The sequence below is a fragment of the Clupea harengus genome, chromosome 19, assembly GCF_900700415.2.
Source record: "Clupea harengus chromosome 19, Ch_v2.0.2, whole genome shotgun sequence".
In the NCBI taxonomy this organism is placed as follows: Eukaryota; Metazoa; Chordata; class Actinopteri; order Clupeiformes; family Clupeidae; genus Clupea; species Clupea harengus.
In genome coordinates this window covers 7587786-7654921 of record NC_045170.1, presented here as the reverse complement: position 1 = coordinate 7654921, position 67136 = coordinate 7587786, and the positions used below count along the sequence as shown (strand labels likewise).

Here is a 67136-nt window from a genome sequence, read left to right as displayed (position 1 = left end):
TACAGCCAGGGCGAGAGTACCGCACGGCGAGGAGGATGGCGACAGCGGCAGCAGGACAACGCGCACGGAGTGTCCGAGGAGACGGATGACAACACCTTCGTGTTCAAGCTTGTGACCAGTGAGCCAGGCAGTGGTGTCACCAGAAAGGGCCTGATGGTGGACACCGGTGCGACTTCGCATATCATCACTGACCTGGCGAAGTTCAAGAGCTTCGATGACCGATTCCAGTCCGAGACGCACTGCGTGGAGCTGGCCGATGGCACAAGCTGCACAGGGGTCGCGGAGCGCAGAGGAGACGCCGAGGTGTGTCTGGTCGACAGCAGGGGGCGGCGCCGCAGTGCCACACTGAAGCAGGCGCTTTACATCCCCTCGTATCCCCAAGACATCTTCTCTGTGAGAGCTGCAACTTCCAGTGGGGCAACGGTGATCTTCAAGGAAGGAGAAGACGTCTTGCAGCACAGAGACGGTACGCTTCCTCATTCATGAGCATAACAGACTGTTCTATTTGCCTACTGTGCCAGTAAACAATGATCAATGTATGAGCTGTCATGATATTCAGACGTGGCACGAGATTTTAGGGCACTGTAATTTTGATGATGTCATGAAGTTAGAGAATGTTGTGGACGGCATGTCAATCAGGGGTAAAGTGTCCAAATCCATGATATGTGAAGTGTGTACTCAGGGCAAGTTCACTCGGAGCAGGAACAGGAATCCTGATGTGAGGGCCAAATCAGCCTTAGAGCTGGTTCACACTGACTTGGCAGGCCCCATTGACCCAGAATCCAAGGAAGGGTATAGGTATGCACTTTCCTTTACTGATGACTATTCAAGTGCAGTGTTTGTGTACTGTCTAAAGCACAAGAGTGACACTGTAGAAGCCACCGAGAGGTTTCTAGCCGACACAGCCCCATATGGGAAAGTGAAGTGTCAGGTCTGACAATGGTACCGAGTTCACAGGGCAGGGTTACCAAGCCCTACTGCGTAGAAATAGAATCAGACATGAAACATCAGCACCATACTCACCACACCAGAATGGCACTGCCGAGCGTAACTGGAGAACCCTTTTTGACATGGCTAGATGTATGCTCTTGGAGAGCCAGTTAGCCAAGGAGCTATGGCCGTATGCGGTCCAGACAGCAGCAGTGGTGAGGAATAGATGTTTCAACAACCGCACCAGAGAGACACCTTATTTTATGCTGACAGGAAGGAGACCTAATGTCTCCAGGATGCAGAAGTTTGGTACTGTGTGTTACGCCTACAGGCAGGACAGGAAGAAGCTAGAGTCAAGGTCTGACAAAGGCATCTTTGTTGGTTATGACAAGAACAGTCCAGCCTATATGGTCTACTACCCTGACAGCAGGAAGGTGATGAAGCACAGACTGGTGAGGTTCATGTCATGTGTTGAGGGACAGCAGACTGATGACATGTCCGACAATGACAGTGGTGTGCAGTCTAGCACAACCAGACCTGACCCTGACAAACCCGAGCAGAATGACATCCCAGAGGCTAGGCCAGGTCCAAGCCAGATAGGCCTACAGACAGGTGAGGCCAAGCCAGAATCCCAGTCTCCACGGAGATACCCTGCTAGAGAGAGGAGGAGGCCAGACTTCTATGGGATAGAGAGTGATCAGGCTCAGATCAACATTGATTATTGCTACAGGATAGTTTGTAATGTACCTCAGACGTTCAGAGATGCTGTGACTTCATCCAACTCAAGAGAGTGGGTAAATGCAATGGATGAGGAAATGAAGGCACTGAGGGATAACAACACATTTACTCTGACCACCTTACCTGAGGGCAAGAAGGCAGTGGGGGGTAGATGGGTGTATACTCTCAAAACCAATGTTGATGGATCTGACAAGTACAAGGCCCGCTATGTAGCCAAGGGATACAGTCAACAGATGGGTGTAGACTATGGAGAAACGTTTTCTCCTACTGCCGACCTGACTAGTGTGAGAGTGTTGATGCAGAAAGCTGCCCAGGAAGATCTGATCCTACATCAGATGGATGTAAAAACTGCCTACCTACATGCACCAATTGATTGTGAAATTTACATGGAACAGCCAGAGGGTTATGATGTAAAAGATCAGAAGAAGATGGTGTGTAGACTAGAGAAGTCACTTTATGGGCTTAAACAATCAGGTCGAAACTGGAACAAAATGTTGCATGACTATCTTTGTGAAAACATGTTTGTACAGAACCCAGCCGATCACTGTGTTTATCAGAGAGAAACGGAACATGACAAGGTGATCGTACTGATCTGGGTTGATGACCTGGTTATTGCAGCCTGTGATGAGAGAGTTTTAAAAGCAGTAAAAGAGATGCTTACTGTGAAGTTCCAGATGAAAGATTTGGGTAGACTGAAGAATTTTCTTGGTATCACTTTTGACCAGTGTAATGGATGTGTGACCATGTCACAGCAGAGCTATGTTGACAAGCTGCTTGACAGGTTTGATATGCAGGATTGTAAACCCAGGTCGACACCTTGTGAACCAAAGCTGCATTACACTGATGATGAGAAGCTAGGTGACCCCAGAAAATACAGAGAGGCAGTGGGTAGCCTAATCTACCTAACCTCATGCACCAGACCTGATCTGAGTTTTGTTGTAAGCAAACTGTCACAGCATTTCAGTGAGCCGACAGAAGAGCAGTGGACAACTGTTAAGCATGTACTGAAATATTTGAAGGGCACAAATGACAAAATGTTGTGTTACAGAAAATGTGATGGGCTGAGGTTGTTTGCTTACAGTGATGCAGATTGGGCAGGTGATGCAACTGACCGACGCAGTACAACTGGTTATTGTGTTAGTCTGAGTGAGAATGGTCCTCTGATTTCCTGGAAGACCAAGAAGCAGCCAACTGTAGCACTGTCAACTTGTGAGGCAGAGTATATGGCGTTGGCCGCCACCACACAAGAGTGTCTTTACTTATCTCAACTGCTTGAACATCTGGATGACTGTTTGTATGATGTACCTAAGATTTTTGAAGATAACCAAGGTACAATTGCATTAGCCAAGAATCCAGTCAGCAGACAGCGATGTAAGCACATTGATATAAAATACCATTTTGTGAGATCAACTGTTAATGACTGTAAAGTATGTTTGGAGTATTGCCCAACAGACCAGATGGTAGCTGACCTGATGACAAAACCAGCTACTAAAGCAAAGCTATTTACTTTTTCTATGTTCCTGTTTGGGGTATAGCCAGTTAAGTGCAGTTGGTTTCCATGTTTGTTTTATTTTTTATTTTTGTTGTTGTTGTTTTTTTTTTTTGTTGTATGATCTATGGTTGTCAATAATGTGTGATCAAGTGGGGGTGTTAATTGAATAATTGACAACTGATTGTGCTCCCAATTATTGCTCATGCATTTCAGGTGTGTGTGTCATGTGACTGTCTATAAAAGCTGATGCACCTGCACAAAATAAAGTGATTGAGTGTTCTCTGAACTTGCATCCAGTCTCGGTATGTTATTTGTCCTCCCAAAGTTTATATAGATTGAGTTTGTATATCTAGCAGTCAAGCTCTGTTTAACATCCTCATTGTCATGAAAGTTGGTGATATTGGTGGCCAATGGCTTTAGTCATGATGTGACATTGTTTATCATGCATTGCAATGTAAAACAGAAATGTAAACATGTGAATTATAAACAAGCTGTGAAATGTGTCTTTTTATATGTATTTCTTTAGTAGATGCTTTCATCCAAAGGAACTTACATGTTGGCATTTCATCGTATATGTACTTTCCGTGGTTTAGTTAAGAGCTTGCTTCATCAGTTCAGCAGCAGGCACACAACTTCAGTTTAACATAAAATGCACGTGTGCGTCATGTTGCCGAATTCCACCACCACCTGGCAGCAGCTGGAAGTGGGAATAGCGATTGGATGCTCCATCTCTCCCATCCTCTTCATCACAGCTTTTTAAGTGATCGCGATTGGAGCAAGACAGGTGGTGGGAGGAACCTGCCTGCCTTCAGGACGGAAGCTCCCCCCACACTAAGGAGTTACATGGATGACATCACATGCTTGCTCCAAACTGCTCCATGCATGTCCAGGCTCATGAAGATACTGGATGAGTTGATCACTTGGGCCAGGATGAAGTTCAAAGCAAAAAAGTCAAGGAGCCTTTCCCTGCGGAAGGGTCACCTTTATCATCGGCGGATAAAACATCCCACGCATTGCAGACCAGCCCATCCGAAGTCTGGGGAGGCAATATACATCCAGCCTCTCAGACAAGGAGATAGGAAAGACAACCCTGCAACAGCTCTCAGGCCTGGCCAAATCGACTCAAGCCAGTTACCTGGAAAGTACAAGGTGTGGTGTTTCAATTTCAACTGTACCCAAGGGTAATGTGGCCGCCGAAGCGGGTCGAAGTCACCTGGTCAGCCGTGAGCAAGATGGAAGCAAAGGCCAGCTCGTTCATGCGCAAATGGTCAGGGCTCCCAAGGGGCCACTCATCGGCCAGCCTGTATGGAAAGAACACACTTCAGCTTCCCCTGAAATCCATCACCATAGGGTACAGGCAGGAGAAGGCAAGACTGGTGATGGAGCTGAGGGACTCTATAGATGACACAGTGAGGGACATGGAAGCCTGAGTGTTGACTGGGAGGAAGTGGAGGGTTAGGGAGGAGGTGCAGTGGGCAGGCTGCAGCACCAGGACGGGGCGCGCTGGCCTTGGGTGGGGAGACCCGCCCATTCTGTGGTCCAGAGCTAGCAGGAAGGAGAGGAAGAACCTTGTATCTCTGAGGTGACAAAGATGGCAGAGGAAGAGTACAGGGTCAAGGCAGTGGCACAGGGGCAGCAGGGACGCTGGACGACGTGGGAGGGGGTTGCGGGTCGGGTGGTGAGCTGGGCAGACTTCTGGAAACTGCCACAGGCTCGACACAGTTTCCTCATCAAGGCAACCTACGACACTCTGCCCTCCCCCCAAAACCTCCAACAGTGCTGGGCACGGAGCAGGCCTGTGACCTCTGTGAGACGATCAATGCTTCCCTACAACACACTCTGTCAAGGATGCAAGACGCGCTATGCCAGGGCAGGTACGAATGGCGGCACGATCAGGTGCTGAGAAACTGGCAGAGGTGGTGGAGAGGAAAAGGCAAGAGGAAAGCAATGGGAGCCAGCAGTGGACCCAGTTCCTTAGGGAAGGAAGCTGGGGACACTGTCAGCAGGAGACCTGCAGCACCCACCCTTCTGTGGCCAGGAGTGGAATGGAGAATGGAGGTGGACTTGGGCAGGCAGCTCCACTTCCCAGGGGAGATCTGCAGCACCATACTGCGGCCAGATGTGGTGCTGTGGGCCAAGTCTGAGAGATCTGAGAGACCTTGTGGAGCTTACTGTGCCATGGGAGGAGGGGATGGAGGGAGCCCACAAAAGGAAGAGGGCAAAGTACTCTGACCTGGTTGCGGAGTGCAGGGAGAGCGGTTGGAGTACGCGACTCTTCCCAGTGGAGGTTGGCACGAGGGGGTTTGTGGGAAGCTCAATGACTCGCCTACTGAAAGAGCTAGGGCTGAGGGGCAAGGAGCTACACAAAGCCACCAGAGAGCTGTCTGAGGAAGCAGAGAAGGCAAGTTTTTGGCTTTGGTTGAGGAGGCGGGACAAGTCATGGGGAGCCAGCAACTCCTGAGGAAGGCTAGCTGCGGGGGGTGACAGGGAGACGTCCTTGTTCACTGCCCCGCCACCAGGAGATGTTCCGGGAAAAGGGGCGAAACATCCGTGAACGGTGGTCCCTGGCTGATGACCTCGCAGCTAGCCTAATGGGCACCGGTGGAGGTGCGGCAGGCCTAGAGCCTAGCAGGTGTTACCACCTACCTGTTCACACCAATAGGGGACATCCAAGCATCTATTTGCAAAAGACCATTTGCATAAAAGGCCAGCAAAGACAGTTTTTCCTAAGACAGCTCAAAACATTCATAGCAAAAATGAAGCCTCCTTAAGTTCTTTACACCCATCACTGAGAGCATACAAACCCCATCTATGACAGTTTGGTACAGCAGCTTGGACAGTCACGCACACACAGAACTGCAGAGCATAGTCAATAAATCATCCAAGATTATTGGCACCCCCCTCCCATCAGCTGGATCGTTTTGAATAGAGCCATGTGTGTTAAATAAATGAGTTGGTCACTGTAGTGTATTTCTATTGCCTCTGAAAAAGAGGTATTCCAATGTCAAAGCAGGTGTGAAATATCGCCATCTCTGCAGCTAGAGGGCTTCATTTTTCATTAAGCATCACCTTTGACTGTGTCAAGTGTAGGGCACACAACAAATTTAGAGATGTTTGGTAGAGAAGTTGGTTTAAAACTAGACAGCTAACTATCAAAATAGCACAGTTATAACTGATAAAAGCATGCTAGCATGCTAACTGGTGTGTTTGAGTTGTGGAAGTCTTTCTTTAATTTCTGAGTGTTTTTTTGCTGGAGTGGGACTAACAGGTCTGTTTATATGTCAGTGCAACCAGAGGTGGCTACAAACACCAATGACGACACTGATCAGTGGGTAGTTCTGTCACCATGTTTTACCGATGCAACCTTTTGAGTACTGTGTAACATCATGTCAAACACCATGCTGTTTGCATTTAATGAAATTACAAGTCAACAGTTTATTTTGCTTAGATGTTTTTAAAGTTACCCAGAAATAGACACAGTACAATGTAAAAACAATGTTATTGTAGCTGAAGAATACCTCTGAGGTGATTTGCACGGTGTCTGAGCCAGCTATCTAATGTTAGCACGTTAGCAAGGTAACTACCGACAAGGTAAACAGCTCGCAAGCGGCGTGATTGGTTGTTGACCTGTCAATCTCACTATAAACGTCTACGTTATCAACACAACCCCATGTGCCAGATATGACCACCATCATCCGCATACGGTCTGAATCCACCGAAACGGGTAGCAATATAGCATTAAAAGAACAGCGACTAAGGCTGAGTTCCTGAAATGAGTGGAGTCAGATTAATTATGTTTACCAAGATAGGGTCCTTTAATATAAAATATTGCATTTCAACAAAGAGCAGAAAGACGAACACGCAGAAACCTTCGCCCACTCCCAGTTCCGTCGTTGGTCTGGAAAGTGGTTCCTTACAACCACAGTGTATCAACTGTGTAAATGTAATGAAAATATTTTTTTGAAGCCACACCCAAGACTCATAGCTAACACCCAACACCCCACACACCCAAGACTCATAGCTAACACCTAACACCCCACACACCCAACAGAATTTTTTTGAATGAAAATATTTTTTAAAGCCTCCATATATAGCAGCTGAATATTCAATCTAATCCAATCAGTGGCCTCTCACACACAAATGTAAACAGTTTATTGCAGGAGTTGTCAAACCACTCTCCAATTTTGGACACAACTCCACAGTCCTCCCCAGAAGAGTTTTCCCCCATCCAGTTATCTGGTTCATCTGGTTCATCCGGTTTATCAGACCTTTTCAGCCAGAATCTGTGAACAAACAGGGTGGATGGAGTAAACACAATGCACCATGATGTAGACATGCTCTATATGGAAGATGATGAACAGTTATACTACATATCTGTCTGTCTCTAAGTTCACTGAAGAAGGGGCAGCAGTACAAACACAATTCTGCATCTGCAATGGCAGTGAGGCTGTTCTGTGTCAAGCCTACAGCCAGCATAGTCTTTGTGCTGCGTCTGACTGACAAGCACAAGTTTGCTGTGCTTACATGTGTAACCATGAGAATAGCAGGACAGTAGCAGCCCCTCTACTCACTGCTGAACAGTACAACCAGATTGTATACATTTGAATGTATTATTACACGTTTACATCATTGTACATGGAACAGTATGTAGACTATTGACACATATAAGTAAGTGTTATGTGGTTGTGTTGAGAACGTATGAGGCATGTCTTACACTGCTCCAGTCTCATTGAGAGGTGTGCTGTCCACCCAAATCCACTGTCCTTCTGTCTCCAGGTCATTCAGTCCTATCCAGTAGAAATCCTCAATGGCACTTTGGGACAGAAAACTCTAATGGGAGACATCACAGATATTTATTTTCTAAATGGAATAACTACATGAAAATGCCCAAACCATCTCTTTTTTTACTAAACAAAAAAAGTATAATATGCACCAACCTCAAAGAACATATTCAGAAATGTATCAAATTTACTAAAATAATCCCTGTGAAAAATAAGGGACAATACTTTCACTAAAGGATGATTTGATATGGTGCTAACGCTTTGGGAAGTTTATTCCAAGTTGTCATAAAATCTACAACTTAAAACATTTGTTCTGATAAAAAAAATGCATGATGGTATATATACAGAATAGGTCAATAAAATGCATATAAAAAAGAAAAAAAAACACCCTTTTACTTCACCTGTTCTTCTTGATTGTTCACAATGACCAGATGCCCCCCTAATGTGATGCAGTGATCTCGACTCTGACTCCAGGTCTTATTAGTGGAGGAGAAGAGGTAGCACCTCCCACTGTTGTTAGCCCACCCTTCAGGACAGACCCTACAAACACAGGTGTCTACAAACACACATGACGACACTGATTACTGGGTAGTGCTGTCACTATGTTTCACCAATGCAGCCTTTTGAATACTGTGCTTTGAACACCATGCTGTTTGCATTTAATGTCAGCAATAGTCAAAAAGTACCCTTCTTAAACTTTCTGGGGGAGGTGAAAAGTTCTTTCTATGCTTGTTTCGTATTTGACTAAACGCATAATCTTTATTTCGAAAAATGTCTGTAATTTGTTGCTGAACGTATGTTCCATTTTAATCATGAAAATGATGATTCAACAAATCCTATGATATAAGTGTAAATAAAATACTTATAGTCCAAATATATAGCTAAATCTCACACGCTCATAATTTCCAGTTTAGTAACTCTACATATTTCATCTGCTTTGGTGTTCTCCCCAAACAGAACACCTCATTGGTGCTGCTCCATGTTTCCTCAATTCAGACACATTGTTACACCTTTTAAAGCATCGCCATGGTAACTTATTTGTCCATCGTGTTCTTGTAGTGGACACATGTTCTATGATTAACAGAGAGAGATAGATATTGATATATATTTATATATTTGTATCGCATTTCAGTAAATAAACATTTTCCTAACTTAACATTGAAACGGATGGTTTCAGGAAGTGGCTTCAGGAATTCCCCAACAGCCCCAGTAAAATTGGTTAATGAACAAAACATTAGTCAAAGTGCAGCAGGCCAGATCACATGTACGTATCTCAAAGGGAAATATTGAAAATGAATATGTACGGTAACTTGAACTTTGCATTTGATGATGCAAAGCAGCAACATTTAGAGAGTTCAAGCTAATACATAATAAACAGGTGGTGGCTATGCAGTTATTATTCACAATACAATTATTATTTACAATGTCCACAAGATTGATTAAACCTACCAAAGCCTTATCATGTACCATGTATGTAAACCCATATGGAAAATGTCTGTAAAAACCTATAGGAATCACACTTGCCATGTCAATACTTGCCTGGCAAATCTTTGGTAATGAGCTTGCATTTCATACTAAAATGGCATAATGCCCTTCAACATGTTAGGTAGGTCATACAATATATAAAACATACATTTATTTCTATGTTACTGTGTATGAAAAGGGCCACAATTATGTGTGTTAACACACTGATATCAGACATATTAGAGAAAAATGAACATTTACAGTATCCAGCCAATCTCACCAGTGGTATTCAAGGCTGCTGACAAATTCTTGTGAAGTGCTTCTATCAGGTCAAGCATGGTCTGTGCAATGGAATCTGCCAAAGAACACATACTTTACATTGTGGGTGTGAGAAAATCTGTGGACCTGTGGACCAGACATAGAATTGTACTATGGGTTGCATCGCATTTCAGTAAATACAATTTATTTCTAACTTAACATTGAAACGGATGGTGTCAGGAATTTCCCCGCAGCCCCAGTTACATTTGTTAATGAACAAAACATTAGTCATAGTGCAGCAGGCAAGATCACATGTACGTATCTCAAAGGGACACATTGAAAATGAATATGTAACTTGAACTTTGCATTTGATACTGATGGACTTATGCAAAGAAGCAACATTGTAAATGTAAATGATATCCAGCCAAACTCACCAGTGGTATTCAAGGTTGCTGTCAAATTCTTGAGCTGTGCTTTTATCAGGTCAAGCTTAGTCTCTGCATTGAAATTTGCCAAAGAACACATACTTTACATTATTTATTTAAGCATTGTAGAAAAATCTGTGGACCTGTACATCAGACATAGAGTTGTACTATGGGTTGTATCACATTTCAGTAAAAAAAAAAAAAATGTATTCTAACTTAACATTGAAACGGATCACATATAGGTTTCTCAAAGGGACATATTGCAAATTAATATGTAACTTGAACTTTGCATTTGATACTGATGGACTAGGAATCACACTTGTCATGTACAATACTTGCATTGAAAATCTTTGGTAATGAGCTTGCAGTTCATACTAAAATGGCATTATGCCCTTCAACAATTATGTTTGTTAACACACTATTATCAGTTATTCTAGAGAAAATGAACAAATATCAATCAAACCACATGAAATGTGTTCATTTACAGTATCCAGCCAAACTCACCAGTGGTATTCAAGGTTGCTGACACATTCTTGTGCAGTGCTTCTATCAGGTCAAGCTTAGTCTGTGCATTGGAATCTGCCAAAGAACACATACTTTACATTATTTATTTAAGCATTGTGGGAAATCCTGTGGACCTGTGGATCAGACATAGAGTTGTACAATGGAGATAAACTAAACAACAACAACAATAACAAAGTAAACCCAGAGACTTTACGTACATATGTAAGCATTGTGGGAAAGCCTGTGGACCCGAGGGGAATATGTAGAGAGACTCACCATGGTATACTATCACAACAAAGGTGACAAAAGTGGAGAGAAAATAGTTATGAGGGAACGCTAACAGGTGAACATGTAAAGAAACTCACAGAGGTAGGCCACGGCAACAAGACCAGCCAACAGGCCGACACTAAGAGCCAGAGAGAACAGAAGAAGTCCTCTGGATGTGGAGACGTTTCCTTTACTGCCACTGGGCTGCTGAGTCACATATGGAGAATCTGTGGTTGTGGAAGGAGAAAGATCAATCTGTTCTCAGCCAAAGAAGCAATGATTTGAGTGAATGATGAATGAACAGCAAAATCAAATCTAATCAAATAATGTCTGAAACATTTGACGAAAGTGTGTTCCATTTTGATCCTCACTTGGCATATATCCTACAGCCACCTATTAACAGAAAAAAAAAATTCTAAATACTAAAGCTAATCCATTCTATTTTCCCATACCTAATCATAAATGAGAGAGCAAATGAATGAGTGCTACCTGAAATTACTTACAGTGCGGTGACTTATGGCAGTCAGGAGAATCTGCCCCCTTTCCCATTTCAGGCAAAATAACATTCCCATAGACAGGGTCCATTAGCACATGGCTAGTCGTTTTGCTATTGAGAGTCAGCTCCTTATGGCAGCCAGGGGAATCTGCCCCCTTTCCCATTTCAGGCAAAATAACATTCCCATAGATATTGTCCATTATCACATAGCTAGTCGGTTTGCTATTGAGAGTAAGCTCAAGAGCTTGTTTACTGAGTGAGAATGAATTTCTGCAGATGCCTAGTGTTATAAGGAAGTACTGACATCACCACGCATGTCACATGACATTTTTGTCACAGGCAAAGAGTTTCATAGCACCCAAACCTTTAACACAGACCGCTTGACAGACGACATGATTCCACAGACCACAAAATCTTTCTCCTCTGTATGCAAAGATCCGCTGAACTGTGGAAATCAAGCAATATCTGCATTAATGAACTATCTGCAATCTGTACAGAATCATTTCGATCAGGTGCTTCAATTTATGTCAGCAGACTCAATGGTAGAGCCTGTTCTAATCAACGCATGATCACCGTGATCATGTGTGTGTATTTCAACAATTATGATAGATTTAACTATGATAGATGTGCTACGTCTCCATGCTGAAAAAGACAGTGAACATATTGAAGACATTTCTTCTCCTCATTGTCATGAAAGTTGGTGATATTGGTGGCCAGGGGCTTTAGTCATGATGTGACATTGTTTATCATGCATTGCAATGCAAAAACAGAAATTTAAACAAGAGAATTATAAACAAGCTGTGAAATAAGTAGTTTCATATGTATTTCTTTAGCAGATGCTTTCATCCAAAGGAACTTACATGTTGGCATTTCATCGTATATGTACTTTCTGTGGTTTAGTTAAGAGCTGGTTTCATCAGTTCAGCAGCAGGGACACAAGAAAGACTGTTTTTGTGCACTCTGCATCTCTCCTGTAGAGGTCACTGTAGGGCACTGTTACAATATATAAAACATACATTTATTTCTATGTTACTGTGTATGAAAAGGGCCACAATTATGTGTGTTAACACACTGATATCAGACATATTAGAGAAAAATGAACATTTACAGTATTTACAGGGCCACAATTATGTGTGTTTCTAGTGCCTCTGAAAAGGATGTATGTCGGTCAAGGATGGGTGGATGAAGGGATGACCTGCACTCTGAATCTCTCTTGTACAGGTCACTGTGGTGTATTTCTAGTGCCTCTGAAAAAGAGGTATTCTAATGTCAAAGCAGGTGCGGAATATCTCGCTAGAGCGCGCCATCTTTCATTAAGCATCAACTGTTTCTTTCAGGACTGTGTCAAGTGTAGGTCACACAACAAATTTAGCCGAGAAGTTTGGTTTAAAACCAGAGCGCTAACTATCGGAATAGCACAGTTATAATTGGTAAAAGCTTGCTAGCATGCTAACTGGTGTGTTGGGGTTGTGGAAGTTTTTCTTAAATTTGTGCGTGCTTTTTGCTGGACTTCCATCTAGTACATTGCCTGGGCAGAGAGTGGGACAAACAGGTCTGTTTATATGTCAGTGCAACCAGAGGTGGCTACAAACACCAATGATGACACTGATCAGTGGGTAGTGCTGTCACTATGTTTTACCGATAAAGCCTTTTGAGTACTGTGTAACATCATGTCAATCACCATGCTGTTTGCATTTAATGAAAGAACAGGGACTAAGGCTGAGTTCCAAAATTGAGTGGTCAGATTAATTATGTTTACCAAGATAGGGTCCTTTATTAAAATATTTCATTTCAACAAAGCACAGAAAGACGAACATGCAGAAACCTTCGCCCAGTTCCAGTTCCGTCGTTGGTTCTCGAAAGTGATTTCTTAGAGTGTAGCAATAACTGTGTAAATTTAATGAAAATGATTTTTTTAAAGACTTCATATATAGCAGCTGAATATTCAATCTAATCCAATCCAATCGGTGGCTATCGTCTCACACACAAATGTCCTCCTATCATTGCAGGAGGTGTCACGCCAGTCTCCCATTTTGGAGACCAGTGCACAGTTCTCCCCAGAAGGGTCTTGCACCTTCCAGTCATCTGGTTCATCCTGTCCATCAGACCTTTTCAGCCAGAATCTGTGAACAAACAGGGTGGATGGAGTAAACACAATGCACCATGATGTAGACATGCTCTGTATGGAAGATGATGAACAGTTATACTACATATCTGTCGGTCTCTAAGTTCACTGAAGAAGTGGCAGCAGTACAACAACAATTATGCATCAGCAATGACAGTGAGGCTGTTTTGTGTCAAACCTACAGCCAGCATAGTCTTTGTGCTGCGTCTGACTGAGAAGCACAAGTTTGCTGTGCTCACAACTGTAAACATGAGAATAGAGGTACAGCAGCACCACTATTCACTGCTGAACAGTAGAACCAGATTGTATACATTTCAATGTATCACTACATGTTTACATCATTGTATGTGGTTGTTATGTGGTTGTGTTGAGAACGTATGAGGCATGTCTTACACTGCTCCAGTCTCATTGAGAGGTGTGCTGTCCACCCAAATCCACTGTCCCTCTGTCTCCAGGTCATTCAGTCCCATCCAGTAGAATTCCTCAATGGCACTTTGGTTTAGAAAACTCTAATGGGAACATCATAGATATTTATTTCTAAATGGTATAATTACCATGTAAATGCCCAAACCATCGAATTATTTTTTGTTTTGTAAAAAAGCTGAAACATGCACCAACTTAAAAGAACATACTCAGGAATGCATGAAATGTACTAAAAAAAACCTTGTGAAAAATAAGAGCCTTTACTTTCACTAACATATGCTTTGATATGTTAATCAGGCCATGGAAAGTTTATTCCAAGTTTAGTCCAACATTTGTTCTGATAAAATGCATAAAGGTATATATTCAGAAAAAGTCAATGAAATGCATATAATAACGGAAAAAAACACCCTTTTACTTCACCTGTTCTTCTTGACTGTTCACAATGGCCAGATGCCCCCCTAATGTGATGCAGTGATCTCGACTCTGACTCCAGGTCTTATTAGTGGAGGAGAAGAGGTAGCACTTCCCACTGTTGTGAGCCCACCCATCAGGACAGACCCTACAACCAGAGGTGTCTACAAACACACATGACGACACTGATCAGTGGGTAGTGCTGTCACCATGTTTCACCAATGCAGCCTTTTGAGTACTGAGTGACATCATGTCAAACACCATGCTGTTGGCATTTAATAAAAGTACAAGTCAGCTTATGTCGCTAAAAGTACCATCATCCAAATAATAATACAAGTATTCAACAAATTCCTGGGCAGTTTTTCCATCAGATGAAGCTTTTCTTGTTCATTGGTATCTACCAAAGTATGCATACATTGCAATCTTTTAGGGGTCAGAATCGTGCATTTGTTACACTATACCATACAGGAAATCCATGCGTTATACATCACAAAGGCATTGGCATATTCGGCTGATTCAGAAATGTTTTATTGCATTACATATAAAGATGTATTTCACATCTCTTTCGGCATGTATCTAAAGGCTTCCTCTAATGTGAAAAAGAACTGAAGTGAGGAAGTATGCCAGACACGGGCGAGATAAGAACAACCAGAGCGAAAATAAACCTCTCTGAGGTAAACAGGCAGAGACTTCACAGATGGTTTGTTGAAATTCAAGTTCAATCTTTCCAATTGTTCACTGAAAAACTCCTTAACCAAACCCAATCCCTAACCTTAACCATAAACTGTAGTTAACAGAGTTTCGACAGATACTTTGTTTCTAATCCGAGCATCTGTAGACAGTCTATAGGAAACCATTCAAACAAAGTGTGCCCAAAATGTGCACAAGCACTAAGAGGAACGCAGATGTAAGTACTAGATAATTACCATAATGTACCATGTAATAAAGTGCGAACAGAAAATTATTATACTTATATTAAACTAATCATCTGTGCCTACCCTACCTCTGTATCTATGTTTATGTTTTGGTTTGATGTTCTTTGTATCTAGTGACTGCTATGGCAATGCAAGTACTCTATTTTTCATGTCAATAAGGCACTTTTGAATTTGAATTTAAACTCACAGAGGTGTACCACTGCAGCAAGAGCTGGAAGGGTGAAAAGCAGGCCGAGACCGATACCAAGAGCCAGAGGAAGCAGCACAACCCTTCTGGACTTGGAAACTTCTCCTCCTCCGCCACTGGCCTCAGAGAGCCTGGAGCCAGACACTGTGTGAAATAAAACACTTCAATTAATAAATTAGTAGCTACATCTTTATCTTAATATAATGAATCTTTTTTTGCTTCATACGACTGAAATACAATAACAAATATTACAAGATATACACGATAGCCGATGAACAGTATTTATACCATGTTTAATTGTTAATAGCCGGTTGCAAGGTTCACATCTAACGTTACTTACAGCCCATCGTATTAGGAGAATAAGCAGGCGCATTCGCATAGACATGGTCCATTCTGAGAGTGGTGTCAGCTCAGCGATCAGACACTGAGTAAGACGTCCCCTGCAGACTCTTAATATCATGAGGAAGTAAAGAAGGGACTGAAACTAAGCACCTTGCTTCATCAGTTCAGTTCATCAGTTAAACTTCACTTTAACTTGAAAAAGGGGAAATCCAAGTATGTGTTCATCAATATGTTGCAAAGACCATTTGATGGTCTGATAAATGTAGAACTACAGAGTGCAAAAAGTGCTGATAGGAAGTGCAATGCAAAAAACTTCACATATCAGCACACAGCTGTGTCTTTGCGTTGCGTACTTGTCAAAAACTCGGTGAGTCTTATTCAGGGGAAAGTGTCTCACACACAAATCTGCATGTTTTCCCGCAGGAGTTGTCGTGCCGTTTTCCTGTGCTGAGAGGCAAGCACAGTCTTCCCCCTCAGGTTCCTCCTTCCTCCGTCTGGCTCGTCCTGTCCTCCAGGCCTTTTAAAACAGAATCTGAAAACTGATCATTTAAAGCAACAGCAGGAGTTGGGGTCTAAAACTAGCAAGCTAACTTCCTAAAAGTCATGGAAAAACCACCTGTAGCAAAGGGAGACCCAGTTCACACTGTGAATTGCTTGCTAGCAAGCTAACAGTTGTCTTTTGGAGGTGTAGTTGGCGATGCCATGCTGTGAAAGCTTGGGGGGAGGGCTCTGTCCCGGACCACAGAACTAGAGTATAGCTTATTGGGAATAGCTAGTGTACTATAAGTATAGCTAGTGGGAACTAAAGGCGTGTTTATCTGTCCTTTACATGTTCTTGTAAAAATGATACCAGAACTACCTCAAAAACTGGCAAATGCCTCAATGTGAATGCACTATAAATATGAAGGTGCTGGGAGTTTTCTATTCTTTTAGGTGTTTGCTGTATGTACACATGCGAGTATGTGGCAGTCGGCCTATTGTAATGTGTTTGTGTTGAGAATGTATGCATGTCTTACACTGCTCCAGTCTCATTGAGAGGTGTGCTGTCCACCCAAATCCACTGTCCCTCTGTCTCCAGGTCACTAAGCCCCATCCAGTAGATCTGAGCAAGAGCTGGAAGGGTGAAAAGCAGGCCGAGACCGATACCAAGAGCCAGAGGAAGCAGCACAACCCTTCTGGACTTGGAAACTTCTCCTCCTCCGCCACTGGCCTCAGAGAGCCTGGAGCCAGACACTGTGTGAAATAAAACACTTCAATTAATAAATTAGTAGCTACATCTTTATCTTAATATAATGAATCTTTTTTTGCTTCATACGACTGAAATACAATAACAAATATTACAAGATATACACGATAGCCGATGAACAGTATTTATACCATGTTTAATTGTTAATAGCCGGTTGCAAGGTTCACATCTAACGTTACTTACAGCCCATCGTATTAGGAGAATAAGCAGGCGCATTCGCATAGACATGGTCCATTCTGACACCAGTATAATAATCTATAATGTACACTAATGAGAGTGGTGTCAGCTCAGCGATCAGACACTGAGTAAGACGTCCCCTGCAGACTCTTAATATCATGAGGAAGTAAAGAAGGGACTGAAACTAAGCACCTTGCTTCATCAGTTCAGTTCATCAGTTAAACTTCACTTTAACTTGAAAAAGGGGAAATCCAAGTATGTGTTCATCAATATGTTGCAAAGACCATTTGATGGTCTGATAAATGTAGAACTACAGAGTGCAAAAAGTGCTGATAGGAAGTGCAATGCAAAAAACTTCACATATCAGCACACAGCTGTGTCTTTGCGTTGCGTACTTGTCAAAAACTCGGTGAGTCTTATTCAGGGGCAAGTGTCTCACACACAAATCTGCATGTTTTCCCGCAGGAGTTGTCGTGCCGTTTTCCTGTGCTAAGAGGCAAGCACAGTCTTCCCCCTCAGGTTCCTCCTTCCTCCGTCTGGCTCGTCCTGTCCTCCAGGCCTTTTAAAACAGAATCTGAAAACTGATCATTTAAAGCAACAGCAGGAGTTGGGGTCTAAAACTAGCAAGCTAACTTCCTAAAAGTCATGGAAAAACCACCTGTAGCAAAGGGAGACCCAGTTCACACTGTGAATTGCTTGCTAGCAAGCTAACAGTTGTCTTTTGGAGGTGTAGTTGGCGATGCCATGCTGTGAAAGCTTGGGGGGAGGGCTCTGTCCCGGACCACAGAACTAGAGTATAGCTTATTGGGAATAGCTAGTGTACTATTAGTATAGCTAGTGGGAACTAAAGGCGTGTTTATCTGTCCTTTACATGTTCTTGTAAAAATGATACCAGAACTACCTCAAAAACTGGCAAATGCCTCAATGTGAATGCACTATAAATATGAAGGTGCTGGGAGTTTTCTATTCTTTTAGGTGTTTGCTGTATGTACACATGCGAGTATGTGGCAGTCGGCCTATTGTAATGTGTTTGTGTTGAGAATGTATGCATGTCTTACACTGCTCCAGTCTCATTGAGAGGTGTGCTGTCCACCCAAATCCACTGTCCCTCTGTCTCCAGGTCACTAAGCCCCATCCAGTAGATCTGTCCTTTGGTCTTCTTGATCAGGAATATCTGAGAGGGGACAGATTTCACAGATGCCAGAGGTCCGATCATTTTATCCCAACTAATTAGTTCCTACGTGTGCCCAAAAAGGAGAAAAGAAAAAGACCACAGTACATTCCACCAAAGGGTCTCTCTCCTCAGTGTGATGCAGCCTCTTCATCTTCCTCTCTCCTTAGTGTGATGCAGCCTCTTCATCTTCCTCTCTCCTTAGTGTGATGCAGCCTCTTCATCTTCCTCTCTCTTTAGTGTGATGCAGCCTCTTCATCTTCCTCTCTCTTTAGTGTGGTGCAGCCTCTTCATCTTCTTCTCTCTTTAGTGTGATGCAGCCTCTTCATCTTCCTCTCTCTTTAGTGTGATGCAGCCTCTTCATCTTCCTCTCTCCTTAGTGTGGTGCAGCCTCTTCATCTTCCTCTCTCTTTAGTGTGATGCAGCCTCTTCATCTTCCTCTCTCCTTAGTGTGATGCAGCCTCTTCATCTTCCTCTCTCTTTAGTGTGGTGCAGCCTCTTCATCTTCCTCTCTCCCTAGTGTGGTGCAGCTATTTCACACGTTCCACACCAGCACCATCTTCCTCTCTTCCTTTTAAATTTGGGGCGGGAACTGAGCGCAGGTGTTTACCTGAGCCCCAGATCTATAGGTGGTGCAGTGAAGGGGGGAAACAGGTGACAAGTGAAAGGTGAGTCTCTACTACTCCTCTACTATGAGTACCTGGCCAGGACTATTCAATGTTTTTTGTCTTCATTCAATGTAGATTATAGGTTGTTTTTTTTGGGGGGGGGGGGGGGGTTATCCGTCACCTAGAATGGAGTAAAATGGTGTTGGATGTTATCTCCTTAGCACTGAAAAATGAATAATTCTTTGGTTGTTTTTTTTTTTATTTACTAACTGTCTAGTTGTGTAAATCTAAGTAAAACTGTGTTGAGCCTGCTCTGAAAAATTAATATACTTGTCTATGGGATGAAACACTTGGGCTGGAACCACAACGACATTGCAGTTACCGATGGTGATTGGTGATTTTGGTTTCATTTTCTGCAAGATGCAGCATTTCAGGAAGTTGATACTTCATATATAGTAAGATGACTTTGAGAAGGCTCTCTGAATTAGGTAGAATTATAGTTTTACACCTTTTGTAAGAGACCAATGACTACATTGTAGTCCTATAATACTCTGTAGGTTCGCCCTATATTTTAACTTGGAACCCGTAGGCCTACTGTCAGTATTTGATGTATATGATGATGCGAGGTAAGACACGAAGTGTGGGGAGCAGGGGCGGTTTTTCCTACAGGCGGTATAGGCGGTCGCCTAGGGCGCCACTCAGAGGGAGGCGCAAAAAACTGCGCCCAGCAAAAAAAAAAAAAAAAAAAACAAGAATTGTGGGTTTTTTTGCTGGACAGAGTTTTTTTTGCGCCCCCTTCTATATCTCCAACCAATATTTTGACATAAAAAAAAAATCTAACATTAGGGTAAAATTAGGGAATTAGGGAAGGGGTACGTACGTCCTTGGTGTTGTCAGAACATGCTAGCACAGTGAGGCGTTTGGTTAGAGTGTGTGTGTTCAAGAAACTTTGAAGAACAAAATATTGAAGAGGCAAAAGCCATCCGGGGCGCAATTTAAGAAGAAAATAAAGGAAGAAGAAGAGAAACGTGCCAAGGAGAAAGGTACATCCTTAAATCCTGTTCTAGCCTAGAACGAATTCCAGATAAGAAAACGTTCACAAATGCGTGAATTGCCCCCGGCACTTTAGTGGAGTTAAGAAGAAAAGATGTACCTTATCATTGAAAGTTTTCCTACTCCCTGTCACATAGTTCCTTAAGGATTTTAGGCGGGTATATAAAAATGATATGTCCATTTATTCTACATTATACAAAAAAAGACATGATTAAAATAGGGGCGCACATATAAAGCCAATAGCCAGTGCAACAACACTACACATATCTTACTCGTTGCATAGCACACCCATTAAGGAAGCCAAACACGGCAACTTGTCAACAAGTGAGGAATACTGGTAAAAATCCAAGTGTTGTATTGTCAACTATTGTCAACTAGCGAATGGATTGAATATGTAATCTTGCTAGTTAGCGAACGCTAGCTAGCCAGTGACTTGTGACGTTCCTTGTTATTGCCATTCAGTCGAAACATCAGTTCAAGTTCAGCTGTACCGCAATTTGCGTCATTTTGCGTCATAAAAATTTGAGTAATCACATTTGGACAGCTTTAGTTTTGGTGGAGCGAGCTAGCCAGTTTAATTAGACATGATTCAACTAATCAAGAGCTATGCATCTTGGAATAAAAAAATGTCAGGCTGTCCAAATACACCAAAATGCTTAATAACTACATAATAGCTACATTTAACAAATTATGATAATACATACTTTTGTTATATCATTTTAGATTCACTTTTAGAAGACTAAGAAAACATTATTTCTAGGCGATTTGGAAGATGACGTGGTGGTGTGTGTGTGTCCATAAACAGTTGAACAGGGGGCGTGGCCGGAGCGTAGTCCAGCACAGGCTTGACATTTTCTCAGTGATTTGTTCTTGAATTAATGTTTGTTCATCGTCGCGATCGTTGTTGTGTTTATGTGAAAGAAATGCAGTCTTACAGAGCAAAATAGCGTTTGAAAGTTGCAATTCCGTTTTCGTGGGGGAATTTCGTGGGGCGCCAGGAGTGAAGCTCGCCTAGAGCGCCAAATGTGCTAGGGCCGCCCCTGGAGGGGAGTGAAGGGTTTAAGTAGAGAGGTGACAGGTGTGCGTGATTAGTACTCTGACAATGAATATACTTCAAATGCCCATATACATTTTTTACTTTAAACATCCTTGTGATCATGGTAATTATGCATTTTTGACGCTGAGCTCTCAAAGTCACTAACGTGATATCTCCAGTCCCCATTCCAATTTTTTGTGAACTGACTGAATAAAGATCCTATAGATCTGTATGTGCAAAAGCTGCAACATTTCCCAAGCATCATTACACTATTGAGCAATAATGTTCAGAAGACGTTTTATCAAAGGAATGGGAAAAAGGCTTTCACAACGTATCGATACATGGATTCTGTGACCCAAAATGTGTCAGTTTCTGGTTGTGAATATTTAGCCCTGATAAGGTGACATGGGTTACAGTGCCTGGTTTCAGTCCATTCTATACTTCCTCATGATACTAAGAGTCTGTTGAGGTGAGGTCTGCAGGGGAAGTCTTACTCAGTGTCTGATCGCTGAGCTGACACGACTCTCATTAGTGTACATTATAGATTATTATACTGGTGTCAAAATGGACCTTGTCTATGAGAATGCGGCTGCTTATCCTTCTAATACGATGTGCTGTAAGTAACGTTAGATGTGAACCTTGCAACCGGCTATTAACAATTAAACATGGTATAAATACTGTTCATAGGTTAACGTGTATATCTTGTAATATTTGTTATTGTATTTCAGCCGTATGAAGCAAAAATGATTCATTAGATTAGGTAAAGATGTAGTTACTAATGTATTAATTGATGAGTTTTATTTCACACAGTGTCTGGCTCCAGAATCCCTGAGGCCACAGATCCTCCTTGTGCCGGTGGCGGAGAAGGAGAAGTTTCCAAGTCCAGAAGGGTTGTGCTGCTTCCTCTGGCTCTTGGTATCGGTCTCGGCCTGCTTTTCACCCTTCCAGCTCTTGCTGCAGTGGTACACCTCTGTGAGTTTAAATTCAAACTCAAAAGTGCCTTACTAATATGACAAATAGGGCACTTGCATTATCATAGGAGTTGGCAGATGATATCACGTATCATGATGAGCATGCTAGCATACATGTGGTAAATGTACTCTGCATACATGTGGTAAATGTACACAGCATATGTAGTATACATGTAGTAAAAATACATACAAATATAACATGGTATATACATGATACATACAAAATTGGTAGAGGATAAGATGGGGAGAGAGCATTCAAGTATTGTAGAACAGTTTAGTGGGTATACAGTGTGCTCGTAAGGTTACTATTACAAGGGTAAGTAGAGTAATGGAACAGAAAACTATGTTGATGGTGGCAATTATTACATTGCAGGAAAATGCTAGCACAGAGTATGGGGTCAACTAAATGTATGACAGTGTGGTGAGGGTGGGTATGTGTAGGCAGAGGGTTTCGACAAGTAGATCGGGTGGAGAGACTACAGCAGCATCCCACAGCGAAGACAGTCTAGGAGGGGAAGTAGGATACAAAGTGAGTGGGTAGAGTTCAGCTACAAATACTCATATATGTACTTGATGTGGTAATATTGATATGGTGATGAGGAACAATGTTTCCACATCCATCAGCATTTGCGAGAAGAGGTCACGCTATAAGAGAGAGAACATTTGGTTAGTAGACATCATTTTAGGTAAACAATTGATACCAATTGATACCAAGTATCAATTGTTTACCTAAAATTTTATATGGGAATTTAGTTTGTTAGTTTAGTTTATGTTTAGTTATGGTTGGCTGACATGGTGCATGTGAATTTTAGTTAGGATAGCGAGGGTGGCAGGATACACAACAGTGCCCAACTGGCTGGCGACAGCCACAACATACATTGCATGCTGTACCCGGAATCTGTAGAGTGTTAATATGCCAGTACCTTTGTGATGTATAATGCATGGATTTCCTGTATGGTATAGTGTAACACATGCACAAATCTGACCCCTAAGTGATTGCATTGTATTCATACTCTGGTAGATGCCAATGAACAAGCAAAGCTTCATCTGATGGAAACCACCGGTGAGTTTGCTGGACACTACTGCTTTTCCTGTCTTTTATGTATTATTATTTGGATGACGGTGACCTTGTATAACGTGCCATAAAGATAGAAGGTGAACTGAACTGAACGTTTTCTGCAATGTTTTTGTTGACCCTCCAAATGTCTTGATGGTTAGTTTCAAATAAAGATTATGCATTTAGACAAACGTGAAACAAGCATAGAACGAACTTTCCACTTCCCCCAGAACGTTTAAGAAGGGAACTTTTAGATATAATCCCTGACCTGTTCTTTCATTAAATGCAAACAGCATGGAGTTTGACATGATGTTACACAGTACTCAAAAGGCTGCATTGGAAAAACATAGTGACAGCACTACCCACTGATCAAGTGTGGTCATGTGTGTTTGTAGCCACCTCTGGTTGTAGGGTCTGTCCTGATGGGTGGGCTCACAACAGTGGGAAGTGCTACCTCTTCTCCTCCACTGGAAAGACCTGGAATCAGAGTCGAGATCACTGCATCACATTAGGAGGGCATCTGGCTATTGTGAACAATCAAGAAGAACAGGTGAGGTAAAAGGGTGTTTTTTTCCGTTATTGCATGCATTTCATTTAGCGTTTCTGAATATATACCATCATGCATTTTGATCAGAACAAATGTTTTAAGTTTAATGGTTTTGGCGGTTTCATGTAATTAAACCATTGAGGAATACATATCTGTGATGTCTCCCATTAGAATTTTCTGTCCCAAAGTGCCATTGAGGATTTCTACTGGATGGGACTGAATGACCTGGAGACAGAGGGACAGTGGATTTGGGTGGACAGCACACCTCTCAATGAGACTGGAGCGGTGTAAGACACGCCTCATATGTTCTGAACACAACCACACAACACTTACTTATATGTGTCTATAGTCTACATACATACTGTTCCATGTACAATGATGTAAATGTGTATTAATACATTCAAATGTATACAATCTGGTTGTGCTGTTCAGCAGTGAATAGAGGCGCTACTACTGTCCTGCTATTCTCATGGTTACACTTGTAAGCACAGCAAATTTGTGCTTGTCAGTCAGACGCAGCACAAAGACTATGCTGGCTGTAGGTTTGACACAGAACAGCCTCAATGCCATTGCAGATGCAGAATTGTGGTTGTACTGCTGCCCCTTCTTCGGTGAACTTAGAGACCGACAGATATGTAGTATAACTGTTTATCATCTTCCATATAGAGCATGTCTACATCATGGTGCATCCACCCTGTTTGTTCACAGATTCTGGATGAAAAAGTCTGATGGACAGGATGAACCAGATAACTGGAAGGGGAATGACCCTTCTGGGGAGAACTGTGGACTTGTTTCCAAATTTGGATACTGGCGTGACAACTCCTGCAAGAATCTGCGGACATTTGTGTGTGAAACGATAGCCACCGATTGGATTGGACTGGATTGAATATTCAACTGCTATATATGAAGGCTTTAAGAAAATCTTTTCATTAAATGTACACAGTTTTGGCCTGTAAGGAACCACTTTCCAGATCAACAACGGAACTGGGAGTGGGTGAAGGTTTCTGCGTTTTCGTCTTTCTGCGCTTTGTTGAAATGCAATATTTTATTAGAGGACCCTATCTTGGTAAACATATAATTAAACTGACTCCACTCAATTTAGGAACTCAGCCTTAGTCCCTGTTCTTTCATTAAATGCAAACATCATGGTGTTTGACATGATGTCACTCAATACTCAAAAGGCTTTATCGGTAAAACATAGTGACAGCACTACCCACTGATCAGTGTCATCATTAATGTTTGTAGCCACCTCTGGTTGTACTGACATATAAACAGACCTGTTAGTCCCACTCTCTGCCCAGGCAATGTACTAGATGGAAGCTCAGCAAAAAGCACGCACAAATTTAAGAAAGACTTTCACAACCCAAACACACCAGTAAGCATGCTGGCAAACTTTGACCAGTTATAACTGCTATTTCGATAGTTAGCGCTCTGGTTTTAAACCAAACTTCTCTGTTAAATTTGTTGTGTGACCTACACTTGACACAGTCCTGAAAGAAACAGTTGATGCTTAATGAAAGATGGCACGCTCTAGCGGCAGAGATGGAGATATTCCGCACCTGCTTTGACATTAGAATACCTCTTTTTCAGAGGCACTAGAAATACACTACAGTGACCTCTACAGGAGAGATGCAGAGTGCAGGTCATCCCTTCATCATCCACCCATCCTTGAACGACATACCTCTTTTTCAGAGGCACTAGAAATACACTACAGTGACCTGTACAAGAGAGATGCAGAGTGCACAAACAAAAAAAAAGATATATAATGATCTCAGGTCATCCCTTCATCATCATCAATTAATTTATGTAGCACATATGGCTCACTTCATCAAAGCTCTCTGCCTCTGGCATGTCTGGCGTTGGTCAACATGAATGAATTCAATGTTTGTTGATGATGTTTATAATATAGATTTTCAGAATTTTTTTTAATGACTTTTGCAGAATTTGTGGAATTTGCTTTCAGTACAGCATGAAGAGCAATATCAGTTAAATAATGTCAGTGATCAGACTGGCATCACATTAGAACAATGACAATGTGACACAGCAGACAATATTGACACAGAGAAATTCACAGATACCACAGACAAAACACACAGATGATTCTTACATGAGTGACACAGGAGATTTAAGTGCAGGTGCCTCTGTCAGAGTTCTTTGCAATGTGGAAAAGGGGCAACAGCTGGAAGAGCTGGTGAGCAGGGTGAGAGAGGTCAGAGATTTTAGTTTATTTTAGTTTTTTGTTGTTGCTTTTTTCGCCATTTGTGATAAAGTGATTCAGCTGAGGGGGGTGCCAATAATCTTGGATGATTTATTGACTGCAGTTTTTTTGTGTGTGTGTGACTAACTGAGCTGCCGAGTCGAGTATGCTCACAGTGATGGCTGTGTAGAACTGAAGAAGGAGGCTTCATTTAACAGTCACGCGGTCTGTGTTAAAGGTTTGGGTGCTCTAAAAGCCTGTGATAAAAATGTCATGTGACATGTTTGGTGATGTCAGTACTTCCTTATAACACTAGGCATCTGCAGAAGTTAATTCTCACTCAGTAAATGAGCTCTTGAGCTGACTCTCAATAGCACACCGGCTAGCTATAATGATGATATAATCATTATTTGGTTCGTGGCATAGAGACAGCATCATTCCCAAATATAAGAGCATCATCCAGCAGTTTTTTTTCTTTTTGCTCTTGTGCTGCCAACTCTGGTTGCCTTTCCACCATGTCTTTCATAAACTGTTGCCTATAGCTTTTATATTGTCACCATAAGGGCTGTCCAGCGCAATCAAAACAAACCAGAGAGAGAGAAAGGAGGGGGCACCACATGTTATTATTTGGCAAATATATGTTTTACTGCTGTAGTAGTCTGACAGGTAGATAGTAGCTTACTATGACCAATTTAATTTATTTTTAAGTCTTTATGTCTTGGCACACTCGGTGCCTTACGCAGAGTGTGTGACCTGTGTGTGACCTGTATGTGACCTGTGTGTGACCTCTGTGTGACCTCTGTGTGACCTGTGTGTACGTAGCGGTGGCCCTGAGTGTAACATGTCTGTGATAGGCGGTCCAATTTTTAAAACATCACCAAAGAAGAGGGACAAAACTACTTCCTCAATATTGTATCTATATTTTCTAAAACGGCAGGTTATGAGGGTTTCATTTTACCCCCATTTCAAGGGTGTACAATTTGTTGGTTTTCCCAGCCACACATAAGAATTAAGTGGATGTTGCATCACACTACTCAGGTGCTTTGTAGAAGAGGTTGCCCCCCCAAACCAAGCATCCAAGGAAGATATTAACTGGTGAGGTAGGCCACCACAGTCCACACACACATCACCCCCAAACATCTACAAAGTCCTGTGGTTGAAATTGGGGTGCATGTGAAGGAGTCTACAACCTTAAGAGCTACCTATAAAACTGGACTGTACTGGAGGGTGGCAAAAAAAAACATTGTTTTAGAAGATCCACGTCTTTCACAATTTGCTGTTTTCCCAGCCACAAAGTTAATCCCTGGGTGATTATTGGGGGTCCAAGTCTATTTGCATTTTTATAGCCTGCCTTTCAACTCTTAATCTCAAGCAGATGGAATGACTTATTTAGATGTTCAAATACCTTTCTCTTGTAGGTACAATTTTGGATGTGTCATTTCCCAGAATTTGTATGGAGAAACAAATTACCTTTTTCAGCTGAACAAAATTATTGGGCTCTTTGTGTTTAAAAAAGGCATTTAAAGCTTTTTTTTCTAGCTAGGATTGTATTTGACCACCTCTACGTTTAGTATACATTCGGTAGAATGTTTAGAGGTTAAATGAGCATTTTTAACTTTTATTTTGAAACAAATTGACGAACGTCTGCCATAATGAAATCCTACACGACTATTTCCGTAGTCGAAGGTCATCTACACCGGTGTATGCCACACATGACAGAAGTTATGAAACAAGATGATTTAAATGCAGCCTAATATTGATTGGTGAGTGTGTTGAAATCATATATATTTGACAGTAGTATGATGAATTGCTGTTATAAGGACAATTGCTAGCGACCACAGTGGTCAACGTAGGTGTTTTGTGCTGAATTAAGCTATTGCTAGCTGGTCAATTGACAGTTCTGCAGGTAAATAAACCAGATGAATGGGCACTTTCCGAGAAAGACTGCCCGGAACTAGTTTACAGAGTTGGGTAATGGAGGTTAAACATCAACGCGAAAGAACTAGAAAGTTGCTCATTTACCAAAGATCAGGCTGTAGTGTTAACGTTAGCTACGTAACTTGAGGGTTCACGTTATTTTTCTACCGATAATTCATCCTCATTATGCCCACAGGATGCCCTCACTGCCCTTCGCAGACGGTTTGCATCGACAGATATACCGGTAACGTTAGTTATCTTAGGGAGACGAAATGAGTGCTCCTTCTTTACTGAACACGGCCGCCAGAAACTTCCGCACTTCTGGAATAGCGGGTTCCTTCGACCCGGCACGTTGTGTTCCTGCCCTTTCACAAGGTGAGCCCATCTGGAATGTACCTTTTGTTTTCGTTGTCTAACTTGTTGGTTAGTATACATATTGTACGCTACGAGCCGGGGGACCGTTTGTGTAGTGGCTACATAATTTGGTAAGCAACTTAGCCAAAGCTGTGACATTCATGGCTTTTTGTGTGTGGCCAACATTTTGTGTTAGTTAGTTTTTGATCTAGTAATATTTAGGCTGTGTCTGACAGTTTGCCGTTTCAATGACATTATGATTAACGTTGCTTATACTTTGGAATTACGTGAATCAAATCAATTTGTGGACTAAGAGCACCTCCCTTCCTAACTGGCACCTTGACTAGTGCATAACTGGCACTTCAGCAGTTACGTTCCTGCACTTCTTTTTCCTTTCTAGGTCGTTTTTCTATTTCTTATGTAAAGTAGTATTTATTGTTACACCAGGTTTTTTATTGCTCTTAGCTTGACTGTTCTCTCCCTTGTACGTCGCTTTGGACAAAAGCGTCTGCTAAATGACTACATGTAAACTAAGGGCTACAGGGGTTACAAGCTCACCTCTTTCCAAGACGTTGACGCAAGTCCTTAATTGATTTAACTGTCTTGTTTGTACTTTGTGTCCTATTCAACATTATTCTGTATTTTATGTTATGATTTTTTTTTGTTTGTTGTAGACAAATGACAATACCAGGACGAGCAGACCACCTGGAGAGAACGGCCAGTAACTTCAGACAAATGGTGGGTGTAGAAATGCGTCATTTACATTTACATTTAGTCATTTAGCAGACGCTTTTATCCAAAGCGACTTACATATGTGCGACTTACAATGTATACACATTTTACATTTTACATTTACACTGATGGCACACTGCACATCAGGAGCAATTAGGGGTTCAGTGTCTTGCTCAAGGACACTTCGACAGGGAATCGAACTAGCAACCTTCTGATTACTAAACGACTTCTCTACCACTGTACCACTGTCGCCCCCCGCGTCCTACCAAAATACAAGCAATGATTTTGACCTTTTGGGATCTGGTTGTTTTGGTCAGGCTTGGTAAGAAGCTGTTTAAGTCTCTACCCTGCACCAAACCACTAGCCTAGTGTTTCTCTAGCTGTGGGCTGTCCTATAACAGCTGTATAAACATCTCCCATCTCACAGCAGACTCTTGATTTGAAGTAATCTCTTTATTTTTTTTATTGCAAAGGATTTAAAAAAAAGAAATGTTGTGTTCTTGTTTTTATGACTCTATCTGACCCATATTTAGCCTAAACAGATATGTTCTTGTTTGCCTAAAAGCCAACTCGCAGATGTCTAGAAATCCCCCCTTATTATGTCAGAGATGGATGAACACCTTGGCACATATACTTATGGGTGACTGCAGACTGGGTTGAAGCTCTGTCTGCCTCTCGAACTAATAAGGGACATATTGTAGTTGATAAGATGCTGCATAGTATGTATTATAAATGTCATGGTAATCATTTTCAGGAACTAAAGTGCAGTTTGACTTGATCCCTACCTTCATATAATTGATGAATGTTAGTCACATTGTTGTTTCCATTGTGTGTTGTCAGTCGTTAGATACTCTCCATATAGCACAAAGATCAGTAGTCGGTGTGAAATTAAATATGAGAATAGCCTGAAAGCATATGCATTTATATAAGTGTTTCTTGGTGTAGAAGATTTTGTTTTCATGATCAGTCTTTCTGCATCTCTGACATACTAGTGTCTGTGTCCTGAAGGTTTGGCTGGGAAACACAAATTAGTGGAGGAGGAAAAGTGTGCAATGGACCTTTCAACCACTAGAGGGCAAAATAAGATAAATTGCTCATGAAAGAGTATTTATTTGAACTACTGGTATAGATAGGGTTGCCAGCAACAGAAGAAGTGGATAAGAGAAGTAAACCTTAAAAGAAGGGGTTTAGACTAAAACTAAAGACTGGTTGTGAGAGACACTCAACCAATTCTCTGCTCAGGAACTGTCACTAATTGATGACGTCATCACTGTGTCCACAGGACATCTTCCCTGCGCGCGTGTGTGGCATCATCGATGAGTCCGAGTCCGTCAGAAGACTGCGTCTGGAGGTGTCGCACCCCAACTTCAGCTTCAGAGCCGGACAGTGGTGAGGACATGACCTTTCCTCTTTCACCTTTGACATGTGACCACGAACTCTGCCTTCTTCCTGCCCTTACTGATGTGGGACCTGCTGTTTATTTTCTGTGACAGTGTTGGCCGCAGGGCCCACACCCTCCTAGTCTCCAAACTGAAAGGCTTTTGAGAGCAGTCTGTCTTTGTCAGGAAGGTTGTTTTTTTTTTTAAACACGATCGTAACAGGCTTATGCTTCACTATTTCTGTTGTCTCTTATTTCTCGCTCCCATTTTCTAGAAGCTGTAGAGAATGGGATGCTTTGTCAGAAGATCTAAATGACGCTTTTTTTGAAAAGGTCATAGTATTGTAAGATTAGTCACCTCAAGGGTCACCTCAAGGCCTTTTTGGACTGAACCTATGTTGAAGTCAGGACCTGAAAAGTCTTTTTGAAAAGAACTCCACAATAAAATGCTTTGGTTGGTGTACAGCTCATTCTCTGCTAGTGACGTGTAGTGACTCTGCGGTAGTTAAGGGGTTTTGAACAGATTCACCAAAGCTGTTGTGGGTTGCATGGTTTGTTTGTGTGTGTTTGTATGAGTGTGTGCGCGAGATGTGGATTGAGTATGACCATGTTTTTATTCATATCGGTGTAAATTAAGTTTAGATGTTTCCAGCCTGTGTGTTTGTCGTGTTGTGTTGTGTGTGTGTTTGTGTGTGTGTGTGTTTTGCCCTGGCCCTGTGTGCTATCAGAGTTGTGTACATTCTTATTCCTTATGCGTTAAGCATTTCTGATTAGTGTGTGTCATTATTTACCAGTAGGATTGTGTGCACTCGCAGGGCAGATTATGTGTATTTACTGGCTGGATTGTGTGTGTGTGCAGAATGGTCTTTTGTCAGATTTGTGTAGTTCCTCTCTCCTCTGTGTCCTCTGTGTTATCGGCAGCAGGTTCATGTAGTTCCTCTATCCTCTGTGTCATCTGAAGCAGGTTCATGTAGTTCCTCTGTGTCGTCTGCAGCAGGTTCATGTAGTTCCTGCCTCCTCTGTGTCCTTGGAAGCAGGTTCATGTAGTTCCTCTGTGTCGTCTGCAGCAGGTTCATGTAGTTCCTCTATCCTCTTTGTCCTTGGAAGGAGGTTCATGTAGTTCCTCTCACCTCTGTGTCGTCGGCAGCAGGTTCATGTAGTTCCTCTCTCCTCTGTGTTGTCTGCAGCAGGTTCATGTAGTTCCTCTCTGTGTCCTCGGCAGCAGGTTCATGTAGTTCCTCTATCCTCTTTGTCCTTGGAAGCAGGTTCATGTAGTTCTTCTCTCCTCTGTGGTTCCGCTACAGGGTAGATTTCTTCATTCCTGGGATGGAGAAAGTGGGCGGTTTCTCAATGTGCTCCGCCCCTGGGCTGCTCCAGAGGGAGGGGGTGATCGAGCTGGCCGTTAAAAACGCCCAACACCCCCCCGCACACTGGGTGCACACCACGGTTAGTGTGTGTGTGTGTGTGTGTGTGTGTGTGTGTGTGTGTATGAGACTGTATCCATTGATTAAGTGTGGGTGTGTATTAATTGTCCCCTCTGATAAAGTGTGTATGTGTGTGTGTTTGTATTTATTTTCTTCTGATAATGTGTGTGTGTGTGTGTGTGTGTTAATTCTCCTCTGATAAAGTGTGTGTGTGTGTGTTGTGTGTGTGTGTGTGTGTGTGTGTGTGTGTGTGTATTAATTCTCCTCTGATAAAGTGTGTGTGTGTGTGTGTGTGTGTGTGTGTATTAATTCTCCTCTGATAAAGTGTGTGTGTGTGTATTCATTCTCCTCTGATAAAGTGTGTGTGTGTGTGTATTAATTCTCCTCTGATAATGTGAGTGTGTGTGTGTGTGTGTGTGTGTGTTAATTCTCCTCTGATAAAGTGTGTGTGTGTTAACTTTCCGCTGTCTCTTCCCCAGTGTGCTCTGGACTCTCAGGTTGCTGTGAGAGTGGGCGGGGACTTCTACTTTGACCCCACCCCTGACAACAGCCCTGTTGACCTGCTCCTGGTTGCCGGGGGCGTGGGGATTAACCCCCTGTATTCCATCTTCCTCCATGCGGCCGACCTGCTGCGGCACGCACACACACACACCAGCAGCCAGACGTTCACACCAGGCCACACACACCTCCTGTACAGCGCCAAGAACACACAAGACCTGCTCTTTAAGGTGTGTGTGTGTGTGTGTGTGTGTGTGTGTGTGTGTGTATATCAGTGTTTGAGAGGTGTGCCTATATATGAGAGAGAAATGGGCTTTTTTAAGTTTAAGCTTTTAAGTCTGCATGAGAGGATTCACATGTAAATACGCAAGTGTGAATGTTTGCATGAGTGTGTGTTAGGTGTGTGTGTCAGCATGTGTGCATAAGTGTGTGAGAGGTGTGTGTGTTTGAGAGGTGTGTATGTGTGTGTGTGTGCATGTATGTATATGTATGAGAGGATGCATATGTAAATAGTCATGTAAGTGTGTGTGTGCGCGTAAATGACTGTTTGAGGTGTGTGTGTGTGTGTGTGAGAGAGGACGCACATGTAGATAGACATTTGAGAATAAGTGTGAATGATATGATGATATAAAATGTGTGTGTTTATGTCCAGAGCACCATCACAGCAGTGTGTAAGGAGTTTCCTGAGAAGTTCTCCTGCTACTTTAACGTCACGCAGCCGACAGGAGACATTGAGCAGGAGCTCCAGCCTTATACCAGACGTATGTACACACACAAGGAACACATATTCAGTTTATCCAGTAGTTGTGTGATACACCATGTGTGATTGTAATGGCATAGGATACATGCACTACAGAGAGCATTGATGGATTGTTTTAGTTACTCTGTGTGTGTGTGTGTGTGTGTGTGTGTGTGTGTGTGTGTGTGTGTGTGTGTGTGTGTGTGTGTGTGTGTGTGTTTTCAGACGGGCGGATATCGGAGGCTCAGCTGGAGCAGTGTGTGAGCGAGCGCACGCTGTGTTTCCTGTGCGGCCCCCCTCCCATGATCGAGGGCCTCTCCGCCCTGCTGCGCTCCCTGGGCCTCTCCGAGGACCGCATCCGCTACGAGAAGTGGTGGTAAACCCTCGCCCAGACCCGGCCCACGCCTGGCCCCGATCCGGCCCACGTCTGGCTCCGACCCGGCCCAGACTTCACTGCCAGTCTGTGACAGAACCCAGCCCACCAACCGCCGCGCTGGCTTTAGGCCACGCCCCAAAAACACGTTGTTGCCACGGAAACCCTCTGGGGAAGGACATGTCCCGAGATTTTCGGGGCGAAAAAAGTCCCCATCTTGACGCACAACTTGACAGACTTTTTTTTATTTGCAGTTGAACTTTACAGCTTGTAGAGAGTGTTTTAAACCGAGACTGTCAAGCCAGAAGAGACCTCGCCAAACGGCTTTTAATATCAGTTTTTTTTATTTCATGGTACATTTAGAAAGTATCCTTGCAGGTCTATTGCGCAGCTCAATGCTGCTTGTACATTTGTATTTATGAATAATGTACAATAGAGTTGAGAGTTAAGTATTTATGAAACATTGCTGTAATGTGAATGATGAACGATGAAGTGGAGTTTTTAAATACAAGAACATTGTGGGATATTTTCTCTGTCTTGAATAAGCAAGAACACACATTTTCTATGTACACATGCAATCTGTAGTTAGGATGGTATTATAAACAGTGTTTGTATTTTTAGTTGATTAGTCTTGCATAGCCAGACGTACATTAAGTTAGCCGGACTGCATTACCCAAAAGCATTGATGAGCAACGTAGGAAAATGAGCAAGCGAGTGAAAGAGCGAGTGAGAGAGAGAGAGAGAGAGTGAGAGAGAGAGAGTGAGAGAGCGAGTGTGAGAGAGAGAGCGAGTGCGAGCGAGCGACAGAGAGAGAGGGAGCGCAAACAACAGAAAGAGCGCGAGCAAGAGAGCGAGAGCGAGAGAGAGAGTTCAAAATGCTTATCTATCATCTAACGGTGGTAGTTACTCTACAGCAAAGCACCCCTGTCTGGATACAACCACGGTGAAACTTGGACAAAATATGGGAGGGAGCGCAAGCATTTGGCCTTTCTAACCCTTCCAAAAAGCCTCCTGGTGATGGGGCTCAAGGGAGTGCGGAGAGTCCTGGTGATGGGGTTCAGTGCTGAGAGTCCTGGTGATGGGGTTCAGTGCGGAGAGTCCTGGTGATGGGGTTCAGTGCTGAGAGACCTGGTGATGGGGTTCAGTGCTGAGAGTCCTGGTGATGGGGTTCAAAGGAGTGCGGAGAGTCCTGGTGATGGGGTTCAGTGCTGAGAGTCCTGGTGATGGGGTTCAAAGGAGTGCTGAGAGTCCTGGTGATGGGGTTCAGTGCGGGAGAGTCTGGTGATGGGGGTTCAGTGCTGAGAGTCCTGTGATGGGGTTCAAGGAGTGCGGAGAGTCCTGGTGATGGGTTCAGTGCTGGAGAGTCCTGGTGATGGGGTTTCAAAGGAGTGCTGAGAGTCCTGGTGATGGGGTTCAGTGCTGAGAGTCCTGGTGATGGGGTTCAAAGGAGTGCTGAGAGTCCTGGTGATGGGGTTCAGTGCTGAGAGTCCTGGTGATGGGGTTCAAAGGAGTGCGGAGAGTCCTGGTGATGGGGTCAAAAGGAGTGCTGAGAGTCCTGGTGATGGGGTTCAGTGCTGAGAGTCCTGGTGATGGGGTTCAAAGGAGTGCTGAGAGTCTTTGGCCAGAAGGGCAGAGAGAAGCAGAGGTTGAGGATGGTGCCTTGTTGGAGATGTGTTTTTGACACGCATGTACTAATGTACATACTCACACATGTGTGGTCTCCAGACTGACCCCTGACCCCTAGTGAGGTTGGTGCTGAGGATCCATTTGGCCCAGTGAGATAGCAGCAGGACTGATGGAGGGGTGTCACTCGTGAGATGGAGGGGTGTCACTTGTGAGATGGCAGCAGGCGTGACGTCACTTGCATCAACAGACCCCGGAGAACAGAGGATGCCTGGCACACTGTCTCACTTCCACTTCCTCTTCCTGTTCCTGTTTGAGCTCCTCCTCTCCACTCTGGTCATCCTGATTGGTGCCCTCATCCGACTCGCCCACTACTTCCTGATTTCCCCCTGTAGCCCCGCCCTCTGCTCTTTCCTCCAGAGGTTCTGATTGGCCACCGCCTCTCTCTGCACTCTGTTTGCTCTCCTCCTCTTTCATCACTACCTTTCTGTCATCAATATTGTCCTCCACCTCTGCTTCTCTGTTATCTCTCTCCTTCTCCTCCATCTCTCCTTCCCTGTCTGCCTCCTCCTCCTCCTCCTGCTGCTCTTCTTCCTCCTCCTCTCTCTCGGGACGTAATGCCCATCCCGTTTCAGCATCTTCTGTTCCGCAGTTATGTGAGTTTCTCTTTGTCTTGTTCAACCCTCTGAAGAGCAGCCTCTGCAACACACACACACACACACACACACACACACACACACACAGTTTACAGTCAACCTCAGATCCTCATTGTTCTGTGAAGCTAATATTAGCCCTCAGAGTAGGAACGAGGAAAGAGTAAATTTAGATTTAGGTGTGTGCAGATTCCCCTCGAGAGCTCAGATTCTGCACACACACACACACACACACACACACTTCACAAACTTCCACAGAGCAACATGAGTTCAGTTATGACAACGATTGACTCTGGAACAGATCTGTGCTGCGTTTCCCGACAGCGTCGTTGAGCAACCGCCGTGGTAACCGCAGTAAATCAGAGAGTGTTCAAAACAACTGATGAGACTATTATTTAATGATGGTGGTTGCTCAACGACGCTTGCGACAAGGGGAAACACACCCCTGGCCTGGATCTTTTGCGTAGTCCACTGCCATCTCGGATGAACTCATGACCTTAGCAGACCGCTCTTTGATTGGTTCTGGGCCACATTTGACTACTGTTTGCGCTCATCTCGTGATGGTAACAGTCGACCCTTGGAGCAAGTCTGGACCATATCAGAACCAGACCTGGTCAGCATTAGGACCCATTCAGCTGCAAAGCTACAAAGCCCACTGCTGTCTGTGCTGTGGATTGGCTGGATTGGTTCTGATGTGGTCGGATTGGGCCCGTCTGTGCCACATCTGACTGCTGTCTGTGTTCACGTCGTCATGGTAACAGTCGCCGCTTGGGCCGGATCGGTCACTCACCCTGCGCTCCCTCCTCCGGCGTAGCTGCGTGGGCCTCTGCAGGAAGAGGATCTGCTTGGTGGCCAGACTGCCGTCGCTAGGAGACAGAACACACTGGGGTTAGCCCAGATTCTGCTGGCTCTGGGGGTAGTACAGGTCTAAAACCAGTGTGTGTGTGTGACCAGCTTTAAACCTGGGTTTAGTAGTCCTAATGGTGTGTGTTTGTGTGTGTGTGTGACCAGCTTTAGACCTGGGTTTAGTAGTCCTAATGGTGTGTGTTTGTGTGTGTGTGACAAGCTTTAAACCTGGGTTTAGTAGTCCTAATGGTGTGTGTTTGTGTGTGTGTGACCAGCTTTAGACCAGGATTTAGTAGTCCTAAGTGGTGTGTGTTGTGTGTGTGTGTGTGTTGTGTGTGTGTGTGTACCTGTACCTGTACCTGTTAGTGTGGATGAGGGGTGTAGGCAGCACACACATAAGCCTCCAGCCATATGGAGCCAGAGACAGCAGTAGAGGTGTGTAGTCAGCCTTCACCGCTACGCCCTACACCACACACACACATTTTGTTAAGACTCAGTAGAGGTTATTTTAAAGTAACTGTTGTTAGTAACACTCACATCAATAACTGTCCACCACACACACACACGCTCACATCCTGTTCACCAAACACACACTTTGTAAAGACTCAATAGAGGTTATTTGAAGTAACTTCTTAGTAACACTCACATCAATAACTGTCCACCACACACACACACACTCACATCAATAACTGTCCACCACACACACACACACACACACATCAATAACTGTCCACACACACACACACACACTCACATCAATAACTGTCCACCACACACACACACACACACATCAATAACTGTCCACCACACACACACACACACACTCACATCAATAACTGTCCACCACACACACACACTCACATCAATAACTGCCCACCACACACACACACACATCAATACTTGTCCACCACACACACACACACTCACATCAATAACGGTCCACTGCTCCACCACTATGGCATCATAGGAGGTGGTTACCAGGGCGTCATCCGGGGAGGCCTGGAAAATGAACACCCCCTCAACAACAGAGGGCGCTAGAGAGGGGGAGAGAGAGGGATGGAGAGAGAGGGGGAAAGAGAGGGGCAGAGAGGGGGAGAGAGAGGGGGACAGAGATGGGGTTAAATTCATCATCTCTAAAGTTCCAGACAGGGATCACTCCTGTTTCAAACACACAGCTGATGTGTGTATGTCTGTTTAGAAGTTCATGAGAGAGTGTGTGTCTATGTCTGTTTAGAAGTTCATGAGAGTGTGTGTGTGTATGTCTGTTTAGAAGTTCATGAGAGTGTGTGTGTGTGTGTGTATGTCTGTTTATATCCGATAGAGTGTTTACCTGAGTCTTCTGTGAGGCAGAGGAATCCGTCACTCAGGCTGGCCCCGTTGAGGAAGTGTTGGTTCATGTGATCCAGCCAGTGGGCGTTGACTCCTGTCACAAGCCCCGCCTCCCATTGTAGCTGCAGTGGAATCTTGACTGAGTAGTACCTCTGAGAGCCAATCAGATTCTTTGTGTGCTTATACAATGCAAAGAGCTGCACTCCTACAAACACACACAATGTGTGAATGTGAGTAGCTGTTCTCTAACTCGCATACACACACACTACATGATACACTACACAGTGACACACACACACATGTAGTGATGTAGTGTACCAGCACACACTTACGATTCTGAGAGTGTGCAGTTTGGTCGCAGTCTTCTGGCCTTTTCAGGAGCTCATTGTTGTTGTTGAGTGTGTGCGCGTGTGTGTCGTGTGTGTGGTTTTCCTGTGCAGGCGGTGTGTTGTGTGTGTTGATTGTGTGTTGTCCGTTCCTAAGGTCTGCAGGGTCGCTCATCTCCACACCTCCCTGCTCTGGTTTGTAACTCTCCTGTTCAGATGGACGCCTCAGCTCCATCTCTGCCCGGGTCTCGTTGGGCGGTCTCATGTCTGGTGATGTGGTCTCTGGTTGGTTGGCCTGCGGCTGAATGAGCTCTGATTGGCTGTGTATGGGGGAGGGGGAGGAGTGAAGAGAGGACAGTTCCTCAGGGTCCCAGTGACCAGGGAAGTAGGGCCCGCCCCCTGGCTGCTGCAGGAGCCCCACCAGCTCCAGACCCTTATCTGCAAGGTCCTGCACCTACAGCGGCCCCCCAGAACCACAAGAAAACACATCCACCATTAACACCAGAACCACAAGAAAACAGATCCACCATTAAAGCTAGAACAAGCCCTAAATAAGCATTCATATAGATAAACAGATTTATATGCAGCATGGCCTTACAGGGCTTATAAAGAAATATAGAACAACTCTACATTCGAGCACACTATGACTGAGTTAAACAATTCTATAGGAACGGGATTGAGTGGGTGCTATCAGGAGTTAGCTGTGATTGGGTTTCACAGTGGAAATAGGTAGTAATGCGAATCATCTCTCACAAATCTGTGTACATTAGGCCAGATTTAAAGAACCATCTCTCACAAATCTGTGTACATTAGGCCAGATTTAAGGATTCATCTCTCACAAATCTAAGTAAGCTAACTAAAATGCATGCAAAAACCTCGCAGACACCACCAACAGCCCAGTTGACAGTGATAGAAGCTTGCAAACACACTAACTGGTGTCTTTTGGCAGTATAGCTGGCGATGTCATACAAGCTTTTTTTTTCCATTTTTGCAGGATACAGTATACCAGCCCGGTACACAGAACTACATAGGGCATATCCTGGATGGCTAGTGGGAAAGACACAGGTGTTTATCTGTCCTTCACATGACCATATGCTATCAAAATGAATTTGAGGATGGTGCCAAAACTAGTTGCTTATAAAACCATACCTCAAAAAGTGTCAAATTGTTGCATTGTCTTACTTGAAACCCTAGAATAACCCACAAACTGTTACTTTAAAGACCTAGGGAGAAACACAGGCCATCGGCTAAAAATGTCTTCTAAAAATGTCTTCATTACGGTGGGGTCAACTTGTAGTGTCAACACAAATAATAAGAATAATAATACTACTAATAATAAAAAGCTTTATTTGTATAAAACCTTTCATACAAAACGCCGCAGCTCAAAGTTCTTAACAGCAAAGAAATGACATGCACAAATGACAGGGTTCCATGTTTCTCCATTAAGAAACCAGGATGACCTGAGATGAGAAAGAGACCTGAGATGAATAAGACCTTTTTCATGTAGTTCTGGATCACTGCTGGGTTGGGGACCTGATGGCCACAGAAGCACACATCTGTCTCCAAGCAACACTCCAGCCTCTTTTCAGAGCTGCCGTAGAAACCAAAACAAAGGGTCATGCATGACGCTCATCACCCCAACATCAAACAAAGGTCCAGAGACACAAATCTGTTGTGTGTGTGTGTGTGTGTGTGTGTGTGTGTGGAGAAAGGGAGAAGGCTTCAAGACTACAATATATGCTGTGTGTGTGTGTGTGTGTGTGTGCGTGTGTGTGAGTGTGAGTGTGAGTGTGTGCGTGTGTGTGTAAGTGAGTGTGTGTGCATGTGTGAGTGTGTGCGGGTGCGTGTAAGTGAGCATGTGTGCATGTGTGTGTGTGTGTGTGTGTGTGTGAAAGTGAGTGTGTGTGCATGTGTGTACCCGTTTGCCTCTTTGATGAGCACAGCCCTGTGGAGGCTGCGGTACATGCTGGCTGACTCTGGGCTGCAAGGATGGACGAATGGGTGAACAGCTACCAGCTCATAGCCCCGCCCACACCACTCCCTCACCCGCACAGGTAACTCCCTCACTGAAGACAGACACAGCAGAGACGACACCCCTACCTCTGAGAGAGAGAGGGAGGGAGGGAGGGAGAGGGAGGGAGGAAGAGAGAGGGAGAGAGGAAGAGAGGGTGTGTTGGGGGGGGAAGAGAGAACAGGAGACGAATGAGAGAGAGAGAAAGAAAGATAAAGTCATGAACAGGAAGAGAGAGATGATTAAAGGTGTGAGAACCTTCCATAAGTATCCCAGGTTTTCCACCTTTCACACTCTCTAAGGTGAGCGTGTGTGTGTGTGTGTGTGTGGTGTGTGTGTGTGTGTGTGTGTGTGTGTGTGTGTGTGTGTGTGTGTGTGTGAGCTTTGAGTTCATTTTCCATCTTCCTTTCCTTCATACTCTGGTGTCCAAAGTATACATAACACAAAACTATGTGAATATACTATAGGTTAGTGTATGATATCAGTGTGTGTGTGAGTGCTCCAAAACCCTACCGTCCTTTCCCAACAGGAAGTCCAGGAAGTGGTATGTGTAGGCCACGCCCCCCTGGGTATATATCTGTGCCTTTCTCACCGTGGAGTGGATTCTGCCCGGGCTGGTGACATCACCAGAACCGCTCACCTTGGGCAGACTGCAGCCCATTCCTCTGAGGAGGAGGTAGGAGAGATGGGGAGAGAGAGGGAGAGAGGGAGAGGGAGAGGGAGAGAGGGGAAGAGAGAGAGAGAGAAAGAAGAGAGAGAGAGAGAGAGAGAGAGAGAGGGGAGGGGAGAGAGAGAGAGAGAGAGAGGGGAGAGGGAGAGGAAGAGGGAGAGAGAGAATGCAACTTCATTTTATAAGTTGTCTATGAAGGCAAAGTCATGATCATATTATACTGCAAATGAAAAAACAGCCTTCCAATACATTCACATGTACCGCACCCCCCACACTCACCACCAAACACACACACCTTTTACAGACAGACAGACACACACACAGACACCTTTTACAGACAGACACACACACACATTAGTCTGCATGTAGGCTACATTTAGATCATTTAGGTTTAGATCAGAGTGCACTACCCATTACACTGTGCCAGGTGTGAACTGACAAGCTTCAGTCCCCCATACCAGCTTGGAGAATCAACTTCATCACACACACACACACACACACACACAGGTCAGTGGATGAGGTGGATCTCATTTCAGATAGTTACAGAGGTTTAAGAGCGACAGCATGGACAACAATGTTTCCTGCACCCGTATATAAAACTGGTGCATTTACAACACACACACACACACACACACACACACACACACACACACACACACACACACACACACACACACACACACACACACACACACACACCACACCACACACACACACACACAGGGGGAGAGACTAAAACAGACAAGGTGAGAGAATGTAAGAATTGAGAAAATTAAGACAGATGTTAAAAGCTAGAGATAGAGAGAGAGAGTATAGGATAGAGAGTGAGACAGAAGGTGAAAGAGGAATGAAAGCATGAGAGTGTGAAACAGTGAAGCTGAGAGAAAAGAGGTTGAGAGAAGGTGAGAGTGAGAGAGAGAGTGAGAGCGAGAGAGAGAGAGAGTGAGAGAGTGAGAGAGAGAGTGAGAGCGAGAAAGAGAGAGGAGAGGAACAGGGAGATGTGGAGGTGAGGTGTGGACCAGCTGTACATGTGCCTGATTTTCACAGGGCAGAAACACTGCACACAATCATCTCCATGACTACACTTCAGGACGTGTAGAGGGACACACAACAGGGATAGAGAGAGTATAGAATAGTAGTCATCTCCATGACTACACTTCAGGACGTGAAGAGGGACACACAACAGGGATAGAGAGAGTATAGAATAGTAGTCATCTCCATGACTACACTTCAGGACGTGTAGAGGGACACACAACAGGGATAGAGAGAGTATAGAATAGTAGTCATCTCCATGACTACACTTCAGGACGTGAAGAAGGACACACAAAAGGGATAGAGAGAGTATAGGATAGTAGTCATCTCCATGACTACACTTCAGGATGTGCACAGGGACAACGCAGCAGTGCTCTCAAGTCATGTGACTCCAACCATAAAGCCTCTAAACACCTCAGGTGCCCTCACATCTCTGTCACCCATTTCATATTTCCTGAGACAGAAAGATGATATGAATGAATATGTCAGTGGTCCGAGTGTGTACAGGTTAAACCCCATTTACAGACATGATGCAATAGATTATGATCCCCAGGTGGTGTATGGGTGTGGGTAACTACCAATCTCTTTTTCCGAACTAGCCCAAACATCCTCCCCAACACAGTCTTACAATCGGAGAATAAAACCTGTGGAGGAGAGAGAGGAAGGAGCCTGACCTACCTCTGTAGGGTTAGATGATGCCAGCCAGTTCAGAGACTACGCACGCACACATGGACAAAAGTGTGTGAAAAGAATATTAAATAAAGCTACTGACTGTAGTTCTCTGAAAGTAAAAGTCCTCTTCTGTCCAGCTTTCCTTCCTCATCCAATCCTGCAGCGTCTCTCCTGTAGTCTCTAGTTTCTCCTGACCAGTTTCTGAAGCGCAGCTAATCTGCACGCCTGTGTTCATAAACTGTGTGATGTCTCTCTCCTTCTCTCTCTCCCTCCCTCTCTGTCTCTCTCTCCCTCCCTCTCTGTCTCTCTCCTCCCTCCCTCCTTCTCTCTCTCTATCTCGGTTCTCTCCCTCCCTCCCTCTGTCTCTCTCCCTCCCTCTCTGTCTGTCTGTCTGTCTGTCTCTCTCTCTCTCTCTCTCTCTCCTTCCCTCCCTTTCTGTTCTCTCCCTCCCTCTGTTCTCTCCTCCTCGTGCACGGAAAGTGAGAAAGTGATCGTTTCTCAGCCTCTCCCTCTTTGGGAGGGATGGAGTGAAAGAGGGTGGTGATGGGGGGGGGGGGTGATGGCAGTGTGTGTGTGTGTGTGTGTGTGTGTGTGTGTGTGTATGTGCGCGTGTTGGGGGAGCTGTTACTGGGTCAGTAGGAGATGAGGAATGGAGTTTGGATCAAACTGTTATAAGTGATAACTGAAAGCTGTTGTATACCACCACATTCTGATGGAGGTGGGTGCGAGTGGTGTGTGTGTGTGTGTGTGTGTGTGTGTGTGTGTGTGTGTGTGTGTGTGTGTGTGGGTGTGTGTGTGCGCGCTCGTGTGTGAAGTGGCTGCTGGCTGACGGCAGAAGTGTGTGGTTTGTGCGTGTGAACGCGTGAGCGAGTGTGTGTGTGTGTGTGTGTGCGAGTTTGTGAAATGTCATTGTAATGTATTCATATTTAACATGCAGCAGGCGAGACTGATCCATAATTCACAGCAATCTGTCTGGGAGAGCAGACTGCCCACGGGACGAGACGGGACAGGACAACACCAGCGCTCGTAGCCATCACCAGAGACGAGACAGGACACACAGCAGGACCACTCAGACCAACACCAGACACTCTTAACCTGACGTCGAGAGATATCTTGCCTTATTCCCCACAGTCAGAGATAACAGACTACTTATATTTATCTACTTACTATAATGGCAAATACACACACACACACACACACAAAACAGGAAACCTTGAGGTGATGGATGGTAGTGAACTTACCATCTGGGAAAACACGATGGCCTCTCCTAAACAGTGGATTCCCATCCCACGATCAGGAAGTCCATGATGGAATCTGCAGTGAAACTCCAGCTCCGGGTCCAGATAGTCCTCCTCCTGGATGGAGACCGAGTCCGGACCACTTCAGGGTCAGTGTAGGACCAGCTGCTCTCCAGGTGTAAACTGACTGGCTGCAGATAACCTCTGATGGGTCTCTGGATGGGAAAGGCTGGCTGCCAGAGGGCCCAGAACACAGAATTGCTCCTCTGGTTTCGAGTACACACACGTCTCCCCTGGCTTTTTACACAGGCACACACACACACACACACTACTCCCCTAGCTTCAAACATCAGATGTGTAACCACTCCAAGCGATGGTTGGTCAGTCCATGATTCAACTTACCTGCAGAACCCATGTACCATCACATCCACAGAAACTAAAGAGGTTACTCTTCATGGCTATGACATATGGCTGTGCCGTAACATTTAGCCTATTGCGTAAAACTAGATGGACATTTCCTCGAGGTAGTACCAGCTTGTGCAAAGCAGCTGAAATTGCTTTGAAACCAAAGGATTAAGGTTCTGTTTTGACACACATCTGTTTCTTGTGTTATACGTTGAAGTTTTTGCTGGAACTGTAAATGATCTGTGAATATCATTCTACCACGCCACAAACTAAATATAAATAAAAAAATCTCAACCTTCTTTATGCTCCCCCTTGATAATGACAAATATCTAACATTTAACTTGTCGTTTTGCTGTAGTTTCCAGTGATGCTGTTGTCAGATAGCTGTCGCCGAAGATACATTTCTGCCACAAGCTTGCAGCTGTAAACTGGCACAATTTTCTGTGTGACCTGGCAAACACACACACACACACACACACACACACACACAAACGGGCTTTGCCAAATGACCAAGAGTGCATAAATTATCCAGCACAAAAATTCATGATTTAAACGCAGCCAATGAGGACGCTGTAACTGCCTAGGCCACACGGAGCGGTGGCAGACAGCTGCAGAGTGTGACTCATACACACTCTCTGACAGCGTTTGACATTTTATTTTAAAACCGTCAAAAAACAATAAAATCATATCAGCATGCATGACCAGCTAAACACCAGGCAGAGCCTTTAATGAGTGAAGGGGAGATGAGAGAGGACTGAAGACACAGACGGGCCTTTAATGAGTGAAGGGGAGATGAGAGAGGACTGAAGACACAGACGAGCCTTTAATGAGTGAAGGGGAGATGAGAGGACTGAAGACACAGACGAGACGTCTTTCTGAGACGGCGGGGGAGAGGAGGAGGGATACGAGAGGACCCTACCTTATCAAGGTTGGAGAAGATAAGAAAACGAGAAGGAGAATCCTATTGCAATAGAATAATAGAAAACAAACAAACGAATAAATAAAAACAAGCTAAGCAAACCAAAATCAAATGAATGAGTGTGGGAAGAGAAAAGTGTGATGGACACAAACTAGTGAGAGATGAGGAAACACATCTCGCTCCACATCTGACACAGGTCAAAGGTCACAGGTCAGCCTGTCTCCCCTGAGGTACGGATACTCATATGGTAGAAACAATATCGTTTGAATTGCGCAACTCCTACCTCTCACTTATCATCTTTGTATTTATATTTAATTTTTGTAGCTAGTCCACGGTCAAAGTCGGTCAAAGGTTGGCGAGGAGAGGTCGCAGGACAGGCCAGAGAGTGGCCTGGAGACATTGCCACCCGAAATATACCTGCGTCACTATGTGCCCCATTTAAAGGTGCAGTCCGTGACTCTAGTGAAAGGTTGTTGACATTTTAGTCCAAGACTGTGCAGAACCATCCAGAGAACCCTCCAGAGGACCGCCAGGAGCAACTCTCTACATTTGACTGGATTAGAACCCCGACTGCACCTATACAGATTTATGACCATTGATGACCAGATTTTTGACAGTTGAGACTTTCTTTCATTATTTATTTATCTTATATAGCGCTTTTTCTCAGTACTCAAAGTCGCTTTTTACAGAGTCCAGTAATCATTCAGACACAGTCATACCGGTGGTGGTCAGCTACATCTGTAGCCACAGCTGCCCTGGGGCAGACTAACAGAAGCGTGGCTACCAATCAGCGCCTACGGCCCCTCCGACCCCTCCGACCACCACCAACATTCATATTCATACGATGCATGTCTTTATGATGGTGGGGGAAACCGGAGTACTCTCAGTACAGTGCAGTACAGTAATGTACAGAGCCATTGCATACTGGAATGTGCTCCCCTCATAGTTGACTCCAACAAGAAATAAATGTGATTTCAAAAGGAAACTTAAGGCAGCAATAATCAGAAAGGAAATTATAGTAGATTAGGTTATTATTTTAGGTATCTTTTTTATTATTTTACTTTTAATGTAAATGTTGTTTTCTAAGTCTGTGTTTTTGTGATAATTGATCATGCTGTACTGCATTTTATGTATTTGTATTGTATTGTAATGTTTTTTTGCCTGGACCCTGGGAAGAATAGTCTCCACTACGGTGTAGACTAATGGGGATCCTTAGTAAAACATAAACATAAACCCAGAGGAAACCCACACAGGCACGGGGAGATCATGTAAACTCCACACAGATAGGACCTGGAACGACCGGGATTCGAACCCAGGGCCTTCATTAAGCAGCATGAGGATTAAATGACAACACGACCAAATAAAATAAGACCCTGATTGCATATTGTTTATTTATTTATATTCAAGCACAAAAACACCAAACAAGAAACGTGAACTACTCCACCAGAGAACTCCTGGCCAACTGATCTCAGAGGCCACGGGCAGAAACTTCTGTTCCCACACCGGAAAAGTACATGAAATGACAGGTGGATTTAAAAGAGTCGCATTTTGTTTATTTCCTTTATTCTTTTTTTTTTTTTTTTTAAAACACTGACAGGAGAGCTACTAAACCATACCTGCTCAAACGCACACCATTTATATTTTACAGACAACATTATTATTGCTGAAATTATAAGTTAATTATTTTAAATCACTCAAGCAAAAGGATTAAAACTTGAAAAATGTGAACAATCCCCTTCAGTGCAAACAAAAACAAACCGTGTCAACACACACACACAGGACACACACAGAACAACAAGTGGGTAATCAGTGCTGATACAACGCGTGGTTTTGGTTTAGTCCTTCATCGCAGTGAATTAAATCGTTTAACAACCCCCCTCCCTCCCTCCCTCCCTCCCTTCTCCTTCCTTCCTTCCTCCCTCCTCCCTCCCTCCCTCCCTCCGAAGCCTCAAGTGGAGCAGGTCGTTTCAAACGACCAAACAGCTCAGAAATTAATGCAGTGATTGTTCCAGCTTCTCAACTCCAACAGCAACCACACGCCACCAAACAACTGCAGAGTGTCTAACGATCGAGTCACCCTCTGTGGACGCCCGACAGACATTAAGCCCCAGATAGGCGGGAGGGTTCACGTGTGTGTGGCAGACAAGACAATATGAACTGATTTCGTCAAGTGATTCACCTCTCTTACTAAAGCACCATATTTAATGTGACTAAACATAAGATTAAATAAACGTTGAGTATTCAAAAAGAAAATTAAAAGGGTGCCCAAAATGCTGGCTACTGTTAAATGGTTGTTTAATTAATGCTAATTAATGCCAACCAGTCTGAGCTGAAGATGAACTATTTCACAGGAACATACTGAAGTTTCTACACGTGCCAAACCCAAGGCAACCAAGAGAGGGCCACGCTTCCAAACACACTCCAGTAAAACACCAAAGGTAATTATGTACATAAAATATAAATATGCAAAAATATATGCACCCCCATCCTCGCACTCACTCACACGCGCGCGCGCGCGCACACACACACACACACACACACACACACACACACACACACCACTCTGGGGCTGAGGAAGTAGACGCACTATAGGCCCATCTTGGGGCAGAAGAGTTGCAGAACGCCTGTCTTGGGGCAGGAGAGTTGTAGAACCTGGAGTCCTGCAAATATCAGTGGGGGAAGACACCTTCTCTCCTCATTCCTCTTACGAGCACTGCCATGACAAGAACCCCTGAGGGAGGGAGAGGGGGAGAGAGAGAGAGAGAGAGAGAGAAGAAGATGAGAGAGAGAGAGGAGAACGCTCTGCTTTAGTCCTTGCCTCGAGGAACCACAGGACTGAAGCAACACTTTGATTGTCTTGGAAGATAAAGAGCAATGTGAGTGGTTCTAAGTCACTAGTCTTGCATAGCCAGACATGTACTTACATAGACAGACAAGTATCAGCATAGACAAACACGAATTTAAATAGACAGACCTTGCAAATGATCACACCCATCTGGAGACAAACGTGGTGAAATGTGGACTAATTATGGGATGGGTGGGAAGGGTGGGATTTACAGCATTTGGAATTTCATTACCAACCCAAACACTTCCTGAAGGCAGGGCTGAAAATAGGATACCAGAAAAATAAGGAATGAAAGTGCCAGGAAAATGGAGAAAGTTAGGGGTGAGTCAGGGGAGAAAAGTTTGTTTGTTTGTTTGTTTTTAACACACATCTAGTCCACCATTTCAACAAGTTGTCTTCAGGGTATGTGAACTTCCATCATGTATTGCCAATATCATGTCTGGCTCAAGTATGTGAATGGCTGAGAAGGAGGAGAGGAAGTCATAAGCACTCTTGCCTGCACAGGTTGATAGTACTACAGGGGCTCAAACTACAGCAACGTCAGTAAGGTCTGCACACCGCAGTCCACATAGTTCTGCAAACACACACATGGTTTCAGTAAATTAGCCTCAAGCCCAATCAGCTTACAGCATGGACAACTGCAGCCTGAGAGCATTTGTCCTATACTGCCACCTAGTGGTGCCATTAGTCACAGCGCTGGCCGGTCTCTACCCATGACTATTGATGAGCACAGCTTTAGGGTCCTCTTACCTGGTTGATGAGTCGCGTCCTCTGTTCCCCCGACCAGTGCGGAGAGGCATACTAACACACACACACACACACACACACACACACACACACACACACACACACACACACACACACACACACACACACACACACACACACACACACACACACACACACACACACACACACACACACAAAATGTATAGTCAGAAATGTTTCTTGGGAGGTTTGCGTGCATGCGTGTTTGTACGCAAATGAAAACTTACATCAGTTGTTACATTCACAAAACTGTATGTTTTGCTTTGATACATTACACCTGTATTTCAATATAATAAACATTCAAAATGATAAAAATCACAGCACAGAGTACTGCGAGACTGTATCTGATTGATTCCAGAATAGGAATAATAAATCAAGCTTCCACAAGTTTAACAACCACATCACTGTTTGTCTGAATGTGTATCAAACTGTGTGTGTGTGTGTGTGTGTGTGTGTGTGTGTGTGTGTGTGTGTGTGTGTGTGTGTAATACCTGGTAGGCACAGGCAGTCTGTGCGTAGCCCATGGGCATCTGAGGGATCATGACTCCGGGCAGACTGGAGTATGGGTAAGGCTGGAAGACAGACAGACAGGGAGGCAGACAGGCAGACACACACACAGGCAGACACACACACAGGCAGACACACACACAGGCAGACACACACACACACAGGCAGACACACACACAGGCAGGCAGACACACAGGCAGGCAGACACACACACACGTTACAGGGGGATTTATCCAGTCATTCCCATCCTTGAGCTCGATGGTGCACGCCAAATATGACACCATTTCCACTGGCGCGTGGTGCGCTTGGGTGCATTCTAGCAAGTGCACCCCTACCAATTTTTGTAACCTGTTGCGCGCGGCATGGCTGGCGCATATGCCAAATGAAAGAGCTGGAGACACAAGTCACAGGTCCGTTTGCGCCTCTATGACCTTTCAATGCAGGAGCTTAGGGATGCCCAGATGGCACAGAACTCAGAGGTAGATTACTGCAACAATTCTACAAATTCGTATCGTCTTATTGCCGCTTTTAGTGGTTAATCCACAAGTGAATACTGGTGATGCAGTTAACCGTCATGTATATTTCATTGTGCTTTAATTCATCGCATTTTACTTTCCAGTGGGGTAGATGGTATTTTTTCTCAGCAGCGACACCTACTGTTTAGGAGAAGACTGCAGCGACTCACACGCACACAGGTGTTTTGACGCTGTGTTGACACGCACAATGACCAATTCATCAAGCATACCGGCCGCTTAACAGTTAGACACACACACTAACAGTTCGATCCATGCAGTCACTCTCACGTTAACAATTAGATCAATGCACTCACACACACACTAACAGTTCGATCCATGCACTCACTCACTCACTCACTCACTCACACACACACACACACACGTTAACAGTTAGATCAATGCACACACTAACGGTCAGATCCACGCTCTCACACATATGTTGACGTGGTTGTTGTGTGCACTAGAGCTGTTTGGTGTAATCACACGATTATGAAGGTAATCGGCACAAACAGGTACACAATGTGCAACACCGCAGCAGGTGCTGACTTGATTAACTGATTTAGCTTTGCTTTAATAGAACCAGAGTACAATGGCACACTGCCAACCATCTGTGCAATGCATATGTGAGTGCCTTTGTGCAAGTGTATATACCTGCAAGTAGTAGCGAGCTTCAGTAAGCCGTGTGTGTGTGTGTGCCTGTAAGTAGTAGTCAGCTTCAGTAGGCCGTGCGTGCATGTAAGCATTGGTGGTTTAAACATATGTGTGTGTATAGCTAGGGTTAGGTAAGTATCAACTGACTATTCAGCATATATTTAGAGTGTGTGTGTGTGTGTGTGTGTAAGAATATACCTGTAAGTACTGGCCAGGTGTACTGCACATAGATTTATATGTGTGTGTGTGTGTGTGTGGTGTGTGTGTGTGTGTGTGTGTATACCTGTAAGTACTGGCCGGCTGTATTGAGAACAGGAGTGTTGGGAGGGGCATTGAGAGTAGGGGGGCAACAGCTACAGTAGATGTACTGAGGGGGGTTCATCCACGGGGCACTGCCAACAAGGTGAGACGGCACAGCACCTGGGAAAACAACAGACAAACACACACTGTACTAACCCCCAGATATTTCTCTGGAAAATACAATTCAGTGAGCAGTCATTCACTATTGGTCCTAACCACCACCACCACCACCAACAACAACAACAACAACAACAAATAAGACTCTGTAGCTAGGCTAGGATAATTTAATACCCCCTGGTAGAGAACGGTGGTTTCAATACCCACACACATACTGCTGAAAATGTATATATATTTACTCTACTTCAAATCTCTTCGGATAAAAGTGTCTACTGAGTAATTAAATGTATATGTAAAGGCAATATGTTTGATTTCCAGAGAAACTTAATCTATACATTGCTTTCTGCACCCTGACTTAAGCACAAATGTAAATGCAATTACACGATAAAAACAGCAGATGACGGTAATTGTTGATAAAATTCACTTCGTGAGAGTGTGGCCAAGCTCCGTTTGGGGATTGTTTCCAGTCATTGCATCCAAATGAGCGTAGACGTCGGATTAATTTGGAAACCATTGGACCAGTCTTTAGACCATTGGACAGTCTAGCTCTAGCACTGCTTCCAACAAATGCTTAACTTCAACATCATCACACTTAATCACCCCCACTGGTCGTGGTTAAACTTACGTGAGCTTCTCTCCTTCATGATGGCTGGTCCCAGCTTGAGTTTTCGTCCTTTAAAACTGATCTGTTGCTGCTGACACAAACGCGCACACACACACTGAAGTATGCTACCGGAATTGATTGTGATTTTAATGAAAATTATACTACCCTTTTTATTTCATTAAATAAAGAGAAATGCATTTGCACATCATGAAGGCGCTTACTATGTGACTTACTTCAATGATGGTCTGTATATCGACTTCGTCATTGAAGTACACAAAGCCATATCTTTGAAAGTAAAATAAAAAGGACGGAGTCAGCAAACGACATGATTTAGGGAAACAAACTATCCATTTTTAAAGTCAACAGACTCATGACATTAACCACTCACCCTTTGCAAATGCCCCCGCGGTATGTTATTATTTTCACTTCCTTTATGGGGCCATATCTGGCAAAGAAATCCTTTATTTCGTTCTCGTCCACCTGTATATAACACAAATGGCTTAGCAGTGCCATCAAAACATTTGTGGCTTGGCTTTAAAATACTTAGCTGGGTTACTTAACATACCTTTGTGTCGATTCCTCCGACAAAAAGTGTATTTGGCGTCATTTTACCCTCAGGTAAAATATATCCATTTGAAAGTTTCAGGGAAGGCCCCATCTGATATCCGTTAACGTTTCGCTGTTTCTGAATATCCTAAAATGATGACATTTGAATACAACAACGTACAAAGTGATTGTGAGAAATCTTTCAGACACACCGCCTTATCTTGGTTAGGCCTGCTAACAGCAAAGGTCAACTATGCCTACAACCAGGCAACAAGTGAAGGCTCTTAACACGGTCAAATCATGCACGAGCTACCTATAATTTATGGTCAGCTAATGCTACCGAGCTAACTGAAAGTAACATTTGCGCTTGCGAAATATGAAAGAGGAACAACTGCTAATTACCATACCAAATAGTAAACTACAATGCGACTCTGGCAATACAATTATTCACTAAATATAACATTCACAAACATATTGACTATTTAATATTTCACTGGACCTTGTGGTATTTCATTTGGCGGTAGCAGCTAACACAAGATGTTCCTCGTGCTGAATAAATAGCCAGATTGCTATACTGACATTAGCCTTGTTGCATTTTGACATTGCTATTTGCTAGCCAAGGTTAGGTTAGCTTCATTGAGACAATAATTCACGAATCTGCATTTAGTATAAAAGTTGACAACGATTAGGCAATTGGTATGAAATATCGATCATTTCCACGATTTAAACACCAAGTTATGGTTTTGGGCACCAGAAGATCTAATTAATATATATTTTAGCTAACTTTGCTAGTTGGGCTGAGTAACCTGAAACACTAAATTGGTTCATTAACCTTCAGGTTAAACACGAGGCAAGTCCAGCATTCAGTTCAAACGCGGCCAAACCAACCACCACGCTGTCTAAGCATAGGTAACTAGCTAAACTACATTCAAGGTAGCTAACCGATTTCTTTACCCGACCAAACTCTGAATTCACTACGTTTGACCACCTTTGTGCTAAAATGAGATACTTAGGTTAGCTGAAACGTAATCAATAACAGATGAGTTCACTGACTAGCATTAAATAGCATAGCTTACAGTTGCCATCTACTCAAAGCCACCATAAAAACCTGCCATAGCTGGGCAAGTTTACATTAGCCAATGTTATCTATCATCTTGAGTTAAAAGTTAAGTTGTATCCGCTACCATTACATTACGCTTACTACCAACCAACTATTTTTCTTACCATTTCTAAAACCGTTAAAATGTCAGAATAAATTAATGGTTGCGCTACCCGTTCCCTCCACTCTTAACCGGCTTCGTCTCACTTTGGTAAACAGTTGAAGCTTCACCACCACGCCCATGACAACATCTCGATGCTAATTGGAATATCCAAAATATAAAGAGGTATTTCGGGGGGATTTGCCTCCAAAACATTTTATATTTTTTATGTGAGATGAGATTTGTCTTTGGAGCTAAATGACAAAAGGTAACGTTAACCCTCATATTATCTTTGAAAATAACATCCATTCTGTTATGGGCCAAATTGACCCATCCTATGCAAATACCTCCAGAACCTATTAGAAAATGTAAGATCTGGATCTTCAATTTGGCTACATTGTCCTGAAATATTCTGTTTCGTAAACCTCTTTCTCTATTTCACTGTCTTTGTCTTTTACTGCCAGTTTGTTGGAGTTCATTTTTGTGCTTGTCTCTACAGTAAAATAGCTTCAGCACTGAGAAGAAGTGTGGGAAAGCTCATTTTTACCCTGACAGGATAATTAAAACCAGTAAACAAATTAAAGCAGTCATTACAACAAAACACATCCAAGATGCATGTTTATTTTGTGTGATGTAGCAACGCATCAGTTTGTGCAGATTTCACACATAAGACCAGGACCCTGAGGCAAAATCAAGTTTTCAGGGAGGAAGAAAGTTAAGAAGGAGGTCTATTTCTGATTAATCAAAAGCAGACACGTGTCAACTTGACCCACAACATAATAGGAGGGTTACTACTGAATACAATAAGCTTATATTTTTATAGTTGTTTTATATGTTGACTATATTTTGCGAACATGTAGGCCTACAATGTTACTGGGAATATCTTAGGCATGAAAGAGGTCAGATTCAGACTATTTGTAATGTGACTATGCTTGCAGTAACAATACTGATAACAATATTGCAAAAAATATAAAGAGGCTGATAAATGAAAAAATAAATTGTTATAGTCTGTGTGTTGATGTGATGATATGTACAGGACAGGGATACCTTAGCATGTTGCAAAAGACCGATCAGGAGGCTCCATTAATTTCTAATATTTATTCCACCCATAGTATTATCACCAGAGAACACTCATATCATTGTCCAACTGACTGATTAATCCAATAAAACCTTAACCATACCATAACATACGTTTTGGTGAGCCAATTTAAATTTCTCTATTCTCTGTCTTTCACAGGCCTATTTAAGTGTGCAATAATGCAAATCCCCCAGTCAAGTAATCATGCAGTATGTCCCTAGTGCAACTTTTCTATTGCCACCCGTTGATTCCTTAATTGAGTCATTGTTTTTGATCTTCTGTTCTGGCTTTTGGTGCTTCCCAGTTGCCTATTCACAAATTCCGAGAAAAATAAGAATGCCATGGCACTTCTATTTTCATAATTTGAAATATCACGTAGGCTTAAAGATTAACCAGGAGTCCCTCAGGTCCTACGTCATACGAGGAAAGACTTTTATCTTTCTGTTTCCTTCTGTGTGTGCGATACCTAAGAATGGCCCATATAACAAACGTCGCATCTGATATGATTGATATCTCACTGAGAGTACTATGTTTGGTTCCCTGGTTACACCGGAGGTCTTTCTGTATAATCAAGTTTTGAGATAAGTGACCACAAACCCAGAGTCTCTCTTTTACTCACTCTCACACTAACATACTACCAATACATGTAACGTAGACAACATGAAATCCAAATACAATGAAAAATTACTTTTAAAAATCCACTGTTTTCATAATTTGTACTCTTCTAACACAGGGCTCAGAGATGGTTTGTTGGCTACACTAAGGCATGATGCATCTTTTATTCATTCCAATACACACTGAAGCTTCTTTTGAGTTGCATGCATTGACTCAGTAAGGTTATAGACAAAAGATGTTACATCCCAATATGAAAACTGATGAAAACTTTTTTCTCAGTGCAGAAGGAAGCTCACAGACAGTCCACAAATGAATGAGTGTAAACACTTCCAAGGGCTCATCTGTGTGCTATATAGAGGGTTCTTTCATTTGATGAGTCCCAAGGTCCTTTTCATTTCAGGCCAACTCATCTATTGACATTAGGGTACAGCTGAGAGAAGTAGATGAAGGGGCATACCATAGCCTTTATGTTGCCATTTACTTTGCCCTTAATAAATTATCTATTTTGTATTACTTTTTGGTTATTTGATCTGATGTTTGTCTATTGTTTAGGAAGCTTTAATGTAGGCCACTTCTTAAGTGCTGACAATATCATGCACACTGTAATCTCGGTGTGTCTTATGCTATAGGGTACATTAAACAGGTAGCTGTAGTTATTTGTATTTCATGTTTGATCTGGGATTTACAACGCATTGTTGTATAATGTTTGAAGGTCTCTTTGAGCTGACCTGGAATCGCCACTGGGGTGTGTTGTTCTCATATCTATGGGCTATCCAGGTGTAGACTTGCTGTTCCCAGCGTGCACCTGGGTACCCCGTCTACGACCGTTGCGGGCACCTGGGAGTGAGGGGCAGCTGTTCCGCTGGAATGGCTCACGGATAGTAGAGCCTGGAACGGCCAGCCATTTCAACATGGGCAAGTGCGTCAGATTAGATAGCTGTCCGTCGATAGTGTCAAAGCATTAAGCGACGCCTGTTGAGGAAGTGGTGGTGGCCGATGGCAGGGCGTCATTCACGTGCATCCCCCCTCTCCTTCCTCAGTGCGAGTGTAGGTTACAATGGAAGTCATTGGGAACATGGGAAGAGCAAATGCTACGTCTTTTTCATCTCAACATCACAGAAATTGAGACGCATACCTTCAGATGGCGGTAACAAAGTAGCCTACGCGACTGCAGTTGTGTTAGTTGTTCTATACATTTGTTCTTTCGGAGGAGTGGGTGGGTGTCGACCTTCGCAGTTTGACAGGAAACGGGGAGAACTTTCGCTTTGTTTTCAAAACGCGAAATTGTCCAGACGTAGGCTGTGATGGCAAATGATTTGCAGTCAACTTCTTAGTCTTCGAAATTTGGACAGTAATCAAACGAGTAAGGAACAGACGAAACTCATCCAGACGGTAGGCTATCGTTTCCTTCCCTATTCTGTCAGCACTGGGAGCTATTTGAGGGGATTAAGCATCGCCTTGGCGCCGTGAGCGCAGCCAGAGCCACTGGACATGATGAAGGAGAGCAGAGATAACGGCAATGTCCGCCGAGGGTTGCTCGCATTAGGCTAGATTTCACAGGCGGAGGCTGTCTCGGTTGAGACATCTGTATTGGCGGGTATGGCCGAGCACAGCGATGAACAAAATAAACGGTTGTCCACTCATATGAACGGATTTAAGGCGACGGTGCCGAATAATAAGGAGACGCATGACGAGCCGCGGGTGTCGAACGGGGGCTGTGAGGTGACTAAAGAGCAGCGGGATTTAGAAGATCAGAGCCCCGAGGCCCCAGAGCCGGTGAGAGCTGTCACGGAATTGAAGGATGAGGACGCAGGTATCTCGCGGAGGAGCAGCCTCAAAAAGGTAACACAGACATACTCTCTCCGTCTCTCCCAATTCAATTTAACTCAAATGTGCTTTATTGGCACGACACATTGTTTATAGTATTGTCAAAGCATTCACAGGAACAGTAGAACGTGAATGAAAGGAAAATAACAGAAATCAAAACATATAGGCTTACTGTTACACTCTATAACTTACATATGAGGTTGTATGCCTATACACACACAGACAGAGAGAGAGAGACACACACACACACACACACACACACACACACACACACACACAGAGACATACACAAAGACACACACACACACATACAGAGTGCATGGTAAAAAACAGATTGTGATGGTAGCCTAATTAATCTGAATCTGTTGTTTTCACCACAGCGATATATTGGCTTCAATTCAAAACCAGACAGTGGAAGGCATAATATAAAGTGGCACAATGAAAGTCTGTGTCAGTGATCTTAAAATAGCTTTCACTTTCTCCCTTTATACAATGTCTGTGGTGGGCAGTCCTCGGCACAGATAAAACTCACAGATAGCATAGAGCTTGGTTTCCTCTTAAAGCAATCAAAGGTATAAGAAGAAAAAAAAAACACGACTTTAACTGCCTCTATACCGTGTGGTTTCAGAGTGACATCTTGCATGTCTACATATTTCCGTGAGTCAACCGAGGGTAACAAACATGATTTCCATCTCCATCTAGAAGAGTCGTGAGATCTGCTATCATCATGTCTGGTTTTGCGACAAATATGACACTTAATGACACCATGCATGTCTTTTTCATACAGTGGTCAGTCATAATTTGCCCCTTTTTCATCAGTGTAGACATTTGGGAAGACCCACTATATATTGTTTTGCTGAGACTTTAGTTGGAGACGGAGATAGCTTTTTCTGTCTTAAGCAGTATGATGATAATATGATGACTATTTTCGTCTTCATGGACTCACTGTTGGGCAGGGTTGACAACAATAGCATTTGTTGTCAACAACAATGTGTCTAGACTAGGGCTGAACGATTTGGGGAAAAAATCTAATTGCGATTTTTCCCCCAAATATTGCGATTGCGATTTAATATGCGATTTTTTTTTTATTCCCAACAAATCGTAATGAATGATGACCAACACAATATTAGATACATTTAGTGTAAAATATTATTTCCCACAATTAAAATTTTTATTTAACTGCTTATTACAGAATCAAGAACAACAAATCGGTGGCTTTGCCACTGTGCATTTAAGTAATTTTAACAAAGTCATTGTAAGAATAAACACAAGGCATGCACTTTTTAAACACTGGGCAAAATTTACCATCTTAAAAAAAATCTTGCATGTCTTGTTAAGATCACGTTTTTAATCGCGAACGTTGCGGTTAGAAAATCGCGTTCTATCATATCGCGATTAAATCGCAAATGCAATTAATCGTTCAGCCCTAGTCTAGACCCACCATTTCCAATAGTGGAAAAGTGGTGTTTCTGTTTCGTGGGTTTAGTATGCCATCTGTTTGCATTTCTTACTTAGAAAAAATGGAAAACATTAGCGCTACATCATTCAGACTCTGTATTGCTTGATAACTACTGTAACAGGTGCCACTCATTAAAGGTTGGCTTGATAACTACTGTAACAGGTGCCAATCATTAAAGGTTGGCTTGATAACTACTGTAACTGGTGCCACTCATTAAAGGTTGGCTTGATAACTACTGTAACTGGTGCCACAAATATAAAGGTTAACTTGATAACTACTGTAACAGGTGCCAATCATTAAAGGTTGGCTTGATAACTACTGTAACTGGTGCCACAAATGTAAAGGTTAACTTGATAACTACTGTATTTTGGTGATATATTTGGTGAAGTCCTTACTGTGCTCATATTTTGCATTAGGTTTCCGGAATAGCCTAGATGGTCTGTGGGGACAGTATGTGTGTATATCGGTTATTCACATGACTTTTAAACCTTACAAACTGAATTTGAGAATGTTATAAAAACATGTTAACAACAAGAACATACCTTAAAACCTACGAATAAACACTACACCATTGCATTTTTTGGACAAAGACCTTGTTTTTATAACCTGCAATGTTAAAATTCATCATCATTATAATCGGATAAAAATATCGGTCCATTATAATTGGATACAATTATCTTCAAGAAAGGCTATACACTATTCACACTATCGCCAGGTTTGACAATGCTTGAGCCAGACACAACAGTGAGAGTGGATACTGGTCACATATCTTGGGGAACCTCAAAGTATTTTTAATTTATGTAAAGATATTATTATTTATATAATTATATTCAGTGGAGGTTGCTACATGGTACAGTAGCTACAAATTAGCTGGCTTCTAAATTTAACGTGGGACTATCTCCTGTTTGCTCGCATAGTAACATTACCAATGCTGTGTTTCATCTTTTCTGTGGATGTGCAAGGCTACACCTTTATTTGATGTGCTGGGAAGAGTATTGATAAAACTGGGGATTATGTTTTCAAAAACGGTGTTAGTGTTGAGCTGTGGGTACAGGCAGAGGGGCATGAGCGCGACATTATTATTATTATTATTATTATTATTACATTATGGCCAGTTTCTTGGTAGGGCAGGCCACCCTTGAATCCCATGAAGTATGTTTGAGGCAGCAACAACCGTGAGAGTGGATATTGGTCACATATCTTAGTAAGCTCAAAGTGGTTTTTAATTTATGCAAAGAGAGAAGGCTTGCGTGCGAGCAAAGACATGAGCTCTGGGTCTTGTAGTTTGTTTGTTCCATGACTACACAATGGAAATGTCATTTACCAAACTCACTGACACGGGTGAAATGAGGTCAGCTAGATTCATGCCATTGATGCTGGCATGCTTTTGGTGATTAATCACCCGGCTCTACTTAACAAAGCACTTCACAGATACCCGACAGAAGCTTAATCTTAAAGCAGTCTTCGCCAGCCTGCCATTCGTGCTTCTTTGAGTGAGGCGTCTCTGTGTGGGACTGTGTGGCTTGACGCTGTCACTTGCCGTTGTGTCTGTAGACATGATTCATGATTCATATAAATACACCACACGCTTCCGGTCCGCACCCTACCTTCCTGTAAAACACACACACGTTCTCGCATACTCACATTCACACTCTCACACACACACACACACACACACATACATTGAGTGAGTCTACTGAAATGCATTCAGGCATTGTGTCAGATGTGTCAAACAGAAAACAACAAACTTTGTTTCTCTCTCTCCCTCTTTCTCTCTCTCTCCCTCTCCTCTTGAATTACAAATCTCTCTCTCTCTCCTATTAAGTTACAAATCTCTCTCTCTCTCTCTCTCTCCCTCTATCCCTCTCCCTCTCCTCTTGACTTGGGTTTCCGTAGCGTTGAGGAGAAGGTGCTTGTGTGTACTTGTGTGAAGGTTGCACAGTAATCGTCATGGAGGCGGTTGTATGAGTCTCCACTGCCCAAAAGGACAGGTGACCTTCAGTGAAGATCGCTACATTGTACAATAGCTACACTTTAAATGGCTTCTGAATTTAATGAAGGAGTGTCACCTATTTGTTCTTATTGTTGCTCTTAACATTACCGATGCTGTGTTTCATCTTTTCTGTGGATGTGCAAGGCTACACCTTTATTTGGTGTGCTGGGAAGAGTATTGATAAAACTTATGTTTTCAAAAACAGTGTTAGTGTTGAGCTGTGGGTACAGGCAGATGGGCATGAGGGTTTGTGTTAGTGTTGAGCTGTGGGTACAGGCAGATGGGCATAAGGGTTTGTGTTAGTGTTGAGCTGTGGGTACAGGCAGATGGGCATGAGGGTTTGTGTTAGTGTTGAGCTGTGGGTACAGGCAGATGGGCATGAGGGTTTGTGTTAGTGTTGAGCTGTGGGTACAGGCAGATGGGCATAAGGGTTTGTGTTAGTGTTGAGCTGTGGGTACAGGCAGATGGGCATGAGGGTTTGTGTTAGTGTTGAGCTGTGGGTACAGGCAGATGGGCATAAGGGTTTGTGTTAGTGTTGAGCTGTGGGTACAGGCAGATGGGCATGAGGGTTTGTGTTAGTGTTGAGCTGTGGGTACAGGGCAGGCAGAGGGGCGTGAGGGTTTGTGTTAGTGTTGAGCTGTGGGTACAGGCAGATGGGCATAAGGGTTTGTGTTAGTGTTGAGCTGTGGGTACAGGCAGATGGGCGTGAGCGCTACCTGATGGCCAGTTCCTTGGTAGGGCAGGCCACCCTTGAATCCCGTAGAGCAAAAAATACAGACACGATGTCCATGTTTAAATCTCTGGTGGAAACAGGAATTGTGGTGGAGTACAGGTTCCACCCTTGACGGAGTAGGGGGGCTCAGTTCAGGGATGAATGGTGGGTAAGGGAGGAGACTGTTAATGACCTTGGCTAGTTTTCAACTGGTGAAATGGACGTTTTTTTCCGATGGTTTTCAAATGGTGTTTTAGATAAAGGGTTTTAAAAATCAAGTCTCCTCTTTAGTAACAAAAATCTCTCCCTCTCCCTCTCCCTCTCCCTCTGTCTCTGTCTCTCCCTCTCCCTCTCTCTCTCTCTCTCCCTCTGTCTCTGTCTCTCCCTCTCTCTCTCCCTCTCCCTCTCCCTCTCCCTCTCCCTCTGTCTCTGTCTCTCTCTTGGTTTTTCTGTCCACCATTTGACGCTGTTTTATTGGCATGACCATAATGCTCTACAGTATTGCCAAAGCATTTGGATTGGGGGTGTACTCTGTATACACAAGATACATCAGAAGGGAGCAGGGAGAAATGGAAACAGATCAGATAAAAAATTAATAATAATCATCAAGGAAGCAGGATATTAACAACTGCAAAAATGTGAATGTGAATTTACTGTCCCTCCGTTTATTGAAAGCAGTCACGTATTGTGCAGCGAGGGTGAGGCGATTCTCATGTTCTCCAGTGAGATGTGAAAGCCTCTCCTCACTGCTCGCCAGCAGGAACTCCGGGAGAACCTCGCCGATCTTGTGTTTCTCTGTGAGAGCCAGACCTCTCTTAGACACACCCACACACTTAGCTGCATCAAAGATCAGTTTAGAAATGAATAAAATATTTTTTAACCCAGAAAGCCAGAAGCCTGCAGCGGAGCTGTGACAGACTTGCCTTTCTCTGACCACATGTGTGTGCAGGTTCACAAGCGCACACACACACACACACACACACGCACACACACACACACACACACACACATACATGCCGGCACATACGCACACACACACACACACACACACACACACACACACACACACATATGCCCGCACACACACACACACACACACACACACACACACACACACATACATGCCGGCACATACGCACACACACACATACACACACATGCCGACACATACGTATACACTCATACTGTATACACACCTTTGCATTCATTTCTATCTCTAGGTTGCCATGGAAACTCTGCCTCTCTCTCTCTTCTTCCCCCCTTCCTGCCCTCCCTTGTCCTTGTTCTGTTTCTCCCATTCTCTTTATCTCTGGCCCCTCCCTCTGTACTTTTTTCTCTTGCTTTCTCTCCCCTCCCTCTCTCCCTCTCTCTTTCTCTCTCTCCCTCTCCCTCTCCCTCCTCTTTTTTTGTCCTGCAGAGAGGAAACCCCTCTTATGTCATGTTCTGTGTTCTGTGTTCTGTGTTCTGTGTTCTGTGTTCTGTGTTCTGATTATCATTCAAGTCTGCTGACTGCTGGGGTTTCTTCCTCACTCACGTGGCACTGCAGGAGTTCCCTCATCCTCTTTTTCTCACACACACACACACACACACACACACACACTCACCAGTTCATTCTTATCCCCTTATCTGTGTTCTTGAACGACTGTATATGACACGTGTTCATTCTTAAAGGGTATTTAATGCAGAATACGGAATAGTTTTCCTCTTTTCTGCACACACACACACACACACACACACACACGTGTTTATTCTTAGAGGGGATTTCAATGCAGAATATTGGGTAGTTTTCCTCTTTTCTACACACATACACACACTCACATACACACACAGACACACACACACACACACACACACACACACAAACACACACACAAACACACACACACACACACACACACGTGTTTATTCTTAGAGGGGATTTCAATGCAGAATATTGGGTAGTTTTCCTCTTTTCTACACACATACACACACTCACATACACCCGTGTTCATTCTTAAAGGCTGTTTTTAAATAATTAATAAAGTTGTCCTTGTTTTTAAGTTCTCCCACTCCCCTCTTGGTATTTTAGGATGGCTTACGGCGCGGCCGTGACCGCAAGAAGACGGTGTCTTTTGGCGGGATGCCGGGGTCGCGTAAGATCAGCTCGGTGTCGGGCTGCCTGAGCCGCATGCAGGAGGGGAGTGAGTTCCGCAAGCTCCGCCCCGGGCTCCGCCTCTACAACCGCTACTTCCTGCTGGAGGCGGAGCAACGCGCCATCCGCTGGGAGCCGTCCAAGAAGGACGCTGGGAAGGCGCGGCTGCTGCTGACCGAAGTGCGGGAGGTGCGCACGGGCCGCAACACCGACCTGTTCCGCGGCAGCGGCGTGTCCGAGCTGGTGGCCGACGACTGCGCCTTCTCACTCGTCTACGGCAACGGCTACGACACGCTGGACCTGGTGGCCAACTCACCAGAGGTGGCCAACATCTGGGTCACGGGCCTGCGCCACCTCATCTCCCACGGCAACAGCGCACACGCACACCCCGCTCACACGCACGTGCACGCAGCAGCGGCGGCGACGGAGGCGGGCCGTCTGGATCTGCAGCTCTCCTGGCTCTCCAAGGAGTTCTCTGAGCTGGTTGCCGTTGGCGACGGGACCACGGAAGGCGAGTGTGTGAGCGTGAGGGAAGCGACGGACTTGATGGAGAAGCTGACTCGCGGGGTGAAGAGCAGCCAAATCCAGCTGAGGCTCCGAGAGCAGCTCCGAATCGACACGTACTCGACGCCTCCGCACACGCCGCCACACACGCCCCCACACACGGCCGCCCGCGTCTCCTTCCAACACTTCACCCAAGCCTTCCAAGACCTGAGCACACGCCCCGAGATCTACTTCCTCCTCGTCCAGTTCTCCTCCAACAAGGACTTCCTGGATATCAAGGACCTGATGCGCTTCCTGGAGACGGAACAGGGCGCGCCGCAGGTGAGCGAGGACTCCGCCCAGGTGGTGATTGACAGGTATGAGCCCACCCCTCTGGGCCGCGAGCTGGGCCGCCTCTCTCTGGACGGGTTCACGCGCTTCCTGGACTCGTCCGAGTGCTGCTTGTTCGACCCGCTCCACGCGCACGTGTGCGAGGACATGACTCAGCCCCTCTCGCACTACTACATCAGCTCGTCGCACAACACCCACGTGACGGAGGCGCAGGTGCCGGCCGTGAGCGGCATCGGCGGGTACGAGCGGGCGATGAGGCTCGGCTGCCGCTGCCTGGAGCTGGACGTGTGGGACGGGCCGCACGGCCGGCCGGCCGTCAGCAAGGGACACACGCACTCCGCCATGCACACGCACACGCCGCCGCTGGCCTTCCGGGAGGTGGTGCAGGCGGTGGCGAGGATGGCGTTCCCCGCGTCTGCGTCCGAGTATCCCATCATCCTCTGCCTGGAGAACCACTGCTCCGCCGCACAGCAAAGGATCATGGTCCGCGATCTGAAGGAGGCCTTTGGTGAGCGGCTGCACCGGGGGTTGCTCTGTAACAAGGACGGGTGCCTGCCCTCGCCAAACAGCCTGAGGGGGAAGGTTTTGTTGCTAGGCAGCAGACCCCTCCCAGACCCACAGCCTGGCGGCGGGGGAGGCGAGGGCGAAGAGATTACCCAGAAGGCCTCGGGAGGCGGGGTGTCGTCGAGGCGGGTGCCACTCTGCCCGGAACTTTCGGAGCTGATCTCGCTGTGCCACGCCGACTCGCCTCCCAACAACGAGTTCCCGTCCTCCGCCGACCCGTGCTGCGTGGTGACGTGCTTCAGGGAGGCGCTGGCCAGCCGGCACGTGGGCGACCGCAGCGCAGAGCTGGTGGAGCTGGCCAAGCGCCGGCTCCTCCGTGTGCGGCCCAGTCTGATGCGGGTCGACTCCAGCAACCCCGACCCGCTGGGCTTCTGGAAGGCCGGGCTGCAGATGGTGGCGCTGAACGTGCAGACGGAGGGCGCCACGCTGGACCTGCACCGCGCATGGTTCCGGCGCAACGGCGCCTGTGGCTACGCGCTGCGCCCGGCCATCATGCGGCAGCAGGTGGCGTACTTCAGCGCCAACGAGCGCGGGGCGATGCCCGGGGTGCCCCCCCAGACGCTGCACCTGCGGGTCATCAGCGGGCGCTCCCTGCCCAAACCACGCGGGGGCGGGGCCAAGGGGGACGTGCTGGACCCTTACGTTACCGTGGCGATCCACGGCATCCCCGCAGACTGCGCCGAGCGACGCACACACACCGTGCCGCAGAACGGAGAGAGCCCCGTGTTTGACCAGAGCTTCCAGTTTCAGGTGAGGAGGAACACACACACACACACACACACACACACACACACACACACACACATACATAGTGTGACATTGCAATGTGTGTGTATGCCACTCCAAAAAAGACAGTGTTGTGTATGTTGCAGTGAGTGAATGTGTGTGAATGTGTGAAGCTGTATCCTTCATTGAGTGTGTCTGTCTGTGTTTCTGTAGATGTGAGTGTGTTTTAGTAAATATATCAGTATCTGTGTAGATGTGTGTATGTCAATTAATGTACATAATCAGTGTGTGTTTGGTTGTATGTGTGTTACTGCGTCATTGAGTGTGAGTGTGTAAACGCATGTGTGTGTTCTGCCCCAGGTGAACTTACCTGAGTGTTACTGAGAGTGTGTGTAACCGTGTGTGTGTTTTCTACCCCAGATGAACCTACCTGAGTGTTACTGAGAGTGTGTGTAACCGTGTGTGTGTGTGTTCTACCCCAGATGAACCTACCTGAGTGTTACTGAGAGTGTGTGTAACCTTGTGTGTGTGTGTGTGTGTGTGTGTGTGTGTTCTACCCCAGGTGAACCTACCTGAGTGTTACTGAGAGTGTGTGTAACCGTGTGTGTGTGTGTTCTACCCCAGATGAACCTACCTGAGTGTTACTGAGAGTGTGTGTAACCGTGTGTGTGTGTGTTCTACCCCAGCTGAACCTACCTGAGTTGGCTCTGCTGCGCTTCGTGGTGCTGGACGATTTCTGCATCGGCGACGACTTCATCGGCCAGTACGCTCTTCCTCTCGACTGCATGCAGGCGGGATTCCGCCACGTGCCGCTGCTCACCGCAGAGGGGGAGGAGCTTCCGCACGCGCGGCTGCTGGTTCACGTGGCGATGACGGAGCGCAGGGGCGGGGGCAAGGCGCACAAGCGCGGCCTCTCTGTCAGGATGGGCCGACGCAGCCGCCATTACATGCAGCTGCAGGAGCTGGGCCTCAGAGTGCTGGATGACGTCTTCAAGATGGCCAACCAGCCGCTGCGAGAAGCCACGGACCTGAGAGAGAACATGCAGGTAGAGAATGAAACTGTCAGAAAACCAACTGTCATTGTGTCAAGAGGTGCAGAAAGACACAGAGTCAGGGGCGTAACTATAGGGGGTGCAGCAGGTGCGGCTGCACCTGGGCCCGTAGGTCTTGGGGCCCCGTAGCCGGGGGTTTTTCGTGGCCAAGAAAAATATCTGCGCAGGGGGAGAGGGCGTGGTGGCGGCGGCGGTTAGTGACATACCCTGACAATTTCACAGTTTAAAGTGTTGTAGGCTGAATATCTGCGCAGGGGGAGGGGGCGTACAAACATGGGGTACGGGACTGTAAAATGTTTGGGAACCACTGCCTTACGCCACTGACTAGGGCCCGTCATAATTGCCTGCACCTGGGCACAGAGTAAACAAATACATTAATGTATGAAAAAAACAACTTACAAACTATATATTATATATATCTGTACATATATATTTCAAATGTGAAATGTGGTGAAGTGAGGCCAGACGTCAAACAGGCTAAATGTATCGTATTAAAAATCTGACCTTTCAGGGGACTTACTAAATCTTTATTTATAGACCAGCTCATATACTTCAACCCAATTCTGTCTATTTATAGAGCACATTCAACCCAATTATGTCTGTTTATAGAGCACCATTAGGTGTGTTGTGTTAAGGTGCTCTACAAAGCCTTAACTGAGACGGAGCACATGGTGTTCTGGTGGCCAGGAAGAGCTCTTATTTTAAACATTGGGCTCTTGTCTGAGCGCTTTAACACCACTTATAACTAACAGCGTATTGTGTTTGAGTGATGGCTGTCTGACACATAAAACAGGAAAACTCACCTGTGTATGGAAGGGGAATTTATGAGAGATTTGTTTCACCCTTTCAAACAGACTCATTGCTTATGTATGTATGAATGTGTGTGTGTGTGTGTGTGTGTGTGTGTGTGTGTGTGTGTGTGTGTGTGTGTGTGTGTGTGTGTGTGTGTGTGTGTGTGTGTGTGTGTGTGTGTGTGTGTGTGTGTTTGTGTTTGTCTGACAGGAGTCTTTGGAGGCCTTTAAGGAGCTGTGTGGTGTTTCTGCGCTGGCTAACATCACTCAGTGTGTGCTGACCCTAGGGTCAAGGGTCACAGGGTCAGAGGGCACGCCCCTG

General features: G+C 44.5%; 5 protein-coding genes and 1 long non-coding RNA gene across 15 annotated transcripts in view; 3 read left to right on the top strand and 3 right to left on the bottom strand.

The window, feature by feature from the left end:
* Positions 1-6951: 6951 nt before the first annotated feature.
* Positions 6952-11724, bottom strand: LOC116224982 (asialoglycoprotein receptor 1-like). Its single transcript, XM_031586156.1, has 8 exons — positions 11363-11724; positions 10958-11086; positions 10593-10667; positions 10098-10160; positions 9686-9760; positions 8343-8497; positions 7875-7990; positions 6952-7443 (listed from the first exon to the last, which is right to left on the bottom strand). The coding sequence occupies exons 1-8, from the start codon at positions 11553-11555 to the stop codon at positions 7266-7268; spliced, it is 984 nt and encodes a 327-aa protein (XP_031442016.1). The 5' UTR covers positions 11556-11724; the 3' UTR covers positions 6952-7265.
* Positions 11725-13104: 1380 nt separating this feature from the next.
* On the bottom strand, positions 13105-15888 carry LOC116225079 (CD209 antigen-like protein E). Its single transcript, XM_031586659.2, has 5 exons — positions 15777-15888; positions 15437-15580; positions 14324-14478; positions 13874-13989; positions 13105-13478 (listed from the first exon to the last, which is right to left on the bottom strand). The coding sequence occupies exons 1-5, from the start codon at positions 15826-15828 to the stop codon at positions 13301-13303; spliced, it is 645 nt and encodes a 214-aa protein (XP_031442519.1). The 5' UTR covers positions 15829-15888; the 3' UTR covers positions 13105-13300.
* A 7735-nt stretch (positions 15889-23623) lies between these two features.
* On the top strand, positions 23624-24715 carry LOC116224972. Its single transcript, XR_004165828.2, has 3 exons — positions 23624-23647; positions 23816-23931; positions 24353-24715. It is a non-coding gene; the product is annotated as an uncharacterized LOC116224972 (long non-coding RNA).
* A 2785-nt stretch (positions 24716-27500) lies between these two features.
* oxnad1 (oxidoreductase NAD-binding domain containing 1) lies at positions 27501-33780 on the top strand. Its single transcript, XM_031586090.1, has 8 exons — positions 27501-27604; positions 27955-28133; positions 28787-28850; positions 30127-30233; positions 31527-31668; positions 32126-32374; positions 32797-32905; positions 33109-33780. The coding sequence occupies exons 3-8, from the start codon at positions 28791-28793 to the stop codon at positions 33261-33263; spliced, it is 822 nt and encodes a 273-aa protein (XP_031441950.1). The 5' UTR covers positions 27501-27604; positions 27955-28133; positions 28787-28790; the 3' UTR covers positions 33264-33780.
* A 13127-nt stretch (positions 33781-46907) lies between these two features.
* Positions 46908-53201, bottom strand: dazl (deleted in azoospermia-like). Of its 9 annotated transcripts, none has more exons than XM_042710606.1 (10): positions 53140-53201; positions 51853-51981; positions 51676-51767; positions 51509-51572; positions 51309-51378; positions 50550-50686; positions 49085-49165; positions 48576-48626; positions 48322-48399; positions 46908-47711 (listed from the first exon to the last, which is right to left on the bottom strand). In XM_042710606.1, the coding sequence occupies exons 1-9, from the start codon at positions 53173-53175 to the stop codon at positions 48355-48357; spliced, it is 705 nt and encodes a 234-aa protein (XP_042566540.1). In that variant the 5' UTR covers positions 53176-53201; the 3' UTR covers positions 46908-47711; positions 48322-48354. The 9 variants fall into 9 exon arrangements, with proteins under 9 accessions (XP_042566540.1, XP_031441955.1, XP_031441956.1 ...); XM_031586095.2 differs by having other exon boundaries at positions 51521-51572; XM_031586096.2 differs by having other exon boundaries at positions 51309-51375; positions 51521-51572.
* Positions 53202-53975: 774 nt separating this feature from the next.
* LOC105904700 (inactive phospholipase C-like protein 2) overlaps positions 53976-67136 on the top strand; it is a 20047-nt gene continuing 6886 nt past the window's right edge. Inside the window, exons 1-4 of one of the 2 annotated variants that reach the window (XM_031586066.2) lie at positions 53976-56567; positions 62785-64995; positions 65658-66017; positions 67026-67136. The exon at positions 67026-67136 is cut by the window's right edge and continues 93 nt beyond it. In XM_031586066.2, the coding sequence (XP_031441926.1) occupies positions 56325-56567; positions 62785-64995; positions 65658-66017; positions 67026-67136 (2925 nt within the window). In that variant the 5' untranslated portion in view covers positions 53976-56324. The remainder of the gene's footprint in view (positions 56568-62784; positions 64996-65657; positions 66018-67025) is intronic. The other variant, XM_031586065.2, reaches the window with a different exon arrangement.

What these genes read in the sequence shown, in the direction of transcription:
- LOC116224982 (XM_031586156.1), bottom strand. Translation starts at nt 11,555, where the DNA reads ATGGACAATATCTATGGGAATGTTATTTTGCCTGAAATGGGAAAGGGG. An exon ending in AGCAACCTTGAATACCACTG is followed by an intron (nt 9,761 to 10,097) that starts GTGAGTTTGGCT and finishes GTTCTTTGGCAG; the next exon opens with ATTCCATTGCACAGACCATG. An exon ending in TGAACAATCAAGAAGAACAG is followed by an intron (nt 7,991 to 8,342) that starts GTGAAGTAAAAG and finishes GTCTCCCATTAG; the next exon opens with AGTTTTCTGTCCCAAAGTGC.
- LOC116225079 (XM_031586659.2), bottom strand. Translation starts at nt 15,828, where the DNA reads ATGGACCATGTCTATGCGAATGCGCCTGCTTATTCTCCTAATACGATG. An exon ending in TTCTCCTAATACGATGGGCT is followed by an intron (nt 15,581 to 15,776) that starts GTAAGTAACGTT and finishes TATTTCACACAG; the next exon opens with TGTCTGGCTCCAGGCTCTCT. An exon ending in TGAACAGTCAAGAAGAACAG is followed by an intron (nt 13,990 to 14,323) that starts GTGAAGTAAAAG and finishes TGTTCCCATTAG; the next exon opens with AGTTTTCTAAACCAAAGTGC.
- oxnad1 (XM_031586090.1), top strand. Translation starts at nt 28,791, where the DNA reads ATGACAATACCAGGACGAGCAGACCACCTGGAGAGAACGGCCAGTAAC. An exon ending in CCAGTAACTTCAGACAAATG is followed by an intron (nt 28,851 to 30,126) that starts GTGGGTGTAGAA and finishes CTGTGTCCACAG; the next exon opens with GACATCTTCCCTGCGCGCGT. An exon ending in AGCTTCAGAGCCGGACAGTG is followed by an intron (nt 30,234 to 31,526) that starts GTGAGGACATGA and finishes GTTCCGCTACAG; the next exon opens with GGTAGATTTCTTCATTCCTG.
- dazl (XM_042710606.1), bottom strand. Translation starts at nt 53,175, where the DNA reads ATGGGCGTGGTGGTGAAGCTTCAACTGTTTACCAAA. An exon ending in CGCGGGGGCATTTGCAAAGG is followed by an intron (nt 51,573 to 51,675) that starts GTGAGTGGTTAA and finishes TTACTTTCAAAG; the next exon opens with ATATGGCTTTGTGTACTTCA. An exon ending in AGACTGCCTGTGCCTACCAG is followed by an intron (nt 48,627 to 49,084) that starts GTATTACACACA and finishes TGTGTGTGTTAG; the next exon opens with TATGCCTCTCCGCACTGGTC.